This window comes from Macaca thibetana, chromosome 5 (genome assembly GCF_024542745.1).
Source record: "Macaca thibetana thibetana isolate TM-01 chromosome 5, ASM2454274v1, whole genome shotgun sequence".
Taxonomy (NCBI): domain Eukaryota; kingdom Metazoa; phylum Chordata; class Mammalia; order Primates; family Cercopithecidae; genus Macaca; species Macaca thibetana.
In genome coordinates, this window is record NC_065582.1 from 2589669 (window position 1) to 2661757 (window position 72089).

General features: G+C 38.7%; 1 pseudogene; it reads left to right on the plus strand.

Annotated features, from left to right (window-relative positions):
• The first annotated feature begins 23805 nt into the window (after positions 1-23805).
• Positions 23806-41064, plus strand: LOC126955056 (COP9 signalosome complex subunit 3-like; annotated as a pseudogene).
• Positions 41065-72089: the final 31025 nt, after the last annotated feature.

Here is a 72089-nt window from a genome sequence, read left to right on the forward strand (position 1 = left end):
GCTCCGTCCACATCCTCCTCTTGCTCCTGCTGTCGCCATGTGAAATGACTGCTCCTCCTTCACCTTCCACCATGATTGTAAGCTTCCTGAGGCCTCCCCAGAAGCAGATGCTAGCATCACATTCCTTGTACTGTCTGCAGAACCATGGATCAATTAACCTTCTTTTCTTTATACATTACCCAGTGACAGGTATTTCTTTATAGCAATACAAAAACAGCCTAATGCAGTCATAACCACCTACCCTGGAGACTGTGTGCTGCCCTTTGAGTTGAGTCACTCATTCATTTAATACTTGCCAGGTGACTTCTGTGTGTCAATCACAATGTTAGATTCAGAATATAAAGATGAGTGCAACATGAGCTGTAACCTCAAGGAGTTTATGACATCTGGGGTATCCAAGGAGAAACAATGCCAATGATGAGCTGCCATGTAATGTGATAAGGGTGATATGTAGAGCTTCTGTGGGTTACAGAGGAGGGAGTTTCTAATGCCCTGGCAATTTGGTAAAAAGAGTGCTGAGAATAAAATATACATGATTAATTAATTAAAGAGATATTTATTGAGTATCTACTCTGTGTGAATTACTGTATCATTTCAATGAAATAGGGTAAATACTAGAACAAAGTTTTGGGAGTTAAAAAAAAGAGAGAAAAATTTGTTTTTAAGATAGAGGGCTGCAGATGAAGCCTCCACAGAGAGAAAACTACCAAGTAGAATGCATTTTTTGAAAATTGGGAAATTAAAGGACATTAGAATAGTAAGCACAGCAATGTGAAACGACATCGGTGTGGGGATCAGAGACCTCTGCTGTGCCGAGACAAAGAGGGGCAGGGGTGAAGTGGGAGGGAAGGATGGGAGGCAAGAGACAAAACTGGAAAGCTAAACAGGGGTCAGATGATTTAGACGTGCAGGCCATGCTAATGAAAGGGCTAGAAGTCAACCACAAAGAGGTTGATAAGAAATCTATGAAAACGAACGATGTCTTCAAGGAACAAAGTATGTATTCAAATAGAAGAGCTAAGAGTAGAGAAAGATGAATCCACTTTTTTCACAAATTTGCTTAGGAAAGCCAGGAAGAACTGCCTTAAGTGCTAATTTTGCTGGTCTTCACCTGTGACACAAAGATCATTGATGCGCCAGCAGCAGACTCCAGGTTTTGTGGCTTTCCCAGCAGTAAGGATGAATTTGCACGAAATGTCAAAGCTGTCTTGTTATCACCTTTTCAAGGAGGCTGGGAGTTATTAAAACGTGTAGTCTGGGGCTTAGACATAGATGAAATTCTGAAGTCGGCAAAGTTGTTTTTTAGCTACCACTAAATTTCCTAATGGGACAAGAAAGAGACAGAAAAACAGAAAGAGAGATTGAGAAGAGAGATGGTACAAAAAGTATTTTTCCTTTGCAGTTGAGCTCTGTATGTAAATATCTCAAGGAAAATGTCACCTATTTCTAATTACAGTAATTATACCTCCAGAAAATTTGATTTGGCAAGAAATATTAGCATTCCAATTCCTTACAACTTCTCTTCTAAGCCTCCTTAAATCTCTTCCTTTGCAGTAAGAGTTCCTGGCTTGCCAGCTCTCCGTGAATCTTGAATCTTGAGAGACTTGAGTTTTGTTCTTGGCGTTGGAATGGCAAAATACATTCTACTACTTCTAATTGTAAGAGCAAGAAGAAGTTTGTCAGGGCACCGTAAATACAAGGCAATTATGTATGAACAGTAATTTCTGAGGACACAAATGCCCAAGTGTAAGCCAATTTCTCTCTTCTGAGAAGTGCATCAGAGGGAAACAGGAGCGTGGAAAGGGTTTGCTGAAATAATCATGAGCAAAGTCCTATAACGTAGCTATTTTGATTCTTTTAGACTGACTGGCTGCCTAGGGGTTGACCTGGGGCAGTTTTGGAAGCAAAGAAAACGGGATTTGAGTCAAAAGTTGGTGAAGGGGAGAAGAGGAAAAATGGTTCTGTATTTCTCAGGCTAAGTTGTGAAGACTTTCAGAGACCAAGGGCTGGTTGCATATGCTTATGTTTAATTTTAATATGCAGGAGTGGCACAATTGCTTATAATACCACATGTGACATTTCAATTTAACTTTTATTTTTCATTGATTTTTGAAATATAATATTATTTTCACCCACACTAACAAATGTGACAATCTGTCAGTTCTAAGAATGGGTACAAAAATATTTTGACCCATATTCAGTCTTAAATACACTTGTTAAAAAGCTCTTAATACTCCTCAGATACACATGTCAGGGACAACCGATTTTAATTTGTCTTTTTGAAGTCTTCTCAGAACATTCATTAAATAAGACAGGGGCTGCAAAAATTCATACATCAAGGATTTTCTGCATGACAAGTTTCTTGAAGACTTAAGTATTGCATGATTTTTGAAAACATTTACTCCCAGATGATTGCAATTTGCTTACATTTGGAAAGAAAAGTATATGCATTTGATTCAAATATAGAATAATGTCGAAATCTTCCAGTTGCCAATACATAAAGTCAGAAATGTATAGTCAGTAGAAAAAAGAAAAAATAAGTCACTTTAAAATGCAATGCTGGTCATTTTAAAAAAGAAAAATCATATCCAATTTAATATAAATGAAAATATCCGTGCTGTGTAGATAGTACCGATTATTTTCATTATCTGGTCACTAGTAGAAAGAGAATCATAATGAGAAATGTATGGGAGAGTTAGAGTTTTCAGCACATTTTTAGTTCTATTTCATCTTAGCAAAATAAATAAATAAATAAACGAGGAGTTGTGCTGCTTATGCTGAAGTTTTCAGAAGTCGATTCATGATAAATAGTGCTGTGGTGTAGACGCTCAATATTGCATCCAGGACCTCCTCCCATCCCACTGCCATTGCCCTCATTTGGAGTCCCTTTATTTCCTAAGGACACTGCAAGTTCCTCACTTCCGCCCAGGCACATCTTCCAAAACCACCGAAAGTTAACTAGATTTCCCACTTCCTCCATTGTCCACTTCCTCCATTGTCCACTTCCTCCATTCTCCACTTCCTCCATTCTCCACTTCCTCCATTCTCCACTTCCAGTGGGTTATGGATTGAATTATATCTCCCCAAAGAGATGTTAAAGCCCGAACTGCTAGAACCTATGAATTTGACCTTATCTGGACATAGGGTCTGTCTTAGTCCGTTCTTGCAAAATAGCAAAATAAACAAAACTGGATAATTTTATGAGCAGAAATTGATGGCTGACAGTCCTGGAGACTGGTAAGTCCAAAATCAGGATTCCCTTTCTGGTGAGGACCCATTCCTCATAGATGGTGCCTTCTATGTGTGCCCACATGGCACAAGGAGTGAACAAGTGCCCTCAGGCCTCTTTTATGGGGCACTGATTCAATTCAGGAGGGGGGAGTCCTCCTGACCCATCACCTCCCAAAGGTCCCACCTCTTAACAGCATCACCTTGGGGGCTCGTTTTCACATAGGTGCTGGGGGGCACATAAACATTCAGACCACAGCAGGGTCTCTGCAGATGATCAGTTAAGAGGAAATCATTAGGGTGGGTACAGTCATCCAATATGACTTAATAAAACATGTCCTTCTAAAAAGGGAATATTTGGACACAGCCACAGAGACACACACACACAGAGAATAGCATGTGAGGATTGCAGTTATGCTGCCACTGAAACTGCAAGCAACCAGGAGAGAGGCCCAGAACAGATCGTTCCCTGGCATCATCAGAGGGAGCACGGCCCTGCTCGCACCTTGACGTTGGACTTCTGGCCTCCAGGATTATGACAATAAACTTCTGTGTTTAAGCCACTTCATTGGTAGCACTTTGCTACAACAGTCCTAGCAAACTAACACACAGCCCCCCATTCATTAGGGTTTGCTGCCAGAATTGACTTTCTAAAGCTCTGTGTGATTTCACCACTTCCCCAGTGAAAAGCCTTTGATGACTCTCCATCACCTCCATGCCTAGGGTGAGGTTAGACACTGGTAGGTGCTCATAACTATTTGTTGAAAAAATTATAAACAACCAAATTAGCTACCTACCATGTTAAGACAAATTACCTCATTCAAAGCATGAGAGAAAATACCATCTGGCCTCAGTCTGCTTTTCCAGACTTCTTTATTCCCATTCTCTCTCACGCAGCACACCTTACTTTCACACTTGGCTCCTAGCAACACTTTTGAAACACCGAGTTCCTGCATTTAACTGAGATATTTTCAGGCCCTGTGACATTCGTCTTGCACTGTTGTCTGAGCCCTGGCTGCTTCTCCAGATTCCAACAGGTCAGAACACTACCCATTGTTTAACGTCTGGCATGCCTCCTCAAGCACCCTTTTTTTTTTTTTTTTTTTTTTTTTTTTGAGACGCAGTCTCGCCCTGTGACCCAGGCTGGAGTGCAGTGGCGTCATCTCGGCTCACTGCAACCTCTGCCTCCTGGGTTCACGCTATTCTCCTGCTTCAGCCTCCTGAGTAGCCATGACGACAGGTGCCCGCCACTACGCCCAGCGAATTTTTGTATTTTTAGTAGGGACGGGGTTTCACCATGTTAGCCAGGCTGGTCTCGATCTTATGACCTTGTGATCCGCTGCCTCGGCCTCCGAAAGTGCTGAGATTACAGGCGTGAGCCACCACTCCCGTCCCCTGAAGCACTTTTGTGAGTTGTTTTAGGCCATTTATATTCTTCTTTGAAATTTAAATAGCTGAGAACTAATTTTACATCTACAATTAAATAATTCATTATTTAAGGGCCAGGATTGCATTTCATTCAGATGAACACCTCACATCGCATGAGTGAAAGCAATCCCCAGAGTGGAGACTCAACACGCATGTAAAATTACATGAGATTAGTTTAAAATGAATGATACCTGTTCAAATGTGACTCTTGGAGGATCTTTACCAATTTTACAGGAAGAAGGAGGTGTGACAACAGAATCGGAAGTTGGAGTGCCAGGGCCAAAGAGTGCGCAGGCAGCCCTGAGGAGCTGGAAACAGCAAGGCAAGGGCATCTCTGCAGAGCCTCCAGAAGGAACATGGCCTTGTAGACACCTTGATCTTAGTCCCGTAAAACTCACCTCAGAATTGGGACCTCCAGAGCTACAGTGAAGTTTATTTGTGTGGTTTCAAGTCTCTAGGTTGTGGTAACTTTTGTTGCAGCAGCAATTGGAAACTAATACAGAACTGAAAGTACTGCTATTGAAGACACCAGCACTTTCCAAAATGTTTTCTGGGAATTCAAAATCTTGTGAAGTGCTATGGGAAATCGGGTATTGTAGTCACATACGTTTTGACAAATGTTGCACATCCTTAAAGATTCAAGATTCAAATAATCATATGAGACTCCCAGTAGGTTGAAAGAATCTGTTTAGCCTAGCACTTAGCCAAAGTATTCAACCATGTAATGACCTTCACTACCATCATGCACACACACACACCCCGTCATACATCACCTATTAACATCCCACAAAAACACATTTGGGGAGTTCTAATGTGAGCTAGTGAGATTATTATAAAGTGTTGTCCACTGCTGCTGTGTCACAGAGATTTTTCCTTAGGATACCCTCAAATAACAAAGTCCAAAATCGAAATGTCTACTTTTCAAAATTGAGCTTACCTGGATTCATGTCTCATTCACTGTGAACATACCTACCAACAGGTAACAAAAAGCATGTGACATTCTAAATAATAAAAGTATTTTATTTCAAAATCCCAGTGCTTTAGACATTTAAGAATTTTCGGTAGTCAAGTGTTAAATTGTTGCATTCTAGTGACAGCATCAAGAATTCCTACTTTGCTTTAGTGACTTATGTAAGGAGCTCCACAGATGCTCATGACGTGATTTCTTCCACGCTCTCCTTTTGAGATTCTTTTTTTTTTTTTTTCTTTTGAGACGGAGTCTCGCTCTGTTGCCCAGGCTGGAGTGCAGTGGCCGGATCTCAGCTCACTGCACGCTCCGCCTCCCGGGTTCCCACCATTCTCCTGCCTCAGCCTCCCGAGTAGCTGGGACCACAGGCGCCGCCACCATGCCTGGCTAATTTTTTGTATTTTTAGTACAGACGGGGTTTCACGGTGTTAGCCAGCATGGTCTCGATCTCCTGACCTCGTGATCCACCCGTCTCGGCCTCCCAAAGTGCTAGGATTACAGGCTTGAGCCACCACGCCCGGCCTCCTTTTGATTCTGTAGTACATAGTACCCATGGATGAATGGAGATTAGCTGGGAGGAGATATGTCCCAAGTACAAGAAACTGAATGCTCTAGCATTTGTATGTAGCTTCATAAGGCTCTCTGGCCACTTGTCATAAATCCCCCAGTTTTTTCACAGATTAATGTTCTGATTCTAAATCATCACAAACAAGAAGTTAAAAAATTATCTGGAGCACCTAATGAGGTTGTTATCCTATTTTCCTTTAGCCAGAGATGTATTATCTGATATCCATGGTTCCCATACGATATGATAGTTGATTAGTTAATTTGTTGTATTAATCAGTATGTATTGCTACAGTGGTGAGGTCAACAACAACATCAACACAAAAACTGCTCTCCTTGCCCTCATAAATCTTCTACTCTAGAGAGGTCAAGGGGCAGAGAAGCCACAGAATAAACTGCTGCTGGTCATTTAATTACCAGCTGTCATTCAAGGATGAGCTTATCTCTAGGGGTCAGGTCACAAACAAAGGATCCAAACCCAGCAGTTTCTGGCAGAGACAGTTTATGATATACATAACCCTGCTTGTTTCAGAAAACAGGGAAGCTCTCCAGACTTCATGTTATGAAAAACATCAGGTGTGCACACAGATTTTCAGAACTTGGGTTTTAAAAGAGTTATTCACAATGTATGCATGAAAGAAACACGCATAATGAAACACGCAGTAAAATGATGGGCAATCATCAAAAATCAAAATGCGGTACATGGATTCTAATTACCTGGGCTGAGATTCGAGCTTGGAGAGCGAGAGACTCATCTTGAGTGTGAAATTTAAGGGGTTACCAAAAAAACTCAGTAGTCAGGATAAATAATATTGTAATGCCGCATCTTAAAAATAAGATGAATGGCACAAAAACTATGGTAAACAACAATATCAAAGTTTTAAGCAAGACAGCAGCATCATCACAGATACTTCCTTCAGTCTTGGGTCCAGCGTGGCTTAGCACAGCCCTGGTGACCGTCCTCCAGCAGGCCCAGTGCGCTGGCTGAGATCTGCTCGTTCAACCAAATTCTGTCTTCCCCCTTTTCCAACTCGTTTTGTGCCCTGGGAGGCTGACCTTTAACGACTTGCACTAATGGTCTCCCTTTCTCTCAGACTTCTCGATCAGGCGTAACCAATGGGAAATTTAGGCAGATTGTCAGAGGACACAAGAATAATGAGACTGGACTATTTATTCCCAGACTCCTTTCCTCCTGAGTGATGGACCAGTAGTGGGGCTGTGCCAAAAGCCACAGATTCTCTTCAGCATCCCCCTCCCACAGCTGTGATCCTTTGAGTCCAGGAGTGGTGATGGCTTTCTGCTGCTACCAGGAGGCTTCAGTTTCCCCCCGGGTTCCCACAGCTCTGCCCATACCTCTGTAAATACGTTTTCCATTCAACTCTCCTTCAGAATCCTGTTTGCACAGGCCAAATATTCCCTGATGGAACCCAACAGCCCTGGGTCAAGCCAGGCCTCATGAGCTGCCCAAACACAAACCACGACTGGGGCAGTGTCTTCTGTGCGTCATAGTTAGGAGCTTAGTTTGATGAGGCCCTGTCCCAAAGGCAATGCTTCCAGATCATCCCCCGCGTTTTGCCCTGGCCACTTTGCCCTCATGGGACTTGCTGTTGTCCAAATTCGGCAAACCGTTTCATGTACGGTGAGCAAGGTTTAATGTTTGTTAAGACCAGACAAAGTATTTTTGTAATTAATTACACTGAAAAATTTTGGCAAATATATAATGAATCTGTACAATCCATTTATTTATTTCACGGTTCAGCCATCCTATCAAAATTTCCCTTAATTGATAAGATGGCTGAACCGTGAAATAAATAAGTAAATCTTGTGGATTCATTGTATTAGTTTCCAATGTTTCTAGGCTACTTTGAACAAAAATTGTTAACAAAAATCCTGGGGGATTGTGTTGGTTCACACCTGTAATCCCAGCACTTTGAGAGGCTGCAGTGAGAGAGGACTGCTTGAGCCCAGGAGTTAGAGATTGGCCAGGGCAATTTAGTGAGACCCCCATCACTACGAAAAAATACAAAAATTAGCCAGGTGTGGTGGCGTGCACTTTTAATCGCAACTCCTCAGGAAGTGAGGTGGGAGGATGGATGGCTGGAGCCTGGAGGTCGAGACTGCAGTGAGCCATTATTGTGCCGCTGCACTCAGTCTGGACAACAGAGAAAGACCCTGTTTCAAAAAAACAAAACAAAATCCCTGACTGGTTGGGTAGTTAGATGTATGACGCGACTCTAACATGGACTCTGGGCTGAGCTGACGCCAAAGCAAGGATTCATAGGGCTGCAACGGTTTGCATCTTGGAAACGATGTATTTTTCACATTAATAGCAACAAAAATAATATTCAAAACAGTGTGCTCTGATGTAAAATGTTTGCCTAATAGTCCAATTTTTTTTCATTTGGATCATAAAGTTTGGTTGGTGTAATTTCTTCATATACCAATAATAATTCAAGCATGATTACATTAATTTTCTTATTTTCTAAACTTTAGCGAATGCTGCTTCTTATTTCAACTTTTTATTTTTAAATATGCATTTATAATTACAGCTCATCTTTATCACCAGGAAATAGACTATATTTTGTTCTAATAGACTGGAAATATGAAAGAGAGCAATAAAAGGCAGATATTTGGATATATTTATAAAAACTATTAATTTTCACCAAAATATTAGAGAAAATTGATAGGAGTAATAATCTATACTTATTCTTTATGATAAAAGTTAATTGACATATGCAAATTTGCTTGTTATAATAACATGTAGGTATATTATAATAACAATGTTATAATAACAATGTAATTATATTATAATAACAATGTTATAATAACAATGTAATTATATTATAATAACAATGTTATAATAACAATATAATTATATTATAATAACATTGTAATTTCTACTTTTAATATGTTGATGTGTCTTATGAACTGATATAAAATTATTTGAGATCCTCAGAAGGCCAATGCTGTATAAGTGGAAATTAGAGAATCCATGATATTTTGATTATAAAATATGTTATGTTCCACTTATTTGTGTTCAATCACATTTCTAATCTCATCTCACTCAGGTCATAACATATTTGGGTTTACATTGGGTAGTGTGGATATGAGGGAAGCGTAACTTATTAAAATCTTCTCTACATTCTTTATCTCTTTTAACTATTGGAAGTTTCAGAGCTTCATGAAAGACACTAATATTGACACTAATTTTTAGATACTATGCAAACATTTTTTATGAAATCAAATGTTTTGGCTCAACATTTTATTTACTCCCATTTATATTATTGCTAGAATTTTGCAAATTTACAATATAAATTCACACTAAATTGGAGCACTGAGCCTTCAAAAGCATTCAGACAAATGAAATTCTAAATCCCTCTAATATAAAATAAGAGAAGGCGCAGGCAAAAATGGAATCAATTAAATTTTTCCTGTTGAGGTAGATCAGTCAGGATGTGATGAAATCAATCCAGTTCTGGAAGCCACAGAAGCATTGCACTAAAAGCAAACACTTTTTTGTGTGTTCCTGAGCTTTCATTTGAAAGAGTAAAGGAGTTAATTAAATGTGGATTGAGACTCCCCTCCACAAAATCAAACCCATGTGATGATAGATCTAAGTAGCTATCCAGCTCTAAGACCACACATTTAATCCATCTATAGTTTTCAGCTGCCAGAAAATGCATAAACAAATACATCTCTGCCCTTAACATCTACTTAATGCTTTACTTTTTGACTGCAATAGCAAATCAGACGACAGAAAACATAACCAAGTATGTCATGGTTGAGAGGCCTCCATCTCTTCTGGGCCCCCTTTCACCCTCCGCCGAAAGATTAGTAAACACAATATACACATGTTCACACTCATCAAGATCCATGTGAGTGTAGAGCTCTCGAGGCTGTTACTTCACTGACCATATATTTTCAATGTAAATTAGGATGCCTACTGAAATGAATCGAAAAGAAAATGCGTAAGATCAATTTCACAGGCCAAAGGAGAGCAAACTAATAATATGGATCTTCAAACGATAGTGAACATAAAACAGCAAGGATGTCAGGCAATCAACCGCAAAGGTGCATATTTGGGGTGACCTCGGGTCTATTTGCATAGGCCTCCTTGTTACTGTAGTCAGGGTTTCTTTTGTTCCTAGTGGTTTTCGGGTTCCGCTGAAATTCTAAACCGTGCAGATTATGGAAAGCTCTCTACTATGTGCCTTCGTTTAAAAATGGCCTTAGTGTAACAAGTGTGACGATTAATCACCTCACTGTCACGCACTCACTGCAATCACTGTCACACTCTGAGGCTCGCTGCTCCGTGGTAGGCGTTCTGACGTGCCACCGGCCGCAATGGCAAGACGCCTGAGGAGAGTGGCCAGGGCACACACACCCTGCTTTGTTTTGTAATCTTCTCTGATCACGTTCCCAGAAACAGACATTTAATGAAATTGGCCATAAGGCATAGAATAGTGATCATATGAATTTACTTTGGAGTCATATGCCTCCAGATTTGAAACCAGACTGTACTATTTTCTCCCTTCATAGCTGGGCAAGTCACTGACCACCACTAAGCTTTATTTTTCTCACCTGTAAATGGAAACTAGTGGGAATGGTCCCTCCCCCAAGGATGACATTAAATAGTATATGCAGGTGGCCTAGCAAATTGTCTAGTGCTATATAAATAGTAGCTGTTTTCAATAAGGAACTGTAAAGTTTGTTTTTCTGCATTTCCTCTTTGCTTCCAGTCAATACTCCACGCCGTTCACTGACTCTCCTGCTTTCCCATCTGCATCTCGCAGTCTAAGAATAGAGGTGCACAAAGCCCTCCAGGTCCTTTTCCTGCTTCAGCTCCCATCAGCCCCTCAGACACTCTACCATCCAGACCCACTGATCTTTTCCCAGTCCACACCGTTGACCTCTTCTGAATCCACATCTTTGTGTATGCTACTCTGTCCACTGTATGAGAACCCTAGTTCAACATCTAGGGTGATATTTATGTGTTACCTCCTCTTCTCGATAGGGTTCTTCACTCTCTGCAGTCCAGTCAGCCCCTGTAGCCTTGATCTTGCATTGTAATTATGTCCTAGTTGCCTCTTCCACCAGAAGACACTGAATGGAGATCAACAAACATCTCTGGATTTTTATCTTTTAATTTTCTTGTTCTTATTTTGACACTCTGAAAATCATATTATAGGAGTTCAATAAATGTTTGTTGAATAAAAGTCTGGGCACCTATGAAACTGAGATGGGAAATGGCCATATTATTCAATTAAATGCAACAGATGTTCATGCATTATACACGCACAGGCAGTCCCTGCCCTCTAGATGCTTCATGTCTTAGAGGAGCCATGAGCATGTCAACAAACATCGCAATATAACATGCAGTAAAAAGGCTGCGTGAGAACCCAGGGGAGGAGCCTCCAAGAGAGGATCATTTATTTCCATATAAAAGGATTTTAAAAGGCATTCTGAAAGAGTTGAAAGTTGTGCTTCAGAAGAACATCTTTAGAGCATTATCATTATTCTTTATTTTCAAATTTCAAGTATAGCAAATTTCAGACATATGATCAGTAAGGATATCTATGAACTTCTAACATTAATAAGCAACTCATAGAATTATTAGTCTAATGTAACAATTTCAAATAGTTCATATTAACAACATATTCTTAGCACTAAAACTAAATTGACCGTAACTGTAACTCTGATAACTCAGAAAGCACTTCGGAATGCTGTAGTGATTCAAGCTCACTGTGAAATTATCTGCTAATACATAAAGAAAATGGTCATTGGAATATTCTATTGTCTGAATTATCTACAAGTGAGCATTTACTGAAACAGCTAGAATTTTGCCTCCCTGTGCATAGAAGGACTATATATTCAGTACCCAAAAGACCATTTGTTGTTACAAATAACATAATAAAAAACTTACTCTTATTCCCTCTCTTTCTCTTCTCCAGATTTCAGACTACAATTTTATAGAACTAGAGGCATAGACATGAGGAATTTCTGCAAAATTAGAGAGATGACCATTTCGTTAAATTTTATCAGATTATTTTAAAATTTTAATCAAGTTAACACAGAATTAATAGATGAAAAAATTTCAAATTAAGCACTAAGGTGGTAGATAAACTGAAATGGAGTATTGTAATTCAGTCTTTGCTTGTATAACTCTTGCTTGATTAGCAATTCTGTGAGGACCATTTTATACTGAAATGTTATTCATCTATGGAGAAAACCTAATTCCTATTTTTTTTTTTTAGCATTTTTTTCTGTCTACCGGTTCCATTCAACAAATTTTCACAACTCATCTTATCTTGGAACTCATTTTTTCCTAAAAGTTTTGGAGCTGATTACACAGAGAGTAGTTTATTCCAAATAAAATTCTTATTCTACAATCTCTTTGTTAATAACTGTAGCAATATTTAGGGTCAACAAATCGTGAAGCATTAAGTTGAAACGACACTTACAATGTATTTTATAGTTTTGATGTTTGTATTATGCAATACGCAGATCTTATTTTTGTATACATATGTTAGTCAAATACAGATAAATTGGTCACCAAGATGAAAGTGAGGTATATGAGAAATAAACTAAGGATCATTATGCATAGTGATTCCAGATGTTATACACCAACTTGCTTCTTTCAACTTGCCTTTTATAGAACTGGCATTGCTGTCTTCTTGCTCTACAATAAATGCAGTCGTCCTCTAAGCATATTTCAGGATTCATCAGGAATGGAGATTTTATATATATGATTACACAGCAGATAAAAATATTTAATGTCACACAAAATGGATTTATTTCACTGCACTTCATGTCAACTCTTCCAAGAAAAACAACATCCAGAACCAAGCATGAACACAAACAAGCAGAGGGCCCCAGCTTCTGTGGCTTTGTTCCGGGGACTGCTGGCAGGCGCCTGGGCATCTGTAGCCCTCCGATTACAGGCACACGCTTCCAAAAGCAGCTGGGGACAAAAATAAGTGCTCATTCTGAGTGAATACAAAAAGGGTTCTTCTAAAAACGTTCAGTTTACAATACATAGTACTCTGGTTAAAATAGCATCATTCTTTTTATACTCTCATTCTCATAAAAATGAAGACAATAATTGGAAAACACACAGGAGCAAGCTTTGATTCTCATTTCTATATGAATCTGCCGCAGGAGAAGTGAGGTGAAAGCAAGCCCTCTTTTTCTTGTCTGTATGTTTTGTTTATATCTGAGAAGGTAAAAATACTATGTTTTGTATTTTTTATATAGGTAATGTATTCACATGGTTTGAAAATCAAAACAGCATATAAAAGATATATATGGAAAATCACCACATTTGTGAGTTTCTTTGTATGCTTTAGTGTTTATGTATACAAATATAAATATATATCATTTTTCTAGTTTCCTGGCAAAGGGTTGCATACTGCAAAGCTCGTTCTACACCTTTGTGAATGATACCTGTTTATTCGTTAATTATTTGGAGGGTTTGGAAGACATGAACTATAAGTTTCATGCCTTTCTTTAAAAACAAAAGTTCTTAAATGAAATTATAATATTTTAGGCCAAAGGTGAAAAAAGAAGTTAAATCCCCTGCTCTAAGATCTTCAGTGAATGTTAAAGCCACAAATCAAAAGATGATAGTTTCATGCTCATATTACAAAATATTATTCATTCTTTGCATAAAAGGTAAGCACACACTGATAGATGTGTATCAGTATAACTGTTCATTCAAATATTGGACACAAAATTAATTATCCGGAGATTTATTGTTATTATACTCTGCCTAACAGTATTATGTTATTCGTAGTGACTTATGTTAACAGCTCTTCCTCCCTTTTAAGTTAATAAGCTGCTTCCCTGCTATGTCTATTGTCTGCAAACAGGGCAGAATTGAAAGCATTGGGATTTGCAAAGAGATTTAGCCTACTATAGCGATAAATACTCCTTTTTGGTATTTCTAAGGCTATTGTAGGTTACTTTCTTGGTATTCTTTTGGATTGTCTGAAGTTCTCTCTGTAAAGTTCTCTCTGTAAAGTAAATAAATTAAAACCAAGGATATCCACATAATTCTGGGAGACTCCTGAGTTTCCATTCATAGAGAGAGAAGTGTAAATGAGAAAAAGGACCTTTTGGAGCGATGCTCATTTTACAGATGATCCGAATGAGTGCAGAGAAGTTAATCGAAGTTGCCCATGCTTGTGCAGCTGAGCTATGACTTGACTTCAGGACAGGCTGCTCTTGGTCCTAACAGACACTGTCTCACGACCAGGCGAACCTGTGTGTAACTGTGCTGTGCGTAGAACGCTATGATGAAAAGAATAGGTTGACATTTTGTAATGATATTAAAAATAAACTGAACCTGTCAAACTTAGCAGAAAAGTAACTTCAATGCAAAGTTACTATTACATTTTTAAGGCATTTAAAAGGTGAATTTTCAAGTAGCAGGCAATTGTTCTCGTAACGGCAGTGTTACATCTTAACCTGTTCACAGGATAAGGTCAGATCCCTGCGTTTTGTGGGTGGATTCAGAGGAGGCGGAGTCGTAGGAAAGAGTTGAGTAGTCCAGGCAAGCCTTCCTGGCCTTTGGGTTTGTTAAGTGAAAGGCTACTTAGTGGCTGTCCTGGAAGAAGTAGATTGTGGAGGAAGAAGTAGATTCTGGAGGAAGAAGTAGATTCTGGAGGAAGAAGTAGATTCTGGAGAAAGAAGATGTTAGCAGTTTGGAAAAATGGGTTCATTCAATTAACAATTATGAAGCACCTACTATGTGCCCTGAAACTGTTTTATATTCTGGGGAAGGTATTTGTCCTAACTTCTTGTGGGTGGAGACACAATGTTTATAGTACACCAGAAGGTGACAAGTACTATAAGAAAGAAGATAAGGTGCAGATGAGGATGTAGTTTAAAATAGATGATTAGAGAAGGGGTTTGGGCTTGAATTGTTTCTCCTCAAAATGTGTATGTTGAAATTGCAACTCACAGTACCTTGGATGGAGAAAAGATCTTGACAGAGGTAATGAAATTAAAATAAGGACCTTAGGATGGGCCTTAATCCAGTGTGACTGATGTCCTTATAAATAGGGGACATTTTGACACAAAAGGGAAGACGATGTGAAGATACAGGACAGACCCCAAGTGAGCATGAAGATAGCCATCTGCATGACACGGAGAGGGGCCTGGAACAGGCTTCACAGGGAGCCAGCCTCGATGACAACTTGACTTCAGACTTCCAACCTCCAGAACAATGAGACCAGATGTTTCTGTGGCTGAAGCCACCTGCTTCGTGGTCCTTTGTGATGGCAGCAGCCGTAGCCGACCGACATGGAGAGTTTCATCGTGAAGGCAGCATCTGAGTGAGGACATGAGAGCAGCGAGAGTACGGGTTATAGAGCTATTTGGAGCAGAGAGCAGTGTCAGCATGAAGAACTCAGGCCAGGCATGTGCTCAGGATCTTCTGCAGGGCAGGTGCAGCTGCAGGGGAGTGAGATAAGGGGAGAAGATGAGATTGGAGAGATAAGGGATGTTGGGAGCCACAGATCCAATGAGGCCTTGCGAGCCATGGTTGGGGCTCTGCTTTTACTCTGAGTGAGACAGAAAGATCCTGGAGGGTTTGAGCAGGAGACGGATATAATTTTTACTCAACAAGATCAATTTGTTAATGTGTTGAAAAACAACTCTATGGGGAATGGGGCAAATAGAATCAGGGAGTCCATTTGGCAATCCATTGTGACAGCCCAGTTTGCAGATGGTGATAGCCTGCATCGGGTTAGTGTCCCATAAAAAGGCCAAATATGCAAAGAGACCACCAAACACAGAAGGAACAGAGAAGCCAAAGAACAAGGCAGAGAAACTTGGTTTGTTGGTAGAGGGCAATTTATTGGAAAACTTATGAACAGCAGCATGGTCTTGGGCGGCAGCGGGTCAGGTAGATTTCCACACTGTTACCTCCAGACCCAGGGCTCGTATACCTTAGAGAGAGGGTGTATGTCCTCTGTATGGACGACTAAGTGCAGCCCTGCAGAACAGGCAAGAATGCCAGGTGTGTCACAGCCTATAATTTGTGCAATAACATCATCAAGATTGACACGTTCTTACATGAGGCACAGTAAGTGAAGTAGGAATCCGGAGGCGTTCACAGGACTGGGGCTAATGAGAAGTCACTCTGGCAGATGAGCATCCAAGGTGGGGTCACTTTGGTCTCCACAGAGAGTCTGAGAAATGGGTGTATTGTAGAAATATTTTAAAGTTACAAAAGGTAAGATTGTATAATGGTTTGGATGTGAGCTATGAGAAGAAGAGTGATATCAAGAATAACTCTAATATGTTTTGGCCAGAGAAATTAGAAGGCTGGAATTATTATCCACAGAATTGAGGATCATTGAGGACAAAACAGGTGCAGGAGGAAAATTAGGGGTTGAGTTTCATTTACAATTGCCGTAATAATGCCACGTAACAGAGCATTCCAGCTTTCCAAAACTGACTCCAAAACTGAGTGACTGCAAAGAAAAGCCATGGATGCGCTCTTGAATGAGCTACTTGGTCTTGGCTGAGGGCGGCTGAGCTCACAGTTCATAATTCTAAGCTGCTGGTTAGGTCCCAGTTACTCCAATGTCTCTTTCACCATCTTTGGACAAGCAGGATAACGGGGGAATGTCTTCATGGAATGTAAAACCACTATGGGAATTTGGAGGACAGGAGCATCAATTTTTCTTAAGGCGTAGGCTTAAAACTGGCACACTGCAACTGCCCATCACATTCCATTAGCTAATGAAAATCATGTGATCAAACCCCAAATCAAGGGGCTGTCACTAGGTGAAGGAACTGCAAAGTCCCAAGACTAAGGACAAGGGCATATGAGTCTGAAGTTCATGGGAGCAGCTTGGGCTGAAGATATAAATTGAGGTTTCATCAGCATGTAAGTGACATTAAATGCTAAGGGACTAGATAAGATTATCAAATGAGTGAGTGTGATAGACAAGAGGTTCAAGGTCTGATTATCTTGGAACTCAAAATTTATGTGGTCAGGACAATGAGGAAGATCTCATTATATCATTATGTCAAGGGGGCGAAAGTGATCGACTATGTCAAATATTGCATGCAAGACAAGTGAGAGAAGAACTATTGGATTTAGCAACGTGAGGGTCATAGGTGATACTGATGAGCGCTGCTTTGTTGGAGTAGCAAGGGAACACTCTGATTGAAGTAAATTTAAGAAAGAACAACATAACTGGTAGTAAGTACAAACATTTGCAAGGAATTTTACTACAAAGAGAACAAAAGAAATTATGGGATAGATAAAAAGTAAAGTGGGCTGTGATATACTTTTGGGAAAGAATAAAGCATGTTTGTATATAATGGGAAGGATCCAATAAAGAGGGGAAAACCGATGCAACTAGGGATAGCACGACATGAGAAGAGAATTGCCGGAGCAATGACCTGAGAGAGGAGGGAATCTCATGCTCAACTTGAGGGCTTGACTCTAGGAGCACAGAGAGTTTATCTAAAACTGGGGGAAGGTCGTTCCCCGTAGAACATTTGGCAATGTCTGGAGACATATTTTAGTTGTCACAAGTTGGGGTGCTACTGAAATCTAGTGGATAGAGGCCAGACAGGCTGCTAAGCATCCTGCAATGCAGAGTACAGCTTCCCCACAATGGGAAGGATCCTCCCAACACAGACAGTGCTGAGGCTGAGAAGCCTGACGCTCAGCAACATAAGGAAAGAGAGAGGATGTGGGCACTGTTGTCCGTGGGAGTAGAAGTGATGGTGGGAACTTGAGAAATCCTTCTTCTCATTGTATGATGGTTAATTTTGCACATCAGCTTGGCCAGGTTACGCTGCCTGGCTGTTCGGTAAAACACTAGGGGTTGCTGTGATTTTTTTTAGACGCGATTAACACTGAAATCAATAGAGTAAGGCAGATTCCTCTTTGTAATGTGGGTGAGTCTCGTCCAATTAGTTGAAGGCCCTAAGAGCAAAAATGAAGTTTCCCAAACGAGAAGCAATACTGCTGTGAGACGGCAACACAGAAACCTTGCCTGAGTTCCAACCTGCACATTTTGGACTTGAGACTGCAGTATCAACTATTGCCTTAATTATGTCTCTATCTATCTATCTATCTATCTATCTATCTATCTATCTATCTATCTATTGTCTATCATCTATCTATGTATCTATGTATCTATCTATTGTCTATCTATCATCTGTCTATGTATCTATGTATCTATCTATCTATCTATCTATTGTCTATCATCTATCTATGTATCTATCTATGTATCTATGTTTCTATCTATCTATTGTCTATCTATCATCTATCTATGTATCTATGTATCTGTCTGTCTATCTATCTATCTATCTATCTATGTTTCTATCTATCTATTGTCTATCTATCATCTATGTATCTATCTATCTATCTATCTATCTATCTATCTATTGTCTATTATCTATGTATCTATGTATCTGTCTGTCTATCTATCTATCTATCTATCTATCTATCTATCTATCTATCTATCCACCCATCCTTCCACACACACACATATATTTGATTCTGATTCTCTGGAGAACCCTTATTAATGCACCTTGTTTCCATATCTTTCAGAGAAATAGAGTGCAAAATCATCAGACAACAGTGAACAGAATGCGGATGTATTATAGGCTTGAGGGGAGAAGAATAAGAGGGCCAGGGAAGCTCGGCTGACTGCCTGGCTGCATTCAGGGCCAACTTGAGGCCAATGGTCATGCACTTTAAATGACTCCTCAGGAAGAATGTATTTTTGGTTTTTTCGTTTTGTTTTGTTTGTTTCATTTTTGAGACAGCAACTCTCTCTGTCACCCAGGCTGGAGTGCAGTGGTAAGATCTCGGCTCACTGCAACGTCAACCTCACGGGTTCAATTGATTCTCCTGCCTCAGTCTCTCGAGTAGCTGGGATTACAGGCATGCGCCACCATGCCCAGCTAATTTTTGTATTTCTAGTAGAGAGAGGGTTTTACCATGTTGTTCATGCTGGTCTCAAACTCCCGACCTCAGATTATCCGCCCTCCTCAGCCTCCCGAAATGCTGGGATTACAGGCGTGAGCCACCGTGCCCAGCCAAAGGAAGGTGTGTTTCAATGTGGACCCATTTGGCCTTGGGGGGTCCAATAGGCCCAGATTGTTTACCTGTACCTATGCTAGGGTGGGGTGAGTGGAAAGGTAGAGAAGATCTGTTTGGGTTTTGCTAGCGCAGTAGCATGAAAAAGAAGGAAGGAGTTGAAAGTGTGGTTGAGAGAGTGATTATAAAATATCAATCATGCAATTTCAGCTGGGTAATGAGAACAGTTAGAAGAGGGGATTAGATCATGAAAAGGCAAGTTATTTGTTTTGAGGAGGTGGGAGGATTGTGTTTTAGAGTGAGCATTTTAGAACAATAAGTGGTAGGATGCAATGCTTGAAATTTCATTATGGAGAGTTTGTTCTTATAAGTAATGACAGTCTAGGCTATGCGGATGGAAGGGAGATGCTCAGCTGGGGAGAACAAGTGTATTTGAGAGGAAGTCAAAGAACCAAGGGGTCTATTTTAGGAAGATTATCTATATGGATATTGAAATCACCAAGAATAATGAATGTATAGTTTTAGAAAGAAGGTCGTTAAGCCAAGAACGAAAATCTCCTGGAAAGGAGACGAGTGAGCCAAAGGTCAGTAGCTGCCTACCACTGGGAGTGGTAGCAGGTCGTCTGGCAATATGTGATTCCGAACCAGGTGGTTTTATGGAGGAGATTGGGAAAACCATCCAGAAATGGAGAGGAGGAGCCAGAGGGTCCTCACGGTCGTAAGTATGACATTGGAAGGAGAGACAGCTAGAGTCCTGCTTCAATAGAATCGTAGTCCAAACACACTGTTCTGCCAGCTCCATTTAGAAAAGTCTCAAAAGAAAAGGTGGATTTTAAATGAGCCTAGTTTGGGCCCATTTCTGGCCAGTTATTGTGTCCAGGAAGGTAAGGGCCTGAAATAGACCATATTCACTAGCACCTTATTTCTCTTGAGAGAGTTAAACTCTAAAGCCATTAAAAATAAAGGAAAAGGAGTAAAACTAAAGCAGGCCAAAGTAACAGGGCACAAAGAAATATTTTAAATAATATAGCCTCTAGTACTCTAATGAATGTAAAAATATCACCAAATTGGTTAGCAATACATCATTATGTTGATTGGGAGTTTAGAAACAAGAAAGAGAAAGAAATGAGCCAATGTACCAAGAATATGAAAAATACTGAATCTAAAGACCGTCTATAGATTTCTTGAATTTCATCTATTATTCTTCTTTTGGCATTCACACATTCTGCTAGACTTTCTTACTTTCAAATTGGCAGAACTCATTACTGAAGACATATTCTGAAAGGTAATATTTTTATGTTTTGGAACTAGTAAGTTAAGAAGAAGAGTTTTTGTAAAGTAGGCAGTTTTGACTGGTTCCAAATCTACATTACTTAAGTGAAGTACAATTGAATAGTATTGCTCAGCGGATTTTTTAAAAAGCTGGTTAGTCAGGTTAGACTATTACCACCTTCCCAAAAGAACTGGGGCTCGAATTCCACTGTACAATTATTCGACTTCCTAGTTCATTTGAATAGGCACATTTAGCTCTTAATAATCAGCTTCTGGATAGAAAGGGGAAAATTGTAAAAGATGAAAAAATCAAAGTGAATATTTATAATAGAATTTACAATTCAAACCCTTAGAGTGACACAGGACCGAGAAGAGAAAAAAGAAAAGTTAACAAAAGATGTCAGCTCCTTGACCTAGAACAGAAATCTCAGTATTCATCAAAGGTAGGGAATTATACCACAGGAATCCCTTGATACATTTCTAAATACTTTTTCACCAAAAGTCTTACACTGGAGTCTAGTCTTGGTTCTAATTGAACTAGCTAGTTAACTCGTAGCAAGCCACTGACCATCTCTGAGCCTTGTTGAATAACCTTTGTAAACTGACATGAAACATTAATGCTTTTAGTTTAAAACTCTACTACTGGTTAAATATGTATACATATATGCATCTATGTATATATTTCTATATAATTTTTATATGGGCTTATGTTCTCCTGTCTTTAGGGGATATACCTGCGATTGCAATGCTGGGTCACATCGCAATTCTATGGTTAACATTTTGAGGAACTGCCAACATGTTTCCAAAGTGGGGGACACCATTTTATATTCTCAACAAGGAATGAGAATTCCAGTTTCTACACATTCTTGTCAACATTTGTTACTGTATTTGACATGAGCTGGGGATATTTTTAAAATTTTTATTTATAGTCTGTATGTGCTTATTAATTGTGTAGCCTTAGACTACCTGCTTGGCCTCTCTGAGTTTATGTTTTTTCATTTGTATCTGTACAGGCTTTTCTGGAGGATTACATATAATTATACATAGTTTCTGCCACCCATAGCTACTTAAAACTAGAAATTATCAATAGATTTATTCTCTATCTAGTTTCATGTTCTTTGGGGCTTTAAACGTTATCACTCATTGTGAAGATTCTCAATTATCTGAATTTTCCATTTTTCATTGTCAGGCCTATAGCCACAGGAGGAGGGACACCATATACATTTTTACTATCGAGCTCTGTATCATTATAACTATGCTGTGGGCACTAAATAATTGAGAGTGTAAACTTATAGGGAAAAATTGTGACTCACATATAGAAATGAGTCTTATCAAGGACTTCTTAAAAAAGTGTGCTATGAAAATGGGAGGTTACCCTTCTCTAGCAATGAGTTACCACTTTCGAAGGGACATGGTCTTGTAATATCAGTGAGAGATTTTTCCAGGTAGATCAGGATTTCCTGTCAACTGTATGAGAGACCATCTTTAACTAGGTTTACCATCATTTCTGGTAGAAAACTGTGGAAGGCCCTCATGACCTTATATTACATTGCCTTTCAAATTCAATGATGTTGGTCAAAGCACAGAAATTGAGTTGGTAACCAACTACCAGGCTCACGATTGCATATTTAAATAAGTGGTGACAACTTTAAAATAAACCTAAGTATTACTACATAAAATTTAAGTATTATAATCTGATGTAATTTAAATAAATTTAAATCGTTGTCTTTTCAAACTTCAAGGTAATTTTTATTGCATTTTCTGAGTAATGTTTTAGCAGTTTTATTAGTGCATAATTGACATGCCATAAAATCAACACTTGAAGTTTACAATCCAATGGTTTTTAGTATATTCATAGAAATGGACAGCATGACCACAATCCAAGTTTGGAAAACTTTTATTAACTCAAAAATAAATCCTATCATCATTAGCATTCACCTCATAATCCTTCTTCCCTACAGTCTTCAGCCCTAGATATTAGGATTAATGTGCTTTCTGTCTTTATAAACTTGGCTATTCTGAATACTCTGAATACTTTATATAAATATGTGGCTTTTGTGACTGACTTCTTTCACTTAGTGTAATGTTTTCAAGGTCCATCCCTGTTGTAGCATGTGTCATTATTTTTATTCCTTTTATTTTCATTTATTTGATTCAAATAATAATCCACCATATGAGCAGACCACATTTATTCATCCACTCATCAGTTTAAGGACATTTGTGCTATTTCTACTTCTTACTATTTTGGATAGCACTGCTATGAACATTCATGTACAAACTTTTGTATGGACGTATGTATTCATTTCTCTTGGCTATATACCTGGGATCGAAATGCTGGGTCATATGGTAACTCTGGGTTTAACATTGTGAGGAACTGCCAGAATGTTTCCAAAGCAGGTGGACTATTTTATATTCTCAGCAAGGAATGGGAAGTCGAGTTTCTCCACATCCTTCTTCACACACGTTGTTGTCTGTTTCTGTGATTATAATCACCCCAGTGAGGGTGGATTTGTATTTCATTGTGCTTCTGAGTTGCGTTTTTCTAATGTCTAATGATGTTGAACATCTTTTTATGTGTTTATTGGCCATTTGTGTATCTACTTTGTAGAAATGTCTGTTCAGGTTCTATACTCATTTTTTAAATTGGATTATCTGTCTTTTTATTATTGAGCTGTAAGAGTTCTTTACATAGTGTTGGTAAATACAAGTTCATTGTCAGATATATGAGTTTTCAAATATTTTTTCCCATTCTCTGGATTGTCTTTTCATTTTCTTGATGGTATCAAGACATTTTTTAATTTTTAAAATTTTTAAATTTTAATGTAGTCCAATTTATATTTGTTGCTGTTGTTGCTTGTGCTTTTGGGGTGCTCTCATATTTAGGGCTATGGTAGATTTTGAATTAATCTTTATAAACAGGATGAGCAAGGGGGTCCACATTTATTCTTTTGCTTATGTCTATTCAGTTGTCCCAGAACCATTTGGTGCATGCTATTTTTTCCCCATTGATTGATTTTGGGCACTGTTGTCCAAGTCAATGAACTGTAAATGTATGAGTTTATTTGTGAACTCACAATTCTATTCAACTGATCTACAGGTTTATCTTTTTGCCAGTGCCACACAATCTGGATTATTGTCTCGGTCCCTTGTAAATTAGCTTATCCACTCCTGGAAAAATGTTTGAATCCCTCTGCTAAATTGCGGCAGTCCTTCCTCCCAGAGTGGCCACCTAGTCCTGCCTAAGCTGCCTCTACCACTTGGGTTGTATCAGGGAATGATGACTGCCCCAAAGCAATATGTGACCAATGAACCACAGCTCTCAACTCAAGGGCAAATGACTCAGCTTTGTGAACTCATTGACTGGAGTAGAGAATTCCCTGCAAAGAACTTACATCATCTGGGTATTGTGCTTGGGGCTCCTGATATACAGGAACATCTTTTGAGGGTTCTTGCTGTTTTGTTTGTGAGGTTTTCCATGCCTACTGTTCCTGACGTGGAAACACTGTTCTCACACGTTTCACTTTTCATCAGTGCTTGTGATGGGGAGCACATTCAATATGCAACAAATACTTTTACTGGGCTATGCCATCAGTTAACAAATGAATTTGTGGAAAGAAAACAGCCCCTGGGAGGACTTGGCATCCTTAGAGGAGCTAGAACAAGCTGCGGATGAATACAAACCAGCTGACCTGAATACATGCTGATTTCTGCCAGCTTTGTTTGCAGACAAAATGGTTAAGCCTACCCTTTCAGCATTTGACACAGTTATGACGGATATCTGTAAAGAGAATGGAGCTGTATTAATCATATTTTCTACTTTCTCTATTTTACGATGCTTTGACATATTTGGAGTCTTGTGGACCTGGGGGTGGGGGGACTGTTTGTTTTTTTTTTTTTTTTTTTGAGACGGAGTCTCGCTCTGTCGCCCAGGCTGGAGTGAGTGGCGTGATCTCGGCTCACTGCAAGCTCCGCCCCCGGGTTCCCGCCATTCTCCCGCCTCAGCCTCCTGAGTAGCTGAGACTACAGGCCCCGCCACCACGCCCGGCTAATTTTTTGTATTTTTAGTAGAGACGGGGTTTCACCGTGTTAGCCAGGATGGTCTCGATCTCCTGACCTCGTGATCCACCCGCCTCGGCCTCCCAAAGTGCTGGGATTACAGGCTTGAGCCACCGCGCCCGGCCGGGGGGACTGTTAATTAGCTAATTTCCTAGAGAAGGCTAACAAGTTTCCTGTGAGCACACCTGTGGTATGCAAGCCAGCAAATCCCAAGTACATATCCACATCCGCTTTCCTTCATCAGGCTCCTGCAGCACAGGGCATTCTCCTCCTGCCCTAAATCGCCCCAGAGGAGGGTACCAGATAACTAGGGATGACCGTCATGTCCCAGAGTCTGCTGAAATTATTCAAACTATCCAATCCTACCACCGCTCAGCTTTTCTACCCTACCTCGATCATTTACTGCCTCAAAAAGGAAGTATTGGCCCTGGTCCATACTTTCTCCTCCCCTTCTCCCTCCTGACTGCCCCTGTGCCTCCTCCTGTGGCCCTCAGTGTGTCATGCCCCTCTCTTGGGAACCATGAGTGATAAACTATCTTTTCTTCTATTTATTTATTTATTTATTTATTTATTTATTGAGATGGAGTCTTGTTTTGTCACCCAGGCTGGAGTGCAGTGGCGTGTTCTCGGCTCACTGCAAGCTCCGCCTCCCGGACTCAAGTGATTCTCCTGCTTCAGCCTCCTGGGTAGCTGGGATTAAAGGTCTGTGCCACCACACCTGATTAATTTTTGTATTTTTTAGTAGAGATGGGTTTCAACATGTTGGCCAGGCTGGTCTTGGACTCCTGACCTCAAGTGATCTGCCTGCCTCAGCCTCTCAAAGTGCCGGGATTACAGGCATGAGCCACCATGCCCGGCCCAAACTATCTTTTCAATGGTGTTTGACTCCTGATCTACTGGCATTACCATATCTGAATTAAAGACAAAATCCTAGGCACATTGTAAAATAGGAAACGATGATGCAAAGACCTGTTTATGTTACTCCTCTCACGAGGGATGACCTGCACCGGCTGAAGAGTCCTTTACCTTCTGAACAAGCTGAACCCACTCTTGCCATGTCAGGTTGTCATATCATGTTGGATTGAAATCATAAGTTTGTTGCCCCATGAGTGTGGCAAGTCAATACATAGATATACCCATTTGCAGCGGAGAAAGAGGTTTCACTGTAGGGCTGCCAAATGAGGAGACGGGAGGAAAACTCAAACTTTGTCTCCCTGAGTAGTTTAGTGCTAGGAATTTTAAGGGTTTTGGCATGGGCTGGAGTGTAGAGATCACTGATTGGCTGAATTGTGCAGGGTGAAGTCATGGGGCCAGCAGGTGAAGAAACTGTATTCTTATGCTCATTCAGGTCTTCTGTGGGGCCTTGAGACCGGTTGACCTCTATTGTCCTGCTGGAAGTCAGGATCTGCTTAAGCAGCTCTTAAGCAAAAGCTTTATGATTCCAGTGTCAGAGATCCTGTTTTAAGCAAAAGCCCTGTGATTCTAAGGTCAAATATCCTACCTATAGGAAGAGTGGGGATGCAAGTGGTCAGTCCCCAGTGCAACAGGACTTTCAGTTTCAAGGAAGTGGGTCAAAGGGCAGCCTGACAAATGCTTAATTATAACCACATTTCTGTCGAGAATTCTTGATAACTCTGTGAGGATGACTTCAGAATCACGTAAAAAGTTGATTATAGTTTTTGATTATAGTTTTTTTGATATTACTTGTCAGAGTACAATAGCTACCAAATATAGATCTCAAATTACTGGTGGATTCATTAAGCTCCTTAGCAATGCATACGATGAATTAGCACAAGTCTATTCAACCGGGAACCCCTCAGAACTCCAAAATCTGAACCTGGTAAACAAGCACAGTGACATTATTACTTACGATAACTAAAGAAGGCTGGTGAAGCAACGCTTGTTATCTCTTTATAAGAACAACACTCAAAGGCTTACAAAGACTTTTTAGCACTCTCCTTACAAGGTATGACAAAACACGTGCAGATAGCTAGACCTTAAAAGGCAGAAAAATATGTCAAAGCATGATAGAAGATGGCAAAATGTTTGCAAGTATTAAGCAAAAGAATGATATGGTTAGTTTTAATAATGGCCCTGAAAATTATAATATATAACCCAGCCACGCTTCATAACACTGATCAGATGTTGAAACAGAAAGCACTTGAGGGGCCACAGAAAACACTTGATGGGCAACTGAAAGCTGTGGATCAAGAGACTACAGTGAATCCCCAAGGTGTAGCCAGGGTATGAGGTCACAAGAAGAGGATTCCATAAATGTCTCATTACAACTGAAACTAACAGACATCCTGAATGTCACAATTGAAACAAATAAATAAAAGATGTGGTTATCTATTGAAAAATGGAGTCTTTTATTAAAAAACATTCTTACCAAGAAAACTCCAGATATAAATGGATCAACTGTGAATTTTTACAAATATTTAGGAAAGAAATAACCTCAGCCTCATACAAACTCCCAAAGAATAGAAAAAGAAAAAATTATTCCAAACTACTATTATGAGGCAAGCACCACTTGATAGCCAACCTTAAGAAGAACATGATAAGTAAAGAAAATGATAGCCCAATATCTCTCTTAAACATAGGTAAAAAATCCTTAAGCAAAACATAAATGAATAATTTAAGAGTGATATATAAAAAGAATAATTACATTACAACCTGGTGAAAGTTATATTGAAAATACAAAAGTGGCTTAACATTTAAATATCAATAAATATGACATGTCATAGTAACAGAAATAACAAGAAAATCATATAATCATATTATAGATGCTAAAACAGTAATCAAATTCAGCAGTCACTTGTGATTTTAAAAAAACACAAAATTCTTAACTATAAATCAAAGTAAATTTCTTGATGTCTCACTTTCATTTATTTCCTACAATCAATCCATCACAAAGTCTTGCTAATTTTATCTTCACAATATGTTTCAAATATCTCTACCTCCCTCCATCTCCACTGCCACTCCCCATCATAATCCAGGCCCCATGACTACCTCCATCTACTATAGCCATAGCTCCTCAACTGGTCTCCTAGATTCAATCCCCGGTCCTTTAAACTATCACAATGATCTCTGTAGAATGTAAATCGAATATTGTCATTTTCTTTACAAAGCTTTTTGGAAATCTTTCCATTTCCCTGAGGAGGAGCATGGGCAAGTTTGATCTGTTCCTTGTCTATATATTCAGTTCATCTGAGGATATTCCATTTGTTTTTGTTTAAGCTGTAGTGATTGATACTGACTTCTTCAGACACACAGATCTCTACACATGACCAAGAGTTTCACATATTGCCTCCCCTCTGCCTTTGACTGGGTTAGACAAAGAATCTTTAATGGGCCCCCTTGCATCTGAGAGCTCTTAAAACCATACTTTGCTATCTTGAGTTCACATGATATAACCTCTTGGGCTACAAAGTAATTCAGAGCATAATCTCCAAAAGGATTCCTGCAATGAACTCAGCAATTTATTTTTCTTAAACTATAAAACAAGTATATAGTAGTTAAAAGATAATAAATGCATAAAATTAGAAAAGAGAAAAAATCCATAATTCAATTTGAAAGAAAGTATTATTAACATTGTTGAATAGAGTTTTATACTCTATTTTTGATGTAATTTAATTTTAAATATTTTTCCAGATTATTGTAGCCATTTTAATGAGTCCATATTATTCAATGATGTGGCTATATCACAAGTAATTATTTCCTTTCTGATGGAAAATTAGGCTTTGATTCTTTTCTATAAAAATAATATTTTCATGAACACTTTTTTATAAAGGATTTTCTGAATTTAGAGTTACTTCCTTAAATTTTTCTACTTATGTAATTCTTAGGTCAAAAAAATGCCCAATTTTGGAATAATTACTACATAATGCCCAATTACTATCTAAAGGATAATGCTACTGCCCACTTCTTAAGAAGAATATGACCATGCCCTTTTTTTTTTTTTTTTTGCTCTTCCTAAGAATGGATTTTCTTAATTTTTAAAATATTTTCTAATTGGACAATAGAAGTTATGTCTCAATTTAAAGAAAAACTTCTACTGAGTTTATTACAAGTATTTTCTATAAAGGTTTTTGGTTGAGTTGCATTTCTTACATGTATTTTATTTAGTTTGCCATTGCAAGACAACTGTCTTTAGTTGAAAAGTGTTCGGTTTGCTTAAAGTTATCAGCAGCTAAGTCACACAGTCCAAATGCATAGATTAATAAACAGTGAATACAATCCTTTATGAAGAAAATAACAAGGTTTTAGTTTTCCATGAAAAGTGCTTGAAATGACATTTGAAACATTCATTGAGTAGCTCATGGAAATTAATAATTTCTTAATGTTTATCCTTTGCTACCCCTTGCAAAGCACTATGTTAGACATAGTTAAAAGCACAAAGTTATTAAAGCATGGTATCTGCTCTGTTTTGGGGAAAGGTTGCTGATAAAATTGTTAATTAGCAGTTTATCAAGATATTCATGTCATTGTGTATTGTAAAATGCCCAGGAGCCAAATGTAAATTATTCATAAATTAATACAGGAAAAGCAAAAGCTAGATTACCGAGTTGGAGGTCACTTTACCCAATCGACTAAAATGCTCATTCACCCCTAATTATTAAACATGAATATAAATCAGCATTTCTAAACAAAAAAATACATTAAAACTTACCTTTATTAGCTTAATCAGACTTGCATATTAAATGTATGAGACTATTAAATGTTAGTCTTGATTTCTCCTTGGTAAATCTAAAATATATCTGGTAAAAACTTCATGATATAGTAAAAATGAATAGGATTTCAGTTCGTCATAAAAAATACAAAAGGAAAATCAAGAAAACAAGGGTCATTGTTCCGCACCTTGCATATGAACTCTCTAAATACTGCTCCATTTGTATCATTTCTTTTTTTAAAACCCCACTTTTATTTTAGATTCAGTTTGTTACACAGTATATTGCATGCTGTTGAGGTTTGGGATATGAATGATCTCATCACCCAGAGAGTGAGGATAGTACCAAATCATTAGTGTTTCAGACCTTGTCCCCTTCTTTTTCCCTTCATTAGTCCTCAGTGTCCATGAGTACCCAATGTTTAGTTCCCACTTGTAAGTGAGAACATGTGGTGTTTGGTTTTCTTATCATTTCTAAATATAATTTCAACATTTAAAAAATTCATGTTAGCACACCGAGTTCCATGGATGGCATTGGGGAATCCTTACAGAATTTATGTTCCGTCTATAATAAGCAGAACAAAGACATTGTTCTTATTCATAAAGGTTAACTTACAGTTTCTTGGCAAACAACTGAATATGTCTGGATAACAATACAGATGATCTGTTGCTCTTGGTTAGTTATTTTTCATTTCTATTGAGAATTAATTGTATTACTACATGATAAAAAAAAAAGTTTGTGTGCAACAGTTAAACTTTAGATTTTCTACTACTAAAAAAGTTTACTACCAAGTATGTCAGAGCATTTCAAGTTAGTAGATATCAATTGGGCCCTGTGCTATTTCTAGCATTATACCGGGTGGTAGTGAAACTGGCTTTGCAAAGATTATGACAGTGAGAAAAATCTAATATGGCTGACTCCATCTTGCTTCTAGCCTAATAGGCTGGTTGTCTTTGCTCATTCCTAGGCCAAGCTAACCATAGGAGAAATTCAGTTAATAGTAACTTAAAAGCAAGGATGATGACAGGTCCTCCCAAAAAACAACTCTATCCTTGCTCAAGGACCAGAAACTAATGAAAGGCCATAAGTTTAAGATCATGAGAGGGGCCTGAATTCTAAAATGTAGCAGAATTATAGTTTCTATAATCCCCTACTGCCCAGGAATCATGTGGCCAGAAGTCAGAAGATTTGTGACTTCCCCAATTGCTTCAACAGGTAACATCTCTATTGTAGAACTTAAGACTGGTCTTTTGAGATGTTTTTCAGATTTTTGCATTCTGGCAACTGACGGACTCAAGCTGGAGCTGCGACTCATGACAACTGGTTCTGTGGCCCCATCCAGAGGTGTACTCAGTGCACAATGACCATTTTCCACACCCTATGATTTCATCCCCAACCAATCAGCAGCACACATTCCCTAGCCTCCTGCACACCACATAATCCACGGAAACCCTAGCCTCTGAGTTCTTGGAGAGACTGATTTGAGTGATAACTCTAGATCTCTTGCATGGCCAGCCGTGTGTTAATTAAACCTTTTTTTTACTGCAATGTGACCATCTCAGTGAATTTGTTTTGTCTGTGCAACAAGCAGAAAGAACTCATTAAGCTATTGCACTAGCATTGCCACAGTGATGACAACCCAAGGTCTTCCCTCAGCACCACGGCAGGAGTGGATATGTTGACTCATGGAATAGCGGATATTAGTTCATCAAACATTCTATTCCTTAACAGTTCACCACCACCAAAACTGTCAACTCAGCTCTGCTCCATGGAGCTGACCAAGCTATCTACAAGGGTACAGAAAAGACTCAGATGGCTCTAAATCAAGAACTAACAAACAATAACGTTTTATTTATTGAGTACTTTTCATGTGATTTGTCCAATGAGAAATTATTTACATTATATGTGTATTCGTGCTTTCAACTTTTACAACACAAGAAGTTATTTTTATGAAATCCACGTTACAGATGAGGAAACGGGGGCTCAGAGGAATTGGTAATTTCACCAAGATCCCTTGACTGGTGGGCAGCAAGGCTGCGCCAGCTCTCAGATCCACAACCTACCACTCTCACTACCATATCATTTCTATGGTGTTTAACAGCACGGTCTTCTTCAGGGCAAAGCCATTGTCTCCAGGATGGCCTTCCTCCTAGGGTAAGACTCAACATTTTTTTGTAAATTGTTTCTTTACAAAGAGAGTAAAGAGATAACATGACCACCTGCAGGAAACTTCCTGACATCCATTTCTAATCTGCAAAGCAGTGGGGATCTTTCCACTGCTTTGCACTCTGATTAATATTTCCTTTCTATTGCACATCAACTTCGGTCTGGTGCCCATCAGAGAAGAAGGGAAAGCCTTTGTGTTAATTTTTTAAAATAATAATTTTAATGGAGTGTGGAGTAAAAATTATCGAAACAGCGAGAAAATGAAATCCACAGTAACAATGTCAATCTAGCACTTCTGCACATAGCAGACATTTCATGTTCAAAGATTTCAATGACCTGTTTATTGTATTTCTAAGGGAACAAGTCTATGCTCCTGAGTATTTTTCAGAGTCTTAATGAGCAATCGCAGCGTTACGGCAATTTGCTTATTCCTCTTTAATTTATTTGCATTGAATAGAGCTTATTCAGCGAACAGGAAATGTGCTCAGTCTTGTGATCGCTAAGGCACAGAGAAGGTTGTGAGCACTTTTGAGAAAAGGAAGGTTCTGTAGAGAAAAAAGCAGAGGAAGTCATGGGCTCTGAGGATAGTACAAAGTAAGCAAGTCTGGTAACCAAGAAACACAGACAGAAAGGGGGCGTTGAGAGAAGCCAGCCTTCCCCGAGAGACGCTTGGCCTGGAACCATCTGGAGGGTCAGATGGGGAGAATGCACTGCTTCTGAAGCCTCTGAAAGTGTAAAAAAGTGCTCTTTTCCAATAGCACTGACCTATGCATTCATAACTGCTTTAAATAGACCAACTCTAACAGAACAATTTACAGGCAAGTCAACAGAGCCTTATGTTCAATTGTACTTCTTCAGGTATGCACTGCCAAGCTGGTAACTGCTTGTTGGCAAGGCCTAGGCAGGCCCAGAGCCTACCACCTGAATCCCCTTCAATCCCTCACCCCCATGACTGTCATCAGACCAAAGGGGACGTTAGAAAGGTGAAAAGGGAGACCTGGCTTCTGTTTAACGTTTTATCAAAGTGTAACAACGATTCTATTTCAACATGTTATATACTCTATTCTTTTTAAAGATGTGCAAATGTGTAAATAATTATTCCAGGGCCAGGCACGGTGGCTCATGCCTGTAATACCAGCACTTTGGGAGGCCGAGGCGGGTGGATCACGAGGTCAGGAGATCAAGACCATCCTGGCTGACTCGGTGAAACCCCACTTCTACTAAAAATACAAAAAAAATTAGCTGGGCATGGTGGGGGGCACCTGTAGTCCCAGCTACTCGGGAGGCTGAGGCAGGAGAATGGCGTGAACCCAGGAGGTGAAGCTTGCAGTGAGGTGACATTGCGCCACTGCACTCCAGCCTGGGTGGCAGAGTGAGACTCCTTCTCAATATAATAATAATAATAATAATTGTTATTATTCTAAAATGCTGTTTCTCATGGCTGTAAGACAAAAAATGCCATATCTCACCCCCACCCACCAAATGAGCTGCTTTGCTATATGCAATAAGTGTGTTTGAAAAACAACTCTTTTTGCTTTTTGGTTAAAAAAATAATATTTTCCATTTTTTAAAATGTTTGATGTTTCAGAAAGTTCTATAGTTAATTTTTGTTGAAACCCGCAAATGGATCCACAAAAACGATAGTTCACTGATTATCTTTGGTGGTGAGGGGCCTCTGAAAGTTTCAAACAGACAGTGGAAATTGCTTTGAAAAGTGTAAAGAATTATACAAAAATAAGATATTATTTTGATTTGGTGATAGTACAAAGAAAAGCAACAATTGTCTAAAGAAGTGCACAGGTGTTTTGTTGGGATGTATTGAAAAGGAGGAATAGAAACACCCACCCCTTATCCTACAAGTGAGAAAATATTTGCAGTCCAGTTGTATTTTCTTTCAGTACTAAGAACAAGTCATGCTCTTTCTTGCTTTTCCACGTGTAGTTTCTCTGCTTGGACACTCCAAACCTCCATCTCTTTACTTGGTTACCATCTTCTTTAGTCTCAGCAAAGGCATCACTTGAGGGCAGGGGTTGGTGAGCCTCCTATGGAACCGGAGGCGAGGCCTGTGCTTTATGTCTGTTTTGTCGTGAGTGTAACATAAAGACAGGGCATGTGGGAAACTCTTAACAGAATAAACTAATTCCAATAAAGCACTAGCTCAAGACACACGTGACCATGACAATGTAATCGTTGTCTCCTTGCTCAGATTCTCCTTCCCACCCTGGAATTTGCTAAGTGTTTGTGGAGAACGTGGTCATCTCTAGCATCTGGGATAGGGGTTCGAGCCGAACTTCTGTAGATTTCAGGGAGCTTGGGAAATCTCAGCTGATATCTGGAATACATGCGCACAACAAGAAGAGTTGAAGCTTCTCTCAGGAGGTTACTTTACAGGGAGGTGGGGGAAGAGAAGAGAAGATGATTACTTTCATTTATGGCACAGTTTAGCACACACAGAGATGCCTGGATGCTATTTAGGTGATTCATTGGTTTGTCCTATTCATCTACCTCTCCAGATCACAGATTCACAGCGTTTTATAGTTGTAAGGTCTGCTGGACTCCTCACACAAACAATCACTTTTTTAATGGATGAAAGACAAATTTATAGACAAAAGGACAAATAGCGTGGTTGAATGTATCTTCTTATAGCCCTAGTAATCTTCCTGGAAAATTAAAATCTATAAAAAACCCATTCCCAATGTACCAACAATACAGAATCAACAATATTACATCCAATTTGCTACAAGGCTCACATAGTATACCTGTGGCATATATAATCCAGTAAAGGCATTTGGACATGCCATTGTCCTCATTAGCTTTTATTTTACAAGAAATTGAGCTGATGGGTGTAGAAATAAAATGCCAGTAAATGAGTGCATTTGGTAATTCTGTTCTCTCCTTGCTAATTTTTAAAGATGTCCTGTGCTTCACAAGTGACTTATTGCTCCATCAAAGCTTTGTTTTTTAAAATAATGTTAAGGAATGTCGTTCATTTGAACTATAGTATTAACATAAAAGCTTGAACAAGGAAACTTCATAGAGAAAGTTATGTTTCGAAGCTTCTACTGAATAATTCAGAAAAATGTGATTTGTTTTATATGCTTCAGAACATACAAAGATATGTTTAGAAGCTTCTACTGAATAGTTCAGAAAAATGTGCTTTGCAAAAGCTATTGAACTATCTGGTGGTTGTTGCGTCTGGTAGGGTATTTCTTCCTCTGCTTGAGGGCAGTTAGAAAGGAGTGTAGGGGAAGGACTGGGTTTCAAACTTGAAGATAGCTGCCCAGGACATTCAGTCACCAGTGAGATTCTTCAGTTGGCAAAATGGAAAACAGGCACTATCAATTTAACTCGAAAGAGTTGACATAATTTAAGAAGTTGAAACATTAAAAGAAAAATTAGCTAAGGTTCCTAATGTCAACAGATGGGGAGTGCTCAGGACACAGAATGTAACATTTGTTCCTTAAATCCCACAACTAGAGAGTTTCTGTAATTGGAGTAAAATTAACTCACACATAGTAACAGCATTCAACCGGAGTCCTGAGAAACACTTTATAGCAAATAGTAGGACTGGCCTTTGCAAATCATCCTCACAATAACCATTTGTTCATGGGCTCTGAAGTCGTAAGAATTTGGTTTTGGTTCTAGCTCCACTCCTCAGTAACTGTGTGACTCTACAGGCCAGCTAACTTCTCTAAGCCGTCACTTCTCCATCTATCATATGGGGGTAATTATAGTACCCACTTCACTTGTAAGTGTGTGGATAATAATAGTGCCTACTTCGTAGAGTTGTTTTGAGATTTCAGACAATAAATGTAAAGCATTCAGAACAGTATACATTTAGCAAAGTCTCAATAATATTAGCTATTATAATATTTTCAATATCCTAAATTTACAAATCAGAAAACTGAAGCTCAGAGAGCCTGAGTGCTACAAATTATGAAAGTAACAGGGCAGGGAATAAACTCCTAAGATACCTGATATCAAAGCACATATTATTTTCCACATCACTATATTGTTGCCCTGAATATGGGTCAAAATAAAATTAGAAAAGCAATCAGGTCATTGTGCTGGTGAGGTACGTGAGGGCAGGGAACGAGAGGGCTGGTTCTGGTGAGGTCATTTCAGCTGATGACTGAGGATATGTTTGTGGGAATGAGTTAAGAAAGTGAAATAAAAGTGGTCGCATTTTGAAAATTATTTAAAATTTCATCCTATCTGGGGGTATACAATATAGAATTGCAAAAAAATCCATTAATATTCTGCTTCTTAATTTTCTAACTTGTAAAATGAATAGACCAAATCATCTTTTAGATCTTTCACACTGAAATATTTGACTCAGTTATATAGCTAGCATTAGATTTTGTCTGATCTAAGCTTCTGTCTTTTGTATTCTGAATGAATCCTTGCTACCTTATCTATGAATAAATACTTATTTTCTTTCTAAACGTATAAACTAAGACAGCTATTACAAGAGTTAAAGAGATAAAGCAGTATCAATCCTGCTCTCAGGAATGCCACATCCCAGTAGGAAGAGCAAGGTGCGCATATAAAACTTCCAATCCAAGGTAGAAAGTGATCATGCATCTTCTGAAGATGCAAGTAAAATGCTGCTGAAATCCAAACATTGCTTCTGGTTGGGGAATTAGGAAAGAACTTGGAAGATATGGGGTTTGGATAGGGTCTAGAATTTGGATGCACGGAAATGGAGGAGAAAAGAGAGATCTCGATCAAGTTGGGGGAACATAAAATACTTAAGTGAGCCACAGCGGCTTTGCTGGAGTATAGGGGATACAAAAGAAGAGGTGGGAGACGGGGAGCAATTTCCCAGTAGGCAAGTGCTCCCTGATGTGGGCTGTGGGGCCAGGCTGAGCACTGGACTGTGGCTTGGAGCAATGGGCAGTCATTGGGAGTTTAAGCAAAGGATGACCACCGCAGAGCTCTGTTTTTAGAAGGAAAATTTGACAGGAGATGGTTTGGCAGGGGAAAAGAAAAAGGGAGGTCAACCAGTAAGGAATTGCCATCATTCCTGTCTAAATCACTGAAGGGACAAATCTGCATCTTTGTTTGGTAGACTTGGTGGCACCCTTGTTCACCTATCAATGCACTTGTTGAATTAATAAATAATAGTTTAGGCTGGGCGCAGTGGCTCATACCTGCAATCACAGCACTCTGGGAGGCCGAGGTGGGCAGATCACAAGGTTAAAAGATCGAGACCATCTTGGCCAACATGGTGAAACCCCGTCTCTACTAAAAACACAAAAATTAGCTGGGCCTCATGGTGGGTGCCTATAATCCAGCTACTCGGGAGGCTGAGGCAGGAGAATGGCTTGAACCTGGGAGATGGAGGTTGCAGTGAGCAGAGGTCATGCAACTGCACTCCAGCCTGGTGACAGAGACTCTGTCTCAAAAACAACAACAACAACAACAAAAAAAACACTTAAAATATAAAATAAAATAAATAAATAATATTTTAAGTTTCGATAAATATAGAAAAATGCTCTGCTGACCCATAATAGAATCCAATGTACTTGAGTTGACAAGAATTAGAGTAATCCTGACAAAAATATAATACTATTATAGAACACAGATTAAGGAACAGGAACGTTTTTGTCCACATGACCAAAACTATAATCCAGTACATTAAAATATCCATGTTATTGGCAGAATGGCCCTGTTTTATGTTTTATTTTAATTTATTTCCACATATGAAATCAAAACTCCAATATATTTTACATCCAAGATTATGCTAAGAAGTATGATACTCTGGTCAAATAATACTGTAATTACACAGCCTCAAAAAATTTACAGAAAGTTTTTCAAAAAAAGTTTCCTCCACAATCCATTATAAAATCATCTGGAAAGTCTTTTTACAAAATTTCTTACCTGCTTCATTTCAGTTTTGGGTGTGTGTGTAGCGGGACTAAATTAAATAAAACTAGACTGAGTTAGTCATGTAAGCATTAATTAGCACAAGTCTTCATTGATGACTATAAAGGATTCTTATAAATGTAAGGACTACATTTAACAGGTCTCCTCCCTTTACATGACTTTTCTGGTATTATTAACATGACTAAAACCTATTGTTTTCTACTTACCTCGGGAGTCTTGGCAAATGATAATTTGCAAGCTTATACTAGCACTTCACAAATTATCAACTCTTTATGTAACGGGTTGCTATTGCATTTTTTCCCATCTGCTTAGGTTTCTTAGTAGTTTCCATATCTTTTGTTATATGACTGATGATCTTGAAAAGAGGGTGAGATTTGTACCCCCATACCTCCCTTAGAGCTGAAGAGACATTTCGTTTTCTTAGAGAAATGCCTCACTCATCCCATTTTTACCTGCCTTTTTATTGTGAGCCTCAGGCCTTGAGCAAAAGAAAGGGAAGGCTATGAAAGTAGTTACTAGATTCTTTGTAGATTCTGGATATTAGCCCTTTGTCAGATGGGTAGATTGTAAAGATTTTCTCCCATTCTGTAGGTTGCCTGTTCACTCTGATGGTAGTTTCTTTTGCTGTGCAGAAGTTCTTTAGTTTAATTAGATCCCATTTGTCAATTTTGGCTTTTGTTGCCACTGCTTTGGTATTTTAGTCATGAAGTCCTGGCCCATGTGTATGTCCTGAATGGTATTGCCTAGGTTTTCTTCTAGAGTTTTTATGGTTTTAGGCCTAACATTTAAGTCTTTAACCCATCTTGAATTAATTTTTGTGTGAAGTGTAAGGAAGGGATCCAGTTTCAGCTTTCTACATATGACTAGCCAGTTTTCCCAGCACTATTTATTAAATAGGGAATCCTTTCCCCATTTCTTGTTTTTCTCAGGTTTGTCAAAGATCAGATGGTTGTAGATGTGAGTGGTATTATTTCTGAGGGCTCTGTTCTGTTCCATTGTTCAATATCTCTATTTTGGTACCAGTACCATGCTGTTTTGGTTACTGTAGCCTTGTAGTATAGTTTGAAGTCAGGTAGTGTGATGCCTCTAGCTTTTTCTTTTGGTTTAGGATTGTCTTGGCAATGCAGGCTCTTTTTTGGTTCCATATGAACTTTAAAGTAGTTTTTTTCCAATTCTGTGAAGAAATTTACATGAAAAAATCAAACAACCGCATCAAAAAATGGGCAAAGGATATGAACAGACACTTCTCAAAAGAAGACATTTATGCAGCCAACAGACACATGAAAAAATGCTCATCATCACTGGCCATCAGAGAAATGCAAATCAAAACCATAATGAGATACCATCTTATACCAGTTAGAATGGCAATCATTAAAAAGTCAGGAAACAACAGGTGTTGGAGAGGATGTGGAGAAATAGAAACACTTTTGCACTATTGGTGGGACTGTAAACTAGTTCAACCATTGTGGAAGACAGTGTGGCGATTCCTCAAGGATCTAGAACTAGAAATCCCATTTGACCCAGCCGTGCCATTACTAGGTTTATACCCAAAGGATTATAAATCATGCTGCTATAAAGACACATTCACATGTATGTTTATTGTGGCACTATTCACAATAGCAAAGACTTGGAACCAACCCAAATGTTCATCAATGATAGACTGGATTAAGAAAATGTGGCACATATACACCATGGAATATTATGCAGCCATAAAAAAGGATGAGTTAGTGTCCTTTGTAGGACATGGATGAAGCTGGAAACCATCATTCTGAGCAAACTATCTCAAGAACAGAAAACCAAACACCACATGTTCTCACTCATAGGTGGGAAATGAACAATGAGAACAGCTGGACACAGTGTGGGAAACATCACACAGCGGGGCCTGTAGTGAGGTCGGGGGAGAGGGGAGGGATAGCATTAGGAGATATACCTAATGTAAATGACGAGTTAATGGGTGCAGCACACCAACATGGCACATGTATACATATGTAACAAATCTGCACGTTGTGCACATGTACCCTAGAACTTAAAGTATAATATAATAATAACAATAATAATAATAATAATAATAATAATAAAAGTGGTTACTAGGGAATGCCTTCAACAGTGAAGGCCTAGGTGTAGATGCTTCTGAAGTTGAACAGCTTGTCAATCTTGCTTCTCCATGGCCACTGACACTTATGTGGAGGCCTGGAAGGACCCCAATAAAAGTAGATTAAAAGTTATGTCCTCTTACCTGATTCAATCAAGCCTACTAGCTGACTGATTATTAGAGACAATAAATTGGAAAGTCATAAAAAAGTGATACTTACATACTTTCTTATTTTATTATCCACCTATCCATTTAATTGTTCATTTTTTATAGGAGGCCAGATCCATTTTTGAATGTGAGTTCACAGATTGAGGATCCACTTGTTTTTCATGAGCCACACTCATGATACATGCACAATTTTAGAACTGTTATTTCTTCAGGCTGAATCACAACGTAACACCGCCCCAGCAATATGGATGCAGAATTCTATGGAATATTCCTCCCCATGCCAGTTGGAGTTTGTTGTTGTTGTCTTGCCCAAATATAATCAACAGCATAACAGTTTATATTGTAAAGACTTCAAAAGAATTTTTATTAGTTTTTGTGGAAACAACTCTCCTTTTTTGTACTCATATTTCATCACTTTATTAAATGACTGATTAGAATATATAATTATAGTAATAAGTGAAATTGGAATAAACAATCTCAGGAAAAGATACACATAGTGCTTACTATGCATCGGCCCCAACTTATGACGGTAAAATTGCACAGCAGCGTGGAGTAGAGCTGACCAGCTACAGGCTCTCAGCACCCCAGGGCAGCCGTGTTGAACAGAGGAAATGGAGATTATCAGATAATTGTTGGGTCAATTAACTAGAGGTTGATTAAGTAAACTTATTCTTTCCCAATTTTGTCAACAGTGTGTTCTTCTGGAACCTCTAAGACAGTAGCTAATTTCAAATTCATATAATATATATGAGGTATTTTGATCCTGTGCAGTTCCCCAAAATAAAGTTTCTTTTGCCTTTAAATAATTGAGACATTTCCATTATTGTAGCTGAGAACTGATAATTATCATTATTGGGCACTCACAACAGATACTGTGTGAAGTGTTTTTAGTAAGTTGTTTTATTTAATCCTTTAATAACGCTTTGAGTTTGGTGCTGTTACTACCAGCATGAGCAGGTGTGGAAGCTGAGGCTCAAAGCTGTAAAGTAACTTATCACGGGGTCTCACAGGTAACAGGCAAGTATCATGAATCAAAATTCGGTCTCTCTGACTCTGAAGCCTTTGCTGTTCATCCGTATGCTTTTTTTTCACTATCATTTCATTGTTTATTTGTTAAAAGAATCTGAAGCTTTTGGTCCATTTAAGGGACTTTGTAGGCTGCTCAACGTTGACTGCTTTGTCATCACCCCTTCCCTGAAGAATCTAGAACTTCTTTCTAGAGCCAGCACTAATTTCTAAGTGTAAATAATCAATGCTTTGTAACTGAATATTTTAACATCACACTTGTTCTTTAAGAGTCAGGTTTCTTAAATGGCAAGAGCCAAATCGGAGAAAATATCTGATTTTCTCCCCTGCCTTCCAGTTTAATATGGCTTTGATGTGTGTCCCTCCAAATATTGAAATGGCATCCCCAAAGTCGGAGGTGGGGCCTGGTGGAAGGAGTTTGGGTCGTGGGGGCAGATCCCTCTTGAACGGCTTGGTGCCCCCACAGTAATGGGTTCACCTGAGATCATGTTGTTAGGAGGAGGTCTGGGACCTCCTTCCTCTCACTCTTGCTCCCACCCACCATGTGACACTCCTGCTGCCCATTTGCCTTCTTCCATGGTTCTAAGCCTCCTGGGCCCCTCACCAGAAGCAGATGCCGAACCGTGAGTCAATCAAACCTCTTTTCTTTACAAATTACCCAGCCTCAGGTTTTCCTCGATAGCGATACAAAATGGACTAACACAACCTTCACAAAAATAATGCATACTGTCATGCCTTTTACAGTCCTTAGGAGTCTCATTTACTCTCAGCCTTATCCCAGAACAGCCTGTTCACAACACAGTCGTCAAGAGTAATTCTACTCACGTTTAAGTTAAACCATACTGTTTTCCAAAGAGGTTGAACTAATTTACACTCCTATCAACAGTGTATGAGTTCCCTTTTTTCTGCATCCACTCCAAAGTCTGTTATTTTATGTCTTTTTGATAATAGCCATTCTAACTGGTGTGAGATGCTATCTCATTGTGGTTTCAATCTGCATTTCTCTGATGATTAGTGAAGTTGAACATTTTTACATATGCCTGTTGGCTATTCTTATGTCTTCTTTTGAAAAATGGCTGCTCATGTCCTTTGTCCATTTTTAGGACATATGACAGCTCTGCTTAGGCTGTTTAGGGGCTTTCAGCCTCATATACTCCTGCCTCAGGACTTCTGCCTTTGCTGGTGCCCTATTTGAAATCTACTTTTCCCACTATCCCTCACTACATTCGTTTTTTTTTTTTTTTTTTGTTTTGTTTTTTTTGCGGGGGGAGGGGGAGGGTTCTAATGTTATCCTTTCATTGATACCTTCGGCTGGCCACCCTATTTAATGCTGCAACCTCCCCAGATTTTCTGTCCCCCTTCTCATCTACTATACTGTATGTTTCTCTGTAGTACTTATCACCTTCTGATAGTATATATATTTAGTCATTTATATTTACTCATTTATGGTGTGTTAGGGATATTTACTGTGGAGTGAAATGTGTGCTCTGTGCCTCTGATGAACCCTCAGAGCCCAGGCCTGTGCCCAGCACAGGGTGGTCCTCTACCTTTCGTTGGATGAATGATTAAAAGAAGGAATGAGGACTTCAATTAAAATATATTACAAAAGCATGATATATGTGAGTGGAAACGTGAACATATTTAAAAACATTTGTGAAAGTAGGCTGTTTGAGGATCAGTCATTTAGACCTAAAATTTAAGATAAACAGAAGAATAAGTTTGTAAGAAAAAACAGTATTTTGCTTTGACAATTCAAAATTGTTATTTAATCACGGGAAACTTTTTTTTTTTTTTTTTTGTGACGGAGTCTTGCTCTGTCACCCAGGCTGGAGTGCAGTCGTGTGATCTCGGTTCACTGCAACATCCACCTCTCAGGTTCAAGCAGTTCTCCTGCCTCAACCTCCCAAGTAGCTGGGACTACAGGTGCCCACCACCATGCCAGGCTAATTTTTGTATTTTTAGTAGAGACGGAGTTTCACCATATTGGCCAGGATGGTCTTGATCTCTTGACCTCACGATCCACCTGCTTTGCCCCCAAAAGTGCTAGGACTACAGGCGTGAGCCACTGTGCCCAGTGGGAGAGCTTTAAAAATGGTTTTTCATGTAGTGATAGAATAAAGACAAGTGTGTCTGAATGCATGTATATATACACATACAAATTATTTATGTATAATTTTACACATACATATAAACACACACATACACAGATATACATCTCTACAGTAGAATATTAGGAAGTAGATTCTCAGGTTTTATTCAACAAAAGCCACCACAGTACTCTGCCCTTGTAGTGGTTTTATAACCTGCCAAGCCAACTCCATCTAAGTCTATTACAATTAAGGGACACAGAACAGCTCCAAATGAACTGTATCAAGTAGTTCTTCAACTGAAATCTTGACTAGGAGGGAATTACATCAACCTGTTTTTTTTTTTTAGATGGAGTCTCACTCTGTCACACAGACTGGAGTGCAGTGGCACAACCTTGGCTCACTGCCACCTCCGCTTCCCAGGTTCATGCAATTATCTGCCTTAGCCTCCTGAGTAGCTGGAATTACAGGTGCCCACCACCACACCCAGCTAAATTTATTTTTGTATTTTTAGTAGAGATGGGGTTTCACCATGTTGGCCAGACTGGTCTTGAACTCCCGACCTCATGATTTACTGCCTTGGCCTCCCAAAGTGCAGGGGACCACAGGTGTGAGCCACCGCACCTGGCCAGCCTGTTCTTAAAGTCTTGAGAGGCTTAGGAGGTCAGGTTGATTAAATTACACAGCTGAAAGAAACATTTTCAATCATGATCTCTGTATAAGTTTCCATGAGAAGTGCAGAGGCAAAAAATAAATCAACAAAGCCTTAACTTGGCTCAGAACAATGTCACATGTCGGCTAGGTTAGTAGACATGGAAATGTTATACCCATAGTGACTATTTAGAAGAAATATTCTGCTTTTCTGTTCTAGTTTTTTGTCATAATAGCTCTTACTCATTTGGCAGGACAGATACTTCAAGTATAATTTTAAGGTGACAATTAAGGGGGGAATTGTCACTCAGAACAATCCAACTGTTTCCACATCTGTAATATTAATAAAAGGATTGGAGCTAGAGAATCTGTGTGGTTCCTTTCAGAGTATGATGCTAACAAATCTCAGAATTCATAATTTGTCTAATATCATAGATTTTGGGGAGCTGAAATTATGACCTCTATTGCTAGATACACTAAAGTCCTGCTCATAATTCTCCATGAATTTTAATTGTTTTGTAAGGTGATCTTTGGAAAGTTAGGACGCTAACGGATAGTATCAGCTGTTTCGTCTTGCTAATTTGCTAATTACATTGGGTCACCTGGCCAGAGAGGCTTCTCATAAATCATTTTTTCCAAGCAAGCAGGTGAACAAATGAAGCTAGATAATAAATATCTAGAAGGTTTAACACAAAACAAAACTGCATTGTGTTGAACACTTAAGTTTTTGTAGCTTATGTTCAGTTTCGAGTTGTCTCTGGAGAGGTAGAGAAAATAACAATGTCTATTTAATCCGATATAAAAAACAGAGTGTAGCTCACTCAGGTTTTCAGTTAGCGGTAGTAAGGAATAGGGTATACTGAGTTGCACATATTTCTATTAGTTTGTGTCGGCTTCTAAACTTTTATGAGCAATCGTTAAAGACAAAGTCTTGAAAATGGGTCAACAAATTTAGTGTTTTCTTGAAAGACATTACAGATTTTTAAAATTTTTTAAATGAGCGTGACTGCTTCACTGGATTTGTTTCTGTTCCTGGAGTTAGTCTCATGTAGGGCTGCTAGGATGCTCTTGGGGGGACATCGGATCGCTTTCTTCACTCTCGTCTTTTTGACTAGGAAACAATCTTGATTAGCCATCCTGAACCAGTGAAGTCCCTGGCTACCATTTCCTCCCTTCATGTCCAGCTTCTTATCAAGCAGATACATAAAAGACCTAGAATTTTAAGCAGCCTTTAACTCGAGTTATCTTTTGTAAATCTCAGTTGTACAGAGTTGAGTTGGAGAGTGGAGAAATTAACATGCCTCCTTCTAGATCTCTTTTCTACCAGTATCATGCAAAAGCATAGAGCTGTAAAGTGGAGGTGTTCAGGTCTTCCCTGGGCATCTGTAGCTTTCACACAGAGCTCTTCTCTTTTCTTCTTCACACCACTGCCTTCTCCTCCTCAGTTCAGTTTTTTTTTTTTTTTTAATGTTTTTTTAATTTAATTTTTTTTTTTTTTTTTTGAGACGGAGTCTCGCTCTGTCACCCAGGCTGGAGTGCAGTGGTGTAATCTCGGCTCACTGCAACCTCTGCCTCCTGAGTTCAAGAGATTCTCTTATCTCCGCATCCTGAGTAGTTGGGACTACAGGTGCGCACCACCATGCCTGGCTAATTTTTTTGTATTTTTATTAGAGATGGGGTCTCACCACGTTAGCCAGGATGGTCTTGATCTCCTGACCTCGTGATCCACCCACCTCGGCCTCCCAAAGTGCTGCAATTACAGGCCTGAGCCACTGAGCCTGGCCCCAGTTCTTTCCATTCTGAAATTCCAGCCTTCCCCCTTGTGCCAGATGCACCACTGCATTTCTTACGGTTCACTAAGTCTCAACTCTACCTTTATATTTTGTTAATTGTTGCATTGTCTATCACCGATTATAAATGCAAATCTCCTACTTCTAAGTAAAGGGGTCATGTTCATTTCTGGGTGTGGAAGGGACAAGAACAAACTCTGGATTTCTCCTCCAATCACTCACTACTTGGAATTAATTCAAATTTACGCTGTTAAGTCCCGTGCCATTCATCACATTCTTAAAGACTCTGCTAAAGACCTACTTTGTCCAAAAAGCATTCTCCACCGATCTGTCTTAAATTACTTTAGATTTCATTAGCACTTTTCATACTGCTTAAATATTTGCTCATATTTTCTGGTATTTTTACATACAAATATTGTATTTCTGCATACATAAGTTTACATCAAGGAAAGAGACTTTGTTCTCTCATGTAAAAATTTACGTTTAGAATCACAGAGTACTAGATGTGCAATTCACTTTAGAGATCATCCAGTTCAATGGCTTCATTGCAATGATGAGTAAATGGAATCATTTTACAGCCTCCCATTAACATATAACACAATGTACACAGTAAATATGCGACAAACGCTTGCTGAATAAATGGGGTTCAGCTGCTCATTTAACTGCTCTCATTACCTTTACATGGTTGGCAGCATTTATTAAGTGCCCACCTCTATGCGGAACAGTGCTAGACGCTAAGCAAATGGAATGGAAGTGAGGCAATCACAGCGTGAGGCAGATAACCCAGAAGCAGACAACTCTATTAAAGTCATAAGCAGAGTGGGGCAGTGGGAAGGGATGGAGGGGCGCCTGCAGCATGCCTGCAATGAAGTGGTTACTTAAGAGGAAATTTCTAGTGGGGTGGGTTGCAGGTTTCAAGGAATCTGCCAGTCCTCTGCAAATCAGTAAAATACCAATTTAATTCAAAGGGTAAGAGTTTAGAAGTTGAATAATAGTCCTGAAGCAACCAGGACGCTATGGTAATCATTAGGTAAGTCCAGGATCAATTATCTTGAGAGAATGTATTCTAAATTATATTTGCATTCCTAATTAGTTCTATTCTTTCCCATATCATGATTCTTCCAAGACAGTTCTTCCCATTGTTGAATCTTTAACGTGTACTCATGGTTGTTAGAGAAAATATCTTTATTGAAGGTTAAGTGCCTCATGTTGGAAGCATATAATTTAAATATTAGATTGGTGCAAAAGTAATTGCAGTTTTTGCCATTTACTTTCAATAGCCAAAAATGCAATTATTTTTGTACCGACCTATATTTAATTTAAAAATAAAGTTAATTGGTCTTTGGACTAAGAGGGAAAATGTCTGAAGTTATGCTCAGTAGATAGGAATGAATGATTACCCACATTTATATAACCAGTTTCTTTCCTAGGAGAGGTCAACTTTAGAGTTTGAAAATATGAAGCCAGGCAAAATCGAGGTAGGAGGCTATTTCAGGCAACAGGCAGTGAGTAGAAATAGCTAAGATGTCTACCTGGGGAATAAGCGAAAGAGTCAACGCAAATGTCTAGCAATGAGAAAGGCAGAATATTTGGGATACAAAGCGAATGCTAGGTACTCTGAAAAGATATAACAGTACAAATTTAAATGTGTTACTGGTACAAAGATAGAATAAATTGGGTCTAGTGTTTGATATCACAACAGGGTGACTATAGTCAATAATAATTTAATTGTACATTTAAAAATAACTAAAAGAGTATAATTGGAATGTCTGTAACACAAAAGTTAATTACTTGAGGTGATGGATACCCTGTTTTGTGATTATTACACACTGTATGCCTGTATCCAAATATTTCACCTACCCCATAAATATATATACCTACTCTGTAGTTGGAACCAAAATGCAGGTTCAGTCCCTTGCCACTTGCAGAGTCCAGTTAAAAAAAAGTCAGGTCTGGTATAAAGAAAATGACTTTTTTTTAAATTCTAAAGCTACCTTTGGGGAAGAAGCACAGGCTCCTACCATAAGGATACTGCTTCCCTTTTGGAACAAAAAGTGGGCCCTTTTAAAGGGGGGACCTATGGGAGATGGAAGTGAGCAGGCAAGAGGGCTGCATACTTACTTTGGTGCCTTATCTACTGGGCAGTCGAGTTGGCTTCTTCATGGGCAGAAACAGGCTGAAAAGGTGGCCAAAAACTCTAGCAGGCATACGTTGGGCTGTCAATCATCTGTTGTTTCCCAAGGCAACCTCTTAATGGGTGAGGGCTCTGCTCTGGAGATGAACTTGTCTTGTAAGGAGTGCCTGGTAAATGGAAGGTAAAAGGCTATAATTGCATTTCTAAAGAGCTAAGAAGTGAGGAAAAGGAGGCGAGAAAAAAGAAGAGAGAGAGAAATAATAAACTATCTCTTAGAAAAATGGGATACTCAGTTACATACCGATAAAAATTAATAATTAAAAAAATTTAAGTGTAATATGCATTTACAAAAATTTCAAACACTCTCTAAAAGTATTTAGAAGAAAGTGAAAGTCTCTTTTCTCACATTTCATTTGAACTCCCAAGAAATTAACATTTGTTATCAGAATCTTTTGATTCTTTTTCAAAAATTTCCATGAATATCTTCATGTCTACTTCCTTTCTGTCTTTCTACCCATCTATCCATCCACCTTTCTTATTTTAATCTATCTATAGCTATAGATACTAATCTATTTACCTTTGTGTTTCTCAAGCTATGGGTATATAGAGTTTTAACACAAGTGCAACTATTACACACTTCATTCTGAAACTTTTCTTTTTGTTTCAGAAAGTAGCAACATATATGGACATATTTCCAAATAAACAACTGTGTTCTATTTTACTTTTTTTCCAGTTGCAAAATATTACATCCCATGAGTGTACAACATTTTTAATTTAATTACTTTCTTACTAATAGACATTTAGGTTATTTCAAGGTTTATTACAACTGACTTCCCTGGCATTTATCTCTGTAATAGATTCAGAGCATTTAAAGGCTCCTCATAGGAGTATTGAGGGAAGGTTTCAAGAAGGGCATCTAGTGAGGGGAGAAGTGAGTAAACATGGTTTAACCAGACGGAATATTGAATGCAATCAGAGTCAGAGCCACACTGCATAGTAATATACACATATAAAAATCCTTACCATATTCAAATCATGTTTAGTGAAAGCCATGAAGTTCGCGAAATTTTCTGTATTTAAAATCCACTTAACACTGATTATATAATTCAAGTCATCATTCTGGATATTATTAGCTATTATGTTTAAGTTTGAATGAGAGGGATTTATAAAGAAGTAACATTTTTGCCTTGGCAAGATTTTTTGTAACCACAGTCAGCAATGAGAATGTTCAGGAACTGAGCTGTGTACTAAATCATTCGCTGCTTAATTGTTTGTCAGAGTTTCCCAAACCACCAATGATTCTCTTCCTTGAGTCTTGTAATTCCTGCAGACTTTAAGACAGGACCCTAATTCCAGTTTGGAAAAGCTAATTTGCGATACCTTCCTGATTTATTTATAGTCCACTCCAAACCTATAAGTCAGGATAAAGCTGCTGATCTCTCTCACAGGAATGGTGTAAAGACAAAGGCATGAAGACAATGTGGTAATATTTGTAAAACGTCTTCATATTACAAATGTTTAAGAGTGAATTTCAAATATTTTAGCTATGTACAAAATGATAAGGTTCAAAATGGGGAAAGAAAATCAATTTTTCTTTTTAGATTATTGAAGTAATCCTTAAACGTTATTAGTCTAGTGAGTGTGGTACTCACAACAGGTGCATGGAATAGAGGCAGGTGTCTCTCCACGCCCATGGGGTGTGTAACAGTCCTCTTTGTGCTGCCTAGGAAAGGGAAGGGTCTGAGCAGGAGAAAAGGACAGAAGATGTGAAGGAGGCCATTTGGACAAGCACGGGAAAGAGAGCAGTGGGCTGGGGATGGCATTGCTCTATTTTTCATGAGAGTGGATAGATCCAGGCCAGTGCTTCTCACTCTCTCATTTGCACGTGTATCCCCTGTGGTCTTATGAAAACAAAGATTATGATTGAGTAGTTCTGCATTTCTAACACACTCCCAGGTGATGTCAATGCACCATACTTTAAGTAGCAGGGCAGTCTAAGTATTCATGGGAAGGTTAGCCATGAGAATAGGCGGCACAGCTCTGATGGAAGCTGATGATTCACAGTGAGGCTGAACAATTTCATCAGGGGCTGGTACTCATGTACGGCTTCAAGGGATTGCAAACACAGCTCTAAACATGTTATTAAATATTCAGCAATTTCTGTTACTGTTGGAATGTTAATTTCAGATGCCGAAAAACATATTTGGCAAACAGTGTGAGAAAATGAGTGAAGGATGAGCATTCAGTTCTCAGAACGCTATTTTAGTCTAGAGTTATGGTGCCAATTTATAGGCTCTTGAGGATGGTTGGGAAGTGAACTGGAGGAAACCAGGAAGAAAAAGGGCAAGAGAATGGAGAGAACTGGAAGAAAGTGACTCCCAAATGTCTATAACATTTTGGTCATTCATAACAGAAATGTTAGTAGCTCTTCTTAAAGATTAGTAATTTGTTAACAAACAAGTGTTCATTATATCTGCATAAACAAGTCAATTTCATCAGATTAAAAAAGTATTCATGTTCATTCTTCTCAAGTGTGATGCTGAATTACTGATTTAATGCCGTCTTTCACTTTAAAAAGGTTTTCACCTCATTTTGGCAAAGTCATATACTTTTTAAGTTTAGATTGTTTCGAACAAGGAGGACCACAGAAATCACGTCACGAGGAGCTACAGTTCTTCCATATTCTGTCATGTCTCCTGCTAGTGTGAAGCTAAAAATGTCATGCAAGCTGTGTCTAAATATCCATCAAGACCTGGTGTTTCATAATTGTTGAGAAAGCATATTTTTTCATTACCTGAATAATACTCAGGGAATTTCAAAATGATTGGGTTTTTAAGATGAAAGAAACATACTGACATCAAAATGTTCTATTTCAAAAACTTTATGTTTAATATTTATTTTTATTCCTGTGGATTTTGCAATTAACTTTCATGTTTTGACCAAAGAATGGTGTGTCCCTCAGCCTGACCCCTGCTATTGTCAGGCATGACTATACTTGGTGCTTTCCATACATAATTGCATTTGAAAAACTAGATTTAATGTCTTGAACTTGGGCCAAAGTGTTGAAAGATATAAACATCAGATAATTTGGCTTTAAAGCAGTGCCACTGTCTTCTTCCATTCTGCCCTGTTTCTCAATATGTTCACTATTCTCAGATTCTTCTGGTAGCATAATTAAAATGTCATACACCATTTCCAAGCACATTTAGCTCCTTTGACAAGTTAAAATATTGAAGCTGGGAAATGTACCGAAAACATGTTTAATTTTCTCTCCATTTTTGAACTAGATAGGAAGCAGTCAGTCAACAGCATTTATTGGGTTTTTACTGGGTGCTGTGAGTAGATTATATGCACAAGTGTTGAAAAACTCTGGGACATGTATCCGGTTTACAGGAGATGATCTACTAATGCTTCTACAAAGGAAAGAGTCCTTTTGATGTCAATGAAAATTCAGATAGGGTGACAAGTGAGAAGCTGACCCAGAGTTAATAGCTAATACAAAATTTAAATAGTCCCTAAAACTCAATTAATAAAAAATTTAAAAAGTAAATAAAAGTTAAAATAGCCATTAATTTTTTTAAAAAAACAATTGCTCTCTATACTAGGAAATCTGAAACAAGGAAGAAATAAAGACATACTAGCAATGTGAAACCGTGCAAATGTTTGCTAAGGGTTCTTATCTATATATTCATCTATTTATCTTTCCAGTTATTAATTTTCTTTGATTCAAAATCAGAATTTAAATAGAATGCGAATTTTCTCCTAACCTGATACCTGTTTTGTGGTTTATCTCAACATGATGACAGTGCAATCGTAAGGAAGTTACTCCAATCTTCAGTGCCAGAAAAAGGACAGAACAAGACTGCAAGGCTGTGCCATATACCCTAGTGTTGGTGTTCGTTTGAGAGTCATCATGTTAAACCTGGCTTGATTAAAAAAAAAAAAGAGAGAGAATGTTTTCTGTTTCTGCATTGCTCAAATGAAAATTTCCAGTTATATTTGACTTATAGTTTTATACAGTTAAAATCAATAAGTAAAATCACTAATACGCAATATTTCTTTTTCATTTATTTATTTATTTATTTATTTTGAGACCGAGTGTCTCTCTGTGGCCCAGGCTGGAGTGCGGTGGCGCGATCTGGGCTCACTGCAAGCTCCGCCTCCCGGGTTCCCGCCATTCTCCTGCCTCAGTTTCCCGAGTAGCTGGGATTACAGGCGCCGCCACCACGCCCGGCTAATTTTTTTTGTATTTTTAGTAGAGACGGGGTTTCTCCACGTTGCTCAGGCTGGTCTCGATCTCCTGACCTCAGGTGATCCACCCGCCTCGGCCTCCCAAAGTGCTGGGATTACAGGCGTGAGCCACCGCGCCCGGCCGCGGTATTTCTTAATTTTAAAACCACACTTTAAAATTTGGCTGTACTATACCAAACAAAACCATACTAGAAAATGCACAACGATGATATCATGCTCTATGAAAATTCTGCACAGCTTTGATGATGGGCTTATTGGCTTCTTCGACATACCGGCTTATTACACATCTGAAATCATATCATTGCAACATTACAGAGAAAACGTCCTAAGCCACGATCTTCCAGCTTTGCAGTCTGCGGCTATTTCTAAATTTCTCACCACGTGAACATTCCAGACGTTCTCATTAGTACATGATTATAACCACAGCAACGACGAATGGAGTTTATGGTGGTGGCGTCAATGATTAAAATGCTCTTATATATTTTCAGATTAATACATACAAAGTAGCATTAACAATTACTTTTTTAAAGAAATGGTGTCAGCATGGCCATGATGTCCATACCATAAGCCAGAAATATCACTTTCTTTCTCTGAAGTGGTATGTACTCATCACAGGCAATGTTTATTGCTAAAATAACTGAAAAGAAAATTGCTAAGGCAAAAGAATTCAGATACTTTTGAGCTCTGTTATGTTTGTTTGATAAGTTTGTCTTTATTTGCTTAAAGCAAAATATACAAGCACTTAGAATTTTTCAGGAAGAGTTATCTATTCCTTTTCTTTCGTTTTTATTTACCTCACATTTTTGAATTTGTAATATGGTATCTATCAAAGAAACAAATTGTAATTTAAAGATAGCTTTCTTAACCTAATATCTGACTTGAAGAACTCTACCTTGGTCTTGTTTTACTCTTCATCTCATTTCTCTTTCTGTCTCTGCTCTTCTAGTTTCTCTTTACAAATACATATTGAATGAAGATTTCCCTTTTCCCCTTTTGAGATGAGCAAGAATTAACAGTTACAAAAAATTCTGTTGTGTTTATTTACCTGCCTTGTCAAGAAATGAGAAAAGACTCCAAGGTGGATCAACGGTTTTGTTTTTTTTTTTTTTTCATTTTAAACATGAGGAACAAAAGCCATTTTGATTTATTATTTTCTTTCAAAGGACAGGTGACATTTCCTGCAACACTGACTTTAGTTCATAATCCTCTTTTGGCAAGCCAAAGAAAATTACGATTGGAAAGATTTTCACAGTCAGATGCTCCACTAGAATGAAATGCCGTAGAGCGCTTCACTTCAGCCAAACCAGCACAATCGTCCCATTGCCAATTTTTCTTTTATATTTTGAAGTTGGCCTCTCAGCACAGATTTGATTCACACCATTTAAAAATAAATCTGGCATCTGCAAAGCAGAAAATTCAGGCTGTGTTGTCACAGGATCAGTATTTCCGTTTTCATGCTTGGAGACAACCTAAACTTCAAAAAAAAAAAAAAAAAAAAAAGCCACAGTTCTGAATTCTATGGCCATGGAAGACTAATTTTATTTTAAATATACACATTTGTTATATTTACTAAAGAAAACAAATGACTGCATTTATTACATGGCACATTAAACGTTTTTATGAGTGATTCAATTGCATGAGAAACAGGTATTTGTGTTACAATGTGATACTCTATGGCAACCACTGATTTGGAGATACATAGCTTAAGTAGAAATTTGGATTCAATATCAATATGCCATTTCATTCTCCATTTATTATAATGATTTCATCATTCTCTGCTTAAAATCAACTAAACAAATGGTGGTATTTTCCTGGCATCTGTGCGTGGCTTGACCCTAAAATGACCTTTGACAATCTCACTATTCTGCTCATGCTTCCTGCATGCACAGGCCTCTCTGCCCATCAAGAGCTAGGACTTATGTCCTCCCATTTGAATCTAGGCTGGGCCTGCGACTGGTTCGATCAAGATGAAGCAGAGGAATTGCTATTCTGGGATTTTGGAGCCCAGGTCTTAGAATGTGCCAGCTTCTCCTTCCCTCATCTCAGAGCCTTTGGCCAGTAAGAAATCCAGACTACCATGTCTGTGTGTGTGTGTGTGTGTGTGTGTGTGGTCCTGTAGGATGACACCACATAAAGAGCAAGGCCACAACTGTCACAGCCAAGAGGAGCCCAAAGAGACATGACAACTAAATGTGACATGGTATCCAGGATGAGATCTTGGAACAGAAAAGGCCATTTTGTAAAAAATAAAAAACAAAAACTGAAAAAACTCTCGACTTTAGTTAATAACAATGCATCAAAATGGGCATATTAATTGTAACACGTGAACAACACTGATATAAGATGTAATGGGGAAAACTGGGTGTGCGGTATGTGTGAACTCTCTGTAGTATCACCCAAATTTTCTGTATATTGAAAGCTGTTCTTTAAAAATAAAGCTTATTTAAAACAACAACTTAGAGTGAAGCCCCTGGGAGGAGCATGAGGGAGTTAGATCTGGAGCCAGCACAGCTCAGCCCAATCTGATGGCACCTGCATGAGAAACTACATGTGTGAGCAGCAGAAGAGGCATGCAGCTGAGCCCTGCCAAGAGCTGATGAAACAGCTGTTTCAATCTCTCCATTTTGGAGTTGTGCTCTAATAGATAAATATGCTACTTTAATCTGCTTGTATCTACAACATATCCCTATTTTATGATATTTAACTTTAAAAAATAAATCGCTAAGAAGTTCATTCTATTGAGAGAAATAGAGATGTCTGCAGAAGAGTTTGCTTTCCAGGAAAGATGGTAGTTTAGTTTGAAATATGAACATATAGGTTCTGGGGGCAAAACTTGGGTACATTTGTTTGGATTATTTCCAACCAGCAGTGTATACTAGGACAAGTTATCTCTCTTCTTATTACATAGGAGTTTTTTCTCCTCTACAAAATATTTTACAGTGTTTATATTACGGAGTTATGTTGATGACTAAAAGAGATAATGCATGTAGGCTGATAACACGCTTTCAAACACAAGACTTACTGCTTAAATGTTACATCTGAGCAGATATGCTCAACACGCTACACTCCCAAGCTTTGTCTCTTCACCCCACCCATGAGGCTACCCAGGAGAGGCCGTTTCTTCCACTGTGCAGTTAACTGCAGATGTAGGTCCAGTCCTTTTAGATGATGTCTGAGCAAATATTAAACTTTCAGTTATTGAGTAATTAGCATATGCCAAGTTTTTATGTATATCATCTCTTCATGACTGCTATCCAAGATGGATATTTTTACAGCCTTTTATTCTATAAGGAAATCTGTGCTTTGCACTAAGTTACCTGCCCAGGCTCAACAGATAGCAGGTGGTAGAGCTGGGGTCCAGGCTCAGGTTGTCTGATTCCCAAGCCCATGTACTCACACAGCATTCCTTATGTCTTCTGTCTGTATGACTTACTCTTTCCTTTTTATTAATTCTCTAAATCCTATTCTACAATGTTCTATTTTACCTTGGCTTTGTCTTGTGTTATGCTGAAGGAAGTGCTTCGTGTCTTTTTTAGGACGCAAGCTTCGCACTTTACAAGCTGTCATTTTACTCATATGAAACCTACTAGCTATTAACCAGTCTGATCTAGGTCAGAATTTTTTACTATTGTTTTTTCTGTGAAACTCCATCAGAAAGGAAGAGATGAAGATACATATAGGTGCTTAAATTGGTAGAAGGTTTAGAAGTAGAAAACTCAAGTAGTGGGAGGAAATGTTTTTATACTTAAAGAATGAAAAACTCTGCACAGCTAGATAAAAGTCAAGGGAAAAAAACAGAGTTCTGCAGTGATTGAGTTGAAGAACAGAATTAGATTGTGACGAAGGGCATCAGATGATAATGACAGAGATATGAAAAGAAAAAAATAAATAAGATATGAGAAATACAATACGGTCTGCTAATGTTGGCAATGTTCTCAAGAATTCAGCCACGGAGGACAAAACCAATGTCACATAACTAACCTCTGATCATAATCTCTTAAGGGTAAACGAAGAAGGAACAGGAACATTTCTATACAAATGTTTCACAAAATCACATGTTTTTAAAAGCCTTAAAGTTGATTATCTGAATACCCAGGATGCCCAAGCCCACCAGGTTAGCAGCTGTACTTCCTGAGTACGGCAAACAGCTTCCCTCCTGTAAAGGGCCATTCCACTTCATCTTCGCTGCTCGGTAATTGCTGCAGGAGCAACGATCGATGAGGAACAAGGAGACCAGGATAAGAGAAAACAATCCCTTCTACAGGGGAAAATCCTAGTAGAAACGCTTTATAATGATATATGATAAAAGGAAGAGTTATATTACTCCCTTCTAATTAGATATTGAACAATGAATTTGTAGTTTCTTAAAGCAAGATGCACATTCGGCCTTATGTGGCTGTTATTTATATACTTGTTTTATTTACTTTCCCAGATATATAAAAGGTTGGGGTTTGTGGTAGGCAGGATAATGCCTCTCCCAAAGAGGTTATGACCCAGTTCCCGGGATCCGTGAATGTGTTATGTCACACAGCAAAAGGGGCTTTGCAGATGGAAGGTACCGACCTTCCGATGGGGGGAGGATCCTGGATTATTACAGGTGGGGCCACTGTAATCACATGAATTCTTAACAGCTAAGAACGTTGACTGGCGGGTCAGGGAGATTTGACATGAGAGAGACTCCATCCATCATGGCTGATTTTGAAGATAGAGAAAGAAATCACAAAGCCAGAAATGTGGCAGCCTCAAGAAGTTAATAATGGCCCAGAGTTTATAGCCAGCAAGAACACAGGACTCTGAATCCTGCCACTGCAGATAAATTAATTCTGCCAACAACCTCAAAGAGCAAGGGAACAGATTCTCTCGGAGAGACTCCTGAAAGGAACTCTGCCATACAGACCTTGACGTTAGCCTCGTGAGACCAGCAACAGACTTTTGAGATATAAAACTGTAAGATAATAAATTAGTGTTGTTCTAAGCCCCTACATTTGTGGCAATTGGTTTCAGCAGCAATAGGAAATTTATACAAGGATAACTATTACATCTCGTCCATCCTACAGTTTTATAGAGGATAACACAGTACCTTGTGTGTGTATAATAATAATCATTGCCAAAATGTACTGATGATTTATTCAATTGTTCTAAAAACAAAGGGGCATATCATTATTATCATCCCCATTTTACAGAAAAGGTATCAAGGCTTAAACAGAACTGACAGTGATCCTAAAGAACTTCCATTTCTGATTTTCAGAGCTATAGAAACAACTTGTGTGTGTGTCCATTACAGTCAACCTAATTTAAAGAGTCTTCACATAACAGAGCAGCTAACTCCCCACATCGTTGTTAACTCTATAGACATTAACGGTAACCATGGGCTAGAAATGTTTTTCATCAATGTTAAATTTAAGCAAAAATTGATGCAATCTATTTTAAAAGCTAAAAGCATTGATGCGAGTACTTGAGACCAAACTCAGTGAATCAATCAAATTTCATAATGTTCATTCAGAGGCATCTTTTTATCACCAAAACCATTCTCAATGCAGTTAACATTTGACTTCAAACCAACAAGCAATAGTCAATAGAATAATAGTACTTTAATAAGCTTATACCCATCATGTCTGTGCTTCAAATCTCCCCATACTCAAAAAATGTTCCATTGTTTAAGTAAACCATATGTGTGCAGGTTACTTACTTAGAAGAAGCTATCATACCTCTTAGGGATGTTATCTATATGTATATTAAAGATATGTCTTATAGATGTTATCTATATATCTATTAAATTGTGTTTGTTACCTTCCTATTCTTTTAAGGATACTTAGAACAGGAAGGTAACAAATACAATTTAATCCAGTGACCAGCTCTAATTTTCTTGCATGGAACAAGTAGAATTAGGTAAAGCAATATGAGCATTGTGTTTCCTGTGATAATGATTATGAAAAGACCAAGAGGCCATCAATCTCTATCTACCGTGTAGCATTTACACTAATTTTCAAATTGACTTCCCCACCAAATACAATAGGCATCTTTAGCTATATTTTGTGTATGGAAATTCAGGCTTTGAAACGTTGGGTATCGGCCGGGCACCATGGCTCACACCTATAATCCCAGCACTTTGGGAGGCCGAAGTGGGTGGATCATGAGGTCAGGAGTTCAAGACCAGCCTGATCAACATGCTGAAATCCCGTCTCTACTACAAATACAAAAAAAATTAGCCAGGCATGGTGGCGCATGCCTGTAATCCCAGCTACTCAGGAGGCTGAGGCAGGAGAATCACTTGAACCCGGGAGGTGGAGCTTGCAGTGAGCCGAGATCAAGCCACCGCACTCCAGCCTGGGCAACAGAGGGAGACTCCATCTCAAAACAAAACAAACAAACAAACAAAAAAACAACAAAAAAAGAAAGGTTGGGTATCTTGTACAGAAGCACAGATACAACACAATATCTAAATATGAAAATGTCTGGAATTCTCAAGCTCCTCTCTTTATACATTTCAATTTTTCATGGTTCCTCTCCGTTCTAAAAATTCTATCCTGAAATTGCTTCAGGTCTTCATCAGGGCAAAAAATTGAATTAACCCAAAAGTAAATGTATAAATAAGACTTTTTGTTATATGGAAATAAGTGGCACGGCTACAATACTTAAGTACATTTGCCCTTGAAAATGTTTCCATTGCTTTTGATTTTAGCTGAATTCTACATATGCTAAAACACACCTAATACTTTATTTCCAATATTTCCAAATGAAGATAATAATAAATGTATGTGCTAAGATGAAATCAGGGTTATGTGTGTGTGAATATATGTACATACATATGTGAAATGTATACATCAATAATATTTATTAAAGATATATGAAAAAGTATATACCTGAAATAAAGATATCTTTGTCCACTATATATGTATGTGTGTGTACATATATCTTTCATAGCTCTATATTTCACATATGTACATATATATGAAAGATATAGATGTTTGAGTTTCAAAAGTTAAATTCTTAGTCAATGTACATTTTCCAGTTTTATTGCATCGTTATGATATAGCCTCTGAAATAATAATAAATGATAATATATCATTATGATATAGCCTCTGAAATATATATATACACAAATATATATATATGTATATATATATATTTCCCCAAAATGTTTTTCCTGAGAAAACTGTTTAATATTTTCATTGTCTTAGAATCCAGGATCTCCACTGATCAATAATTTAATGTTTATTATATTACATATGTTTATTCATTTTTTCATTAATTTATATAATGATTACTTCCAAAGATTTCTTTTTGTAAAACAGATTTTTGTAGAGTGTTAGTGTGCTACTCCAGCAAGAATAGCCACATAGGAACCAATGCATACTTATTAAAACTGCATTCAACTCTACCTCTCAATTCCATGATTTGACTTGAGGAAAAAACCAGTATTTTTAACACATATGTAAATCTGGATTTCAAGGCACCAGACATTATTTTAGTTCTAAATGATTAAGATTTTGAAGCATTCTTTATATTTCTGTCTATAAAAAACTAAAATCATGTTTAAGTAAAATTTTAATAGGCACAATATGTAGATGATCCTGTAATTTGTATCATTATAAAAATTACTTTGTAAGTTTTAATAAAATAAATGCAGCCAGTTATATTTAATAACTTAGATATTTAGAGTAAAAATATTTTACCCAACATTTTAACACATAGAAATTTTAAATTACATGACTTCTACACATTTATAGTGCAGTACAAGGAAAACAATGTTTATTATTTATTCATTCATTCCAAAAACCACTATTGACCACTAAATCTAGCTTATTGGATACACAACCTAAGATAAGAAAACTTAGTCGAGAGGGGTTAGCAAGGTGGTTGAAGAGGAACAGCTTCGGTCTGCAGTTCCTGGTGAGATCAGTGCAGAAGGTGGGTGATTTCTGTGTTTCCACCTGAGGTACCTGGCTCATCTCATTGGGACTGGTGAGACAGTGTGTGCAGCCCATTGAGGGCAAGCCGAAGCAGGGTGGGGTGTCGCCTCATCCAGGAAGCACAAGGGGTCAGAGAAGTCCCTATCCTAGCCGAGGGAAGCCATGAGGGACTGTGCCCTGAGGGACGGCGCATTCAGCCCAGAATGCTTTTCCCACTATCTTTGCAACCCACAGATCAGGAGATTCCCTCAGGTGCCTGCACCACCAGGGCCCTGGGTTTCAAGCACAAAACTGGGCAGCCATTTGGGCAGACACCCAGCTAGCTGCAGGAGTTTTTTCTTCACATCCCAGTGACACCTGGAACGCCAGTGAGACAGAACCGTTCACTCTCCTGAAAAGCGGCTGAAACCAGGGAGCCAAGTGGTCTAGCTCAGCAGATCCCACCCCCACGGAGGCCAGCAAGCCAAAATTCACTGGCTTGAAATTCTCGCTGCCAACACAGCAGTCTGAAGTCGATCTGGGATGCTTGAGCTTGGTAGGGGAAGGGGCATCCGCCATTACTGAGACTTGAGTAGGTGGTTTTCCCCTCACAGTGAAATCAAAGCCACTGGGAAGTTTGGACTGGGCAGAGCCTACCACAGCTCAGCAAAGCTGCTGTAGCCAGACTGCCTCCCTAGATTCCTTCTCTCTGGGCAGGGCATGTCTGAAAGAAAAGCAGCAGCACGATTCAGGGGCTTATAGATAAAACTCCCATCTCAGTGGGACAGAGCACCTGAGGGAAGGGGCAGCTGTGGGCACAGCTTCAGCAGACAGAAACGTCCCTGCCTGCTGGCTCTGAAGAGAGCAACAGATGTCCCAGCACAGCACTTGAGCTCTGCTAAAGGACAGACTGCCTCCTCAAGTGGGTCCCTGACCACCATGCCTTCTAACAGGGAAACAACTCCTAGCAGTGGCCAACAGACACCTCATATAGAAGAGCTCCAGTGGGCATCTGGAGGGTGCCCTCAGGGACAAAGCTCCCAGAGGAAGGAACAGGCAGTAATCTTTGCTATTCTGCAGCCTCCACTGGTGATACCCAGGCAAACAGGGTCTAGATTGGACCTCCAGCAAATTCCAGCTGACCTGTAGCAGAGGGGCCTGACTGTTAGAGGGAAAACTAACAAACAGAAAGGAATAGCATCAACATCAACAAAAAAGACATCCACACAGAAAAACCAACTGAAGGTCACCAACATCAAAGACAAAAGGCAGATGAATCCATGAAGATAACGAAAAACCAGAGTAAAAAGGCTGAAAATTCCAAAACCCAGAACACCTCTTCTCCGAAGGATCAGAGCTCCTCGCCAGCAAGGGAACAAAATTGGATGGAGAATGACTTTGACAAATTGACAGAAGTAAAGTTCAGAAGGTGGGTAACAACAAACTCCTCCGAGCTAAAGGAGCATGTTCTAACCTAAAGCCAGGAAGCTAAGAACCTGGAAAAAGGGTTAGAGGAATTGCTAACTAGAATAACCAGTTTAGAGAAGAACATAAATGACCTGATGGAGCTGAAAAACACAGCACGAGAACTTCGTGAAGTATACACAAGTATCAATAACTCATTCAATCAAGCAGAAGAAAGGATATCAGAGATTGAAGATCAACTTAATGAAATAAAGCTGAAGACAAGATTAGAGAAAAAAGAATGAAAAAGAACGAACAAAGCCTCCAAGAAATATGGGACTATGTGATAAGACCAAACCTACATTTGATTGTGTACCTGAAAGTGACAGGGAGAATGGAACCAATTTGGAAAACACTCTTCAGGATATTACCCAGGAGAATTTCCCCAACCTAGCAAGACAGGCCAACATTCAAATTCAGGAAATACAGAGACCACCACAAAGATACTCCTCCAGAAGAGCAACCCCAAGACACATAGTCATCAGATTGACCAAGGTTGAAATGAAGGAAAAAATATTAAGGGCAGCCAGAAAGAAAGGTCAGTTTACCCACAAAAGGAAGCCCATCAGACTAACAGCAGATGTCTCAGAAGAAACTCTACAAGCCAGAAGACTGTGGGGGCCAATATTCAACATTGTTAAAGAAAAGAATTTTCAACCCAGAATTTCATATCCAGCCAAACTAAGCTTCATAAGCGAAGGAGAAATAGAATTCTTTACAGACAGCAAATGCTGAGAGATTTAGTCACTACCAGGCCTGCCTTACAAGAGCTCCTGCGGGAAGCACTAAATATGGAAAGGAAAAACCAGTATCAGCCATGGCAAAAACATACCAAATTGTAAGGACCATCGACACTATGAAGAAACTGCATCAACTAACAGGCAAAATAACCAGCTAGCATCATAATGACAGGATCAAATTCACACATAACAATATTAACCTTAAATGTAAATGGGCTAAATGCCCCAACTAAAAGACACAGACTGGCAAATTGGATAAAGAGTCAAGACACATTGGTGTGCTGTATTCAGGAGACTCATCTCATGACAAACCTAGGGTCAAAATAAAGAGACAGGGAATATTTACCAAGCAAATACAAAGTCTGATAAATTAAAGTCTGATAAAACAGACTTTAAACCAACAAAGATCAAAAAAGACAAGGAAGGGCGTTACATAATGGTAAAGGGATCAATGCAACAAGAAGGACTAACTATCCTAAATATATATGCACCCAATACAGGAGCACCCAGATTCATAAAGCAAGTTCTTAGAGACCTACAAAGAGACTTAGACTCCCACACAATAACAGTGGGAAATTTTCAACACTCCACTGTCAATATTAGACAGATCAATGAGACAGAAAATTAAAAAAGAAACTCAGGACTTGAATTTACCTCTGGACCAAGCAGAACTAATAGATATCTACAGAACTCTCCACCCCAAATCAACAGAATTCTTCTCAGCTCTACATCACACTTATTCTAAAATTGACCACATAATTGGAAGTAAAACACTCCTAAGCAAATGAAAATGATTGTAAATAACAACAAACAGTCTCTCAGATATAGTGCAACCAAATTGGAACTCAGGATTAAGAAACTGACTCAACACCACACAAGTACATGGATACTGAACAAACTGCTCCTGAAAGACTACTGGTAAATAACTTAAATCTCTACCTTAATAAAATTAAGGTAGAAATAAATAAGTTCTTTGAAACCAATGAGAATAAAGACAAACATACCAGAATCTCTCGGACACAGCTAAAGCAGTGTTTAGAGGAAAATGTACAGCACTAAATGCCCACAGGAGAAAGCAGGAAAGATCTAAAATCAACACTGTAACATCACAATGAAAAGAACAAGAGAAGCAAGAGCAAACAACTTCAAAAGCTAGTAGAAGACAAGAAATAACTAAGATCAGAGCAGAATGAAGGAGATAGACATGAAAAACCCCTTGAAAAAATCAAAGAATCAAGGAACTAGTTTTTTGAAAAGATTAACAAAATAGATAGACTGCTAGCCAAACTAATAAAGAAGAAAAGAGGGAAGAATCAAATAGACACAATAAAAAATGATAAAGGGGATATCACCACTGATCCCACAGAAATACAAAACTACCATCAGAGAACACCGTAAACACCTCTATACAAATAAACTAGAAAATCTAAAAGAAATGGATAGGGTCCTGGACATATACACTCATCCAAGACTAAACTAGGAAGAAGTTGAGTCCCTGAATAGACCAATAGCAAGTTGTGAATTTGAGACAGAAAGTAATAGCCTACCAGCCAAAAAAAGTCCAGGAACAGACGGATTCACAGTTGAATTCTACCAGAGGTACAAATAGGAGCTAGTATGATTCCTTCTGAAACTATTCCAAACAACAGAAAAAGAAGGACTCCTCCCTAACTCATTTTATGAAGCCTTCATCATCCTGATACCACAATCTGGCAGAGACACAACAAAAAAAGAAGATTTCAGGCCAATATCCCTGATGAATATTGATGCAAAAATCCTCAATAAAATACTGACAAACTGAATCCAGCAGCACATCAAAAAGTTTATCCACCACAATCAAGTAGGCTTCATCCCTAGGATGCAAGGCTGGTTCAACATACACAAATCAATAAACGTAATTAATCACATAAACAGAACCAATGGCAACAACCACATGATTATCTCAATAGATGCAGAAAAGGCCTGTGTTAAAATTCAACCCCCCTTCCTGGTAAAAACTCTCAATAAACTAGGTATTGATGGAATGTATCTCATAATAATGAGAGCCATTTATGACAAACCCACGGCCAATATTATACTGAATGGGCAAAAGCTGGAATCATTCCCTTTGAAAACTGGTACAAGACAAGGATACCCTCTCTCACCACTCCTATTCAACATAGAATTGGAAGTTGTGGCCAGGACAATCAGGCAAGATAAAGAAATAAAGGGGATTCACATAGGAAGAGAGAAAGTCAAATATTCTGTTTGCAGATGACATAATTGTATATTTAGAAAACTCCATTGTCTCAGTCCAAAATCTCCTTAAGCTAATAAGCAACTTCAGCAAGGTCTTAGGACACAAAATCAATGTGCTAAAATCACAAACATTGCTATACACCAATCATAGGCAAACAGAGAGCCAAATCATGAGTGAATTCCCATTCACAGTTTCTACAGAGAGAATAAAATAACTAGGAATACAACTTACAAGGGATGTGAAGGACCTCTTCAAGGAGAACTAAAAACCACTGCTCAAGGAAGTAAGAGAGGACACAAACAAATGGAAAAACATTCCATGATCATGGATATGAAGAATGAATATTGTGAAAATGGCCATGCTGCCCAAGGTAATTTGTAGATTCAGTGCTATCCCCAGCAAGCTAACATTGACTTTCTTCATGGAATTAGAAAAAACTATTTTAAATTTCATATAGAACCAAAAAAGAGCCCGTATAGCCAAGAAAATCCTAAGCAAATTGAAGAAAGCTGGAGGCATCACGCTACCTGACTTCAAACTATACTACAACGCTACAGTAACCAAAACATCATAGTACTGGTACCAAAACAGATATATAGACCCAGGGAACACAACAGAGGCCTCAGAAATAAGGCCACACATCTACAACCATCTGATCTCTAGCAAACCTGGCAAAAAAAGCAATGGGGAAATTATTCCCTATTTAATAAATGATGTTGGGGAAACTGGCTAGCCATATGCAGAAAACTGAAACTGGACCTCTTCCTTACACCTTATACAAAAATTAATTCAAGACAGCTTAAAGACTTAAATGTAAGATTTAAAACCATAAACACTCTAGAAGAAAACCTAGGTAATACCATTCAGGACATATGCATGGGCAAACACTTCATGACTAAAACACCAAAAGCAATGGCAACAAAAGCCAAAACTGAAAAATGGGATCTAATTAAACTGAACAGCATCTGCACAGCAAAACAAACTATCATCAGAGTGAACAGGCAACCAACCTACAGAATGGGAGAAAATTTTTGCAATCTATCCATCCAACAAAGGGCTAATATCCAGAATCTAGAAAGAACTTAAACAAATTTATAAGAAAAATCAAACGACCCCATCAAAAAGTGGGTGAAGGATATGAACAGACACTTCTCAAAAGAAGACATTTATGCAGCCAACAGACATATGAAAAAATGCTCATCATCACTGGTCATTAGAGAAATGCAAATCGAAACCACAATGAGATACCATCTCACACCAGTTAGAATGGTGATCACTAAAATGTCAGGAAACAACAGATGCTGGAGATGATGTGGAGAAATAGGAATGCTTTTACACTATTGGTGGGAGTGTAAATTAGTTCAGCAATTGTGGAAGACAGTGTGGCGATTCCTCAAGGATCTAAAACCAGAAATACCATTTGACACAGTAATCCCATTACTGGGCATATACCCAAAGGATTATAAATCACTCTACTATAAAGTCACATGCACACATATGTTTATGGCAGCACTGTTCACAATAGCAAAGACTTGGAACCAACCCAAATGCCCATCAATGATAGACTGAATTAAGAAAATGTGCCACATATACACAATGGAATTCTATGCAGCCATAAAGAAGGATGAATTCATGTCCTTTGCAGGGACATGGATGAAGCTGGAAACCATCATTCTCAACAAACTAACACAGGAACAGAAAATCAAACACTGCATGTCCTCACTCATAAGTGGGAGTTGCACAATGAGAACACATGGACACAGGGAGGGCAACATCACACATTGGGGCCTGTTGTGGGGTGGGGGACTAGAGGAGGGATAGAAAAAATACCTAATGTAGATGATGGGTTGATGGATGCAGCAAACCACCATGGCACATGTATATTTATGTAAGAAATCTGCACGTTCTGTATATGTATCACAGAACTTAAAGTAGAATAACAAAAATAATGTTAGAAAAAATAAAAGAAAACTTAGTCTTTGGCAGCATTCTGTTGGTGAGATGCATTTCATTAGAGATTTGCCATTTTCCTGAGGGCTCCATTATTGGACTCTCTGCTCCAGCTCACAGTGATCTCTCCCATGGCATTAGTTTCCCAGGGGTGCCCTAACAAGGCCACACAAAGTTGACACCGTAATCAATGAAGTTCTATCATCTCACTATCCAACAGGCCCAAAGTGTAAATTCCAGAGGTCAGCACAGTTGATTCCCTCTGAAATTTCTGAGGGAGAACCTGTTCCTACCTCTCTCCCAGGTATTGGCATTGTCAGAAATCCTTGGTATGCATTGACTTATTGACACATCACTCCAGTCTCTACTGCCAACTTCACGTCACCTTTTCTTTGTCAGTTTCTTCCTCTCTTCTCATTTGGACACCAACAATTGGACTTCAGGCTCACTCTATATCCAGGATGAGGTCGTCTGGAGATCCTTAGGCTAACCACATCGGAAAAGATCCTTCTTCCAATAATGTGATCTTCACAGATTCTAGGGGTTAGAACTTGGATATATCATTTTGAGGGGTGCTATTCAACCCTCTGAACTCACCGTAAAATTGCATGACTTTTTGCTCTACACTGTCCACCCAATGACACTGACTACCATTTTCTTATGTGCCCTGCAGCAAGGAAGAGATAGAGCATAGTGGATAAAAGCATAGACACCAGAACCACACAGCTTTGTTCAAATCCTGGCTACCTTATTAGCAGTGTAACATTAGATGAGTTACTTAAGCCATGATGCCTTGGATCCTTATCTGTAACAACTGTGTATGAGAGTAGCGCCTACCCCATAGAAAAGCGGTATTAATAAGTTAGTATGTATAAGCATGTCCACATGAGTGTTGCCAATCACCATTATGAAACAGTTCTCAAGAGTTGTTTTCTTTAGCGGGTGTTGCCACTTTGAAGGGTGGACTTACAGGAATGGCCAGTGGAATTGCCAGTTCTGCAGAGTTGCGTTTAGCTGGGAGAGATGAACTTCAGGATCTTAGGTCAATAACTTGACAAAGTGGCAGGGATGGCTTCAGTATGGAGCAGACTTGGGGAAAGCAGGCTTCTTAATGTCACTTCTGCCCCTAAATAGAACCTTCCTGTGTCTGGGGGCTACAGAGCGTGAGGAGGCAAGTCATGAAAAAGGATGAGGAAGAAATAGTTGTTTTGTTTAAGTGTGTTGAGTTTGCAGTTACAGCAGCCGTGTTATGCCGGTGATTTGAAATGTGGAATGAATACTTGGAAGCGAAGACGTTTTAGTTATTCACAGAGAAGTCAATGCAGGGACCAAGGGAGAAAACTTAGGAAGAGAAAAATAACCTCAGAGTACAACAAAGGCTTAGAAAACATCCAGTTAAGGAGGATAGAAGATGAAAAGTTGCCACGAAGAAAAATAAAAACTGGGGTTGAAGTATAAACGTGAAAAGACGGAAATAAGCAGTCTTTTAGAAAATACGGGAAGGAATCTCATGAAGGAGATCACAATCGTTGAAGGCTCTAGCAAGGCCAAGGGCACTTCCAAAAACAATGGCCTTTTCTTGGTTTGTCATCAGAAAATGGTGATTGAATTTCAGATGAGCAGTGTTTGTAGCGTTCTGGGAAATACACTCAGATTGCAAAAGGTTACTCACTGTATATGCTAAAAAATTGGAGCCAATCACTACTCAAGTGGTTTAGCAGTAAAAGAAATACAGAAAGAAAGGTTGGCAGCAGAGTTATGAAGGAGGATTTTTCAGCGCATTTGGAAGTGATGAAGATGGAGTTAACAGAGTGTAATAATGGAAATGATAGGGCCTCGTTTTCAGGAAGGCCTCGAAGATGCAGAAGGAATGGGAGGAAGGGGAGGGGACCTCAGGACAGGGAATGATTTAGAGGAGCCACTAACGGCAATGCCCAAGGGGTCAGTCACAGACAGCACATAATTCTTTATTGTAATTAATTAATTAATTAATTATACTTTAAGTTCTGGGATACATGTGCAGAACGTGCAGGTTTTTTACATAGGTATACATGTGCCATGGTGGTTTGCTGCACCCATCAACCTGTCATCTACATTAGGTATTTCTCCTAATGCTCTCCCTCCCCTAGCCTCCTACCCCCGACAGGCCCCGATGTGTGATGTTCCCCTCCCCGTGTCCATGGACAGCACATATTTCTATAATCCAGTGAAGAAGTATGCCTATACTTGCCATTGCTTCAGCCGATCCTTCTCGAGCACCCACTGTGAGGCAGCCACTAAACAATAGACACGAAACAAGAAAGCAGACCCTGAATCATCATAGAGCTCACATTCTTGCTTTTCTGTGAGCTTAGATCTAAGCTCTAGAATGACAAAATAGCATTTGACATTTCATAGCATTGTTTAGAAACCAAAGAAAGTCGAAGATGTGTCACTTAAGCGGGTTAATAATCCTAAGTTGTGAATCTAGAGTTCTGGCCGGAGCAGGGTTTCCTCAACCTCTGCACTGTTGTTACTTTGGACTGGATAATTATTTGTTGGGCAGGGCTGTGTTGGGTGTTGTAGGCTGTTTAGCAGCATCCCTAGTCTCTACCACTGGACATTGGCCAACAGTACCCTACCCTCCCACATGCAGCGGTGACAACCAAAAATGTCTCCAGAAATTGCCAAATGTCCCTGGAAAGCAAAACTGTCCCAGGTGAGTTGCACTGAACTTATGAGACATCCACAGGTATATCTAAAGGAGGTCAAGCTGTGAAGCTGTGGAAAGAGGAAGAAGGTTGAGTAATGGAGCAGAGAGCAGTCGCGGCAGGAGAGGCCATAATGATAGTGAGCGGCAGATTCAGTGTGAATGAGAAGTTAGCAGGGTTGAAATGATAGGGGTGTTTTCAGTGGTACCAGACAGAGCTTGAAATTGAAGACCTGGGTTGAACTTAACTTCTCTGCATGACTGAGTAATACATTTATGTGCTAAGCTTCCACAGCTTCCTCTGTAAAATGAGGGTAATGTTACAGGGTTCTTTTTTAGAGTTAAATTAAATACTGCATGTTAAATCACTTTATACAATGCAAAGTGCTCTACAAAAAATACTTTTAACGGTATAATATCAAAGAGCTTTAGCTATTTCACATGACCGCTTTAGAGCATATGCAACACCTCAAAGACGAATAGTTTATAAAACTTTACGTTTTTAGGTTTGGTCACCTGTTTCTGAAATTTTTTCCAATACCTTCAACACCTTTCTGCATAATCATAACAGAAGACAGACTTTGGACAAAATCAGGCTACAAGGTTTGGATAGTGACCTAAAATTATGTGTTCTTTTTGTGTCCTGTGAATTTAGAAATAGGACATTTCTGGTTTACTTTAATGTGTTTAAATCTGTGTAAAGTACTGCTATATTTGGGCCTGAAAATCCTGTGTTTTTACCACCCTGTCGTCTACACGGTCTAAAAATATACCACGTTTCCAGAAAGGTTTCAATGCCTAGATTCTGCCTGAGTTTTACAGCCAACTTATAAACTCCAGATAATACAGGTTTATGATGGAAATGCTGACAGGCTTCTTGGTCTACCAGTTAGAAGGTTCTGTCACTGACTCGCAGGAAGCAACACTTAAAGGTTACTCGTTATGTTCTTTCAGAAGAGAGGGCTCGGAGAAGGTGAGTTCGGGTGAATTCACAGCATTAAAAGCAACATGCTTTGACGTTTCAGTTAGTTTAAGACAGAACTCTCTTGGTCTTAATTCTGGGTGGATGTCAGACTGTTTCTACTTTTAAAGAAGTCACCATCTGCAAATGAGTGTGAAAAAATGCTTAGGAAGATCCTTTGTAAAACGTGTATGAAATATTGTAACTGTTCCTATGAGCTACATCTGCCTGGAACTCCCACATATATTCTTTCCCGATGGCCCCTGGGATCATGCTTGTCTGCTTGCTCTGATAGGTTCTTGTCGGCTTCTCATGGTAGAGAACAGCTTCGTTCTGCCTTATACTGGCGTTAGGGTCCATGCTTCTCTATGTGTTATCACCCTGAACAGACCCCCATGGGTTAACAAAGCTGCCAGAGTGGCAGGAAAGCCAAAATTCAACTAATTTCATTAGTGTATTAGAAAAACATTCAAAGTTACTCTTTTACTAAAGGTTTTTTCACATGATAACTAGCTATAGGTACATACTGAAGTTTAACAAATAACTTCAATAAATTCTCAGTTTCACACCATTACCATTAATATGAGAATTTATTTGCCATTTGAACTTCAGAACGGGCATCAAACTACAGTGGTTACCAATTTTAATGCTTTGGAGCTTTGAGTGCATGGCAGAAATGAGCATTAGAAGATAATAAATCAATACAGAATGCCTTATAATATAATTTCCCAAGCCGCTTATTAAGATCTCCTTTATAAAAAAGACATAATTTCTGTATACCCACAAATGATGCTGTGGTCATTATTCTAGTTTGCCTCTCTTCCCTGTAAAGTAATACAATTATTTGTTCATGAGGTGACAGCAAAATCTTTATTACTGTAAGGTTTTGCTGAAAAAAAATACACATTAAAATAAACCAGAAACACTGAAGTAATTTTTTGTCAGTTGAATTCATATTCCTGCCCTTTTAAAATGGTCACATGAAAGTAGAAAGATATTTTATATCCTTAGTGAGATATTTTTACTATTCAGAAGACAAACACAACTTCCATGTACTAAATCTTCTCTTATCAAACAAAATCTGCGGTAGTCTCAATGTAGAGGTTTCTTTCCATTATTTTTTGAAGTCCTTACATTGGGATTTTGGCACCCTAAATGGAAAAGTCTTTTTATATGTGCTATTCCTTTAAAAACTCTGCTGTATTATTCTCAGCACTGTCTAGATTGCCCATTATTTGTTTGCAGACCTTCTGGGCATTTTCCCCAGTACCATCCAAATCAGACCCCAAGAGACTTTTCTATTGAGTACCTCTTCCATTACTCTTCTATTTATTTCTAAAAACATATTAATATTGGACAGTGCCAAAAGATTGAGTGGAAGCCATGATTATATGGCATGAAGACATTTTTCAAGAAAAAAGATTCACTGCAATTTTTAAGGCATCTGTATGTAAGACAAGGTTGGAGAAGCAGTGAAATCGGGAGAGAATTATGATGGTATGATGACTTTGATTTTTACAAAAATTCTGTAATTTTTTTCACTTTGAGTGCATAGCCCTGCAGTTGCTGGACTTACTTGGAAATAATCTGCTTTATTTGATGAGTTCCAAGATGTGTATGTGTGTGTGTGTGTGTGTGTGTGTACACATATGCATCTGCATGCAAAAATAGAGAAATTTATCCCTGCCACTTAAATTCCAGCACTGTGCAATGGTTTAGATCCATCGCTATTGTTAACATTAATCATCCAAAGCATGGTTAAATATCGCATTGTATGTTGCAATCTCTTTATGCATTAGGCTGCTTCTAAAAATTTGACAATCCTGTAGCTTTTTAAAACAATTCTAATCCACCTCCTTTTCAATACACGCTTTTGGTTAGAAACCATCATGTCTTTCTCCTGCGTATTTGTCCTGACTGTCCTGTGATTGAATTTTCCCTCCTTCTTCTGAATTGGTTCTGTTTTTTCCAATTATTGTCAGCATTCATATTTAAGCTCCACGTAGACTTCACTATTATTCAGCGAATCGTTTAAAGTTATTTTAGTGAGAAGTGACAGAAATTCAGCTCAAACTTATTTATACAGAAAAGAGACTCCAATGACTTGTACAATTAAAATGTCCTGGGGTGGATCTGTCTTCAGGTAAGAATTGATTCGGCAGCTCCAACTAGCAACACGCTGCGGGGGCAGGGTCTCCCTAGCAGGGAGGAGCCATGTACCACCTACACTCTTCAGAGTCACTGGCACATGACGGCAGCACAAAGCATAGCTTGAGAGTTTTTACTTTTGTGGATTCTGTGTTTTGGCTATGATCTTCTGTTACTTATATAAAATACTTATATGGATTTGAAATACAGTATAAAGCAAGATGCAATCGGACAAGTGAAGTTTCCATCCTTCTGTATATCCTGATGCATCCGTCTCTTGTTAGATGACCATTGTTTTATTTTTAAAATGTACAAGTGAACAAATATATTTACTGTTTATATATAATATGTACATAATCTGTGTGTATAGATATGTATATATACAAAGAGTAAATAAATATAAAAATATATTCACACAATGCGTAGTACTACATGAGACTTTTCTGTGCAATGATAAATGTGACAATATGTGTATTTATTGTTCATATATACATATGT